We start from the raw sequence: 72,089 nt of genomic DNA on the forward strand, positions 1-72,089 counted from the left end.
CATTCTCATCTCTGCAACTCTTATCTTAGATGCATACGACTCTTTCAGTGCCCAACACTCACTACCATATAACATAGCCGGTCGTATGGTATGCGGTAAAATTTTCCTTTTAATTTATTGGGAATCTTACGATCACATAAAACTCCCGTGGCACGTCTCCACTTCAACCATCCGGCTTTAATCCTATGACTAACATCCTCCTCACATCCCCCATCTACTTGAAGGACTGAGCCTAGATATTTAAAGTGATTACTTTGGGACAGTACCACCCCATTCAAACTAACTCCTTCCCTATCACCAGTTTGGCCTTCACTGAACTTGCAATGCATGTATTCTGTCTTCGTTCTACTTAACTTAAAACCCTTTGACTCTAGAGCACTTCTCCAAAGTTCTAGCTTCCTATTGACTCCTTCTCGTGTCTCATCTATCAGAACAATATTATCCGCAAACATCATGCACCAAGGAATACTCTCTTGTATATGTTTCGTCAGTTCATCTAAAACTAATGTAAAAAGGTAAGGGCTTATGGCTGATCCTTGATGTAATCCAATTGAGATCGGAAAATCACTTGTGTCCCCTCCCACTGTGCGCACAATAGTAGTTGCTCCTTCGTACATATCTTTCAATACTTGTATGTACCTAATAGATACCCTCTTTTGTTCTAACACATTCCATAAGATCTCTCTTGGAACACTATCATAAGCCTTCTCCAAATCAATAAAAACCATGTGTAGTTTCTTCCCATCTCTATATTTCTCCATCAAGCTTCTAATGAGAAAGATCGCTTCCATAGTTGAACGACCGGGCATGAAACCAAATTGATTGAGAGAGATAGAAGTATCATGACGTAGTCGATGCTCCACAACTCTCTCCCACAACTTCATAGTATGGCTCATGAGTTTAATTCCCCTATAGTTTGAGCAACTCTGTATGTCTCCCTTATTTTTAAAAATAGGTACTAAAATACTATTCCTCCATTCATCAGGCATTTTCTTTGAGTTTAGAATCTTATTAAATAATTTAGTTAACCATGCCACTCCCATATCTCCCAAATACTTCCACACTTCAATTGGTATTTCATCGGGTCCACAGGCTTTACCCACTTTCATTCTCTTAAGTGCTTCCTTTACTTCTAAAGATCGAATCCTTCTAGTATAATTTACATTCTTTTCTATTGTTCTATAATTTATATTCACGTTATTACCATTTTGACTATTATTAAAGAGATCATCAAAATAATTTCTCCATCTTTCTTTAATGTCCTCATCTTTCACTAACACTTTTCCTTCTTTATCCTTAATGCACCTAACTTGATTGAGATCTTGACATTTCCTTTCTCTACTCCTTGCTAATCTATAAATATCTTTCTCCCCTTCTTTAGTTCCAAGTTTCTCATATAACTTTTCAAAGGCCTGTGCTCTTGCTTGACTAACTGCCTTTTTTGCCTCTTTCTTTACTATCTTGTACTGTTCATGTGCCTCATTATTATCACACTTAGGTAATTTCTTATATCATTCCCTCTTTCTCTTCACTGCCTTTTGTACTTCCTCATTCCACCATTATCTCTCTTTTAAGGGTGGTCCATGTCCTCTGGACTCTCTAAGTACTTTTCTAGCTACTTCTCTAATCTTTGATGCCATCTGTATCCACATACCATTGGCCTCCATATCTAGCTTCCATGCTTCGGACTCAATAAGTTCATTTTTGAACTTCACTTGCTTTACTCCTTTAAACTTCCACCACTTTGTTCGAGCTACACTATTTCTTGTAACGTTACTTGAATTGTTCCTAAACTTGATATCCAAGACCACCAACCGATGTTGACTTGTTAATGTCCCTTCCGGAATGACCTTGCAATTCTTGCATAGAGCTCTATTTATTTTCCTAGTTAAAAAAAAGTCAATTTGACTTTTATGTTGCCTACTTTTGAAAGTCACTAAATGTGACTCTCTTTTTATAAAATTAGTATTTGCTTGTATTAGGTCGTATACCATAGCAAAATCCACAATAGTTTTTCCCTCCTTATTTCGGCTACAACCAAAACCTCCATGAACATTCTCATAACCTTACCTATCACTTCCTACATGTCCATTCAAATCTCCACTGATGAAAATATTCTCTTCATTCGGTATGCTTTGTATTAGATCATCCATATCTTCCCAAAACCTTTGTTTACTCTCAATATCTAATCTTATTTGTGGGGCATAAGCACTAACTATATTTATTGTTTCTCCTTCTAGTACTAGCTTTACTAGTATAATACTATATCCTACTCTATTCACAGCTACTCTGCGTCTTTCAATGTTCTGTCTATGATTATACCCACTCAGTTCTTATTTCTCTCCTTTCCAGGTAAACCACAGTTTGTACCTGAATTACCCACTTCCTTACTTTTCTCTCCTACCCATTTAGTCTCCTGAATGCAAGCAATATTCACCCTTCTCCTTTCCAAGGTATCCACAAGCTCCATTAACTTTCCTGTAAGTGATCCAACATTCCAAGTACCAACCCTGATCCTCCTCCTATCCTGCTCCTTCCTAATTGGTCTCCTTCTATGATATCTTCTATTGTTTTCTATATCTATCTTGTGTTCTGTTCCACTATTTGTTCTACTATCTGTCCTATGGACTAACTTCTTTACCCACACCCGTCCATGATGTGGGAACCCTTGCTCACTTAACACCACACCCGGGCGCCGGCATGGCGCGTCGCTTTCGGTGAACGCCCTACACCCTTGCATATTTATCACTACACCAGGGCTCCGATGTAGCGCGTCGTTAGTAGAGGACGCCCCAACGTTTATATCATTTGAATCCATATCATAGGGTGTGACGAAATTTGAATCCATATTATTATTATTATTATTATTATTATTATTATTATTATTATTACACTGCCTCCTCTCTTTTCTTAACGCGTGTTTAGAAATGAGTTTCAGAATCTGAAATTATTTTTTTGAATAAAAATATAATTTTAGATGTTATTGAGAAAAGTAATTTAGAAAAACTGTTTTATTATTTTAGTGTTTTAATGGTTAAAATTAATTAAATTTAATTTTTAATTATTTTTTAACACTTTTTAACTAATATATTTAAAAAAATAATTTTTTCAACAACAGTTTCAACAGCAATGCCAAATAGGTTATTAGACTAACTAGAGTATTCTAGTCTTTCCGTCAAATTTCAACGCTTATTGTATTATAAATGTTATTATTCACGCTAATACAAGGGTGTGGGCGTTACAAAGTTGGTTTGATAATATGTGGTTTATAACAATATCCGATTTGACAAGATCTTGGTTACATACCTAATATTTCTTAAATTTACCGATATGTGTTGGTGGTTACAGATGGAACCTTAGTGTGCACCCCTTTTTGTTCTTAGCAGTTATAGAACAAAATTGCAATATGGTGGAAAACCAGCTAGTTTAATCATATTAGTCAATGTCTCTGGAATTTTGCTCATAAAAAGTTAATGTAAATTATAAACATGCATATGTATGAGCATGATTACTTACTTTTCTATGTTGATTTGAGTGTAATAAATGGTTACATACTGATTCCTCTGTTAATTTGTCCCCAAGATAATTATTGTCTTGTGGTTCAGCAGAAAGACAATTATTGCCCATTTGCTAATGTGCTAAAATTCTGCAGTAGAATTTCTGTTTTATATGAATATTGAATTAGAAGGAAATGAGGGAATCTATATGCATTTGTACAAATGCATGCCAAATCAATTAGTTGGGTGGTTATCTGGAGGATCCCACTTAATGGCATCGAATTTTCCTTTAAATTATGAAATGTAAATATTGACTGGCTAGATTGTGCATACATGTTTAAAAAGTGTGCTTGAGTTTTGAGGTTCAATCTCATTGATTGTACTCACCTTTTCTATAATAGAATTGGTTTGCGAGGTCAGCACATTAGTGGAGAAAGAAGAGGATAAGTCTCATCCCAATAACTGTTTCTGGGATTTTTGCCTTTGACCAAGAAGCAGCTGTCATGGGTTTCTTTGATTTTGTCTTGTAAATAATTTTCCAAACGTAATAAGGTTGGCACCACCTTGGTTCCCTTTGTAGTATTCTTCTCTTTGCTTATTTGTTACAAAAAGAATAATATTAAAATTTCATGTTGTGAAGTGAAAATAATAATAATAATAATAATACTTGTTTGTTCTCTCTCTCTCTCTCTCACACACACACTTTTGAAGGGATGTTCACTTATAGAAAGTCCAGGAGATGAAGATTCATCATCAAATATGAGCGAATCAATAGATCCAGATGCAGATGCTGAGGTGGAAGAAAAGGGACGGGTGAAAATAGGGGATAGTGAGCATCTGTAGAGCCCTGTTAAGGAGAAGCATGAGGAGGCAGAGGAAGACGGTGATGAAGAGAAAGAGGAGGAGAATGAGATAGAGATTCAAAAGAAAGGGAAGGTTGAAATGTCAGAGCAATCAGAGTTTGCTGATAGATCAGGAGAGAAGCCTAGTCAACAATCTCAGCCTGGACTAGCAGGGAATGCAGGTGCAGTGGAACAAATGCATATCGAGAAGGGACATGCAATAGGGCAACATGAGGAAGAAACTCAAAAAGTTCAGCAAAATAAGAATAAGGTAATTCCCTTAATAAATTTAATGTGATGTTTATGTGTGGGCTTGTAAACCAAGTTTGCTTAGCATATTGATGACATAGGAAGCCTAGCATGTGGATGGGTGGCTGGATTTTTTTCTCAATAAAATAATATTAATTCATCCATGTCTCCATGCCACATTGGAAGATGTACACACACCTTTGGAGACCTATTAACAAGATTGCTAAAATTGAAATCAATCCTAAATGTTAAGGGCAAAATTGATAAAATTAAAAATATTTAAAATTGATAATTTGATATTCTTTTTCCCCAATTTTACAGCAGGCATAACATTATTTCTCGTGCAAAAAATGCTCACAATACATTTCTATGATGTTAGGTTTTTTATCTGGTACACTGACTCCATTATTTTACACGGTTACAGGAATCACAAGAAGGAGAGCAGAAGGCTATAATGTTTGAGAAGTTCCATTCTGAAAATCCTTTGCTTCTAAATGTGTGCAGAACTCTCTTCCCTGACGACCATAAATATGTCTGGAGTGGACCTCGCGCACTGGTTCAGCGTGAAGGTTTCCGTCGTAGAAGTTGTATTGATGCTGCTATTGAAATTTTGATGAAGTAGGTACGTTTTGATTACTTCAGATTGCCCCTACAAAGGATCTGAATCAATCTTATGCTTCGCCTAGATCAAATATAATGTTATAGTGTGGCATGTTTGACATAAATGCTTGCATACAAATGGAATGTCTGGTAGTTGGTGGCTCTTCTCAGCTGAGAATGGTAATTTGCTTTGGTATGGTCTTGATTTACAATCCCTAGTCAGCATTTGTTGTGACCTTTTGGGTATGTGGGAAGATACACTGGTATTTCTTGTTGTGAATACACTTGGTAACTGTAATGATTTAATATTGAGCTAAGATTTTTTAGTGTGTTATTGCAGGAAACAATCACTTGTAAAACTGTAAATAGTTGATCCTTTTTATTTCCACACATCTATTTCTTTTCATTTCTAAATGAACAGCAGCATTTAAGGTGGAAGCCTAGGAAATTATGTTCAGGGACATTGGGTTTCTGAGGGTGTCAAGCACAAAATCCTAACAATCTCCCACAAGGATTAATTTAAAAATATGGTAGAAGCCTTCATGCGCTGAAACCAAAGTTACAATTGCGAACATTCCAAGCTTGGTTAGATTTTGTTTTTTTTTTTTCTAGAATAGACACTTGTCTATCGGCTTGCAGGCCCACATGGCGAAGTAAAAAAAAGGGGGTTAACTTGGGAAGCTGGAAGAAGGGATAAAAGGGCGTTTTGATCAAGTAATAGACGTAATTCAAGTCACCATCCATTAATATTAATCTTCTAGAGATAGCACAAGGGCCTCAAGACAATGAAATCAGATCTTTACTCGGTGATTAGCGGAAAGAGTTGATAAACAAAACTCAAATGGCAACTTTGCCTCGGGGGTTAGATCATCAGATCGAGTTGGCTATAGGACCCTTGACGTTCAGCAATAGAAGGCAGCCTCCCGTGGGGCTAATCGAAATACTAGACTAAGCCGATTGCGGGCTTAAGCCAATGGAAAACAGACCAACGCAGGTTTAGTGTAAAAAACCAATGACAAAACAACATGTAATCTACAACAAAACGAAAAGAGAAGATATTTGCAGCCCAATCCAGAAGTAGGGAGGGAGTGTCCCACACCCTGGGTCGGAGAAGAGCCTTCCCTTGCCTAGGAAGGGCACGGGAAAGCCTGGAACGACTGAGACAAGCAAGGACTTGGACTCGAGAAGGAGCAACACACGCAAAGAAATCCTCTCTCTGAAAAACTAGAGAAACAAATACCCTCCAGTCCCGCGATGGTATTGTCCTGAATCAAAATAACGTTAGCATTATTTTTATAAATTCTTCCACTTACTTGTTTGATACAACCAGGGTAAATAAGCACGTCGTTTGGTGTGCAATTTTCATCTCATTTTACGTAGTTCTTGCTTTTTTGCTATGCTTTTAGACATAAATTAAATCTCAAAAATTTTTAAAAAAATGTCAGACGTTCAAAATAGTTTTAAAATATATAAAAATAATTTAAATATGTTGAACGATATTAAAATAATTTTAAAGCAATTATTAAAATAAAATTTAAAATTTGAAATATAAATTTTGAACAAATTTCAATAAATTTTTATAATTTTAATGCATCTACATACATCATTGAAAAATGCTCACTAAAAAGAAAAAATGATTAGCAACCAACTGAATTGGTTGCAAATCCATTAAAAGTGATTGCTAATTACTTTACTAACCGACTTAGTCGATTATAATGAGACTGGTATTAATTAATTTATATAAACAATTGGCAAATGATTTTAGAATCGGTTGCTAATTTTTTAATAATTGGTGGTATCTCTCCCTCTGAATTTAGCAATTAATTCGTAAATCCATTGGGGAAAAAAATGGATTTTCGAAAAAATTGATGATATTTTTGCCTCTAAATTTAGCAATCGATTCACAATCGGTTGCAAAAATCAGTTACTAAATTGATTTTAGTTGGTTTCAAAAATCAGTTGTTAATAGCAACAGATTGCAAATCGGTTGCAAATTATAGAGCCAATTAAAAAAAGACTCTACAATTTAGCTATCGATTCAGACTCTACTGAATTGGTTGCAAATCCATTAAAAGTGATTGCTAATTACTTTAGCAACCAATTTAGTCGATTACAATGAGACTTGTATTAATTAATTTATATAAACAAATTGGCAAATGATTTTAGAATTGGTTACTAATTTTTTAAAAATTGGTGGTATCTCTCCCTCTGAATTTAACAATTGATTCGTAAATCCATTGTGAAAAAAAAAAAGGATTTTCGAAAAAATTGATTATATTTTTGCCTCTAAATTTAACAATCTATTAACAATCGGTTGTAAAAATTAGTTGCTAAATTGATTTTAGTTGATTTGAGAAATCAGTTGCTAACACCGTGGTTGTGTTCTGTGTTGTATTTAGCAGTGTTTGGATAGTAATTGTTTAGTACAGGTTGGGTGCAAATTATTATAACAATTGTGTCAATCCAACATTTAGAACAGAGTCTTCTAGGCAAAAATTTCTATTCTAGCAGCATATATCTTTTGCCAGATATATTGGATAAAAATATAAAATCTGAGTTGTATATTAAATAACAGAAAAATGGCAACATACTCCACTAATTATTTATTGCTAATTTTTTAAAATTTAATTAAGATTTAAAAAATAACTTTAAATTATTTTTAACTGTTAACTAAATTTATACTCTAAATTAAATAAACGGAAAATAAAAATCTAAATTTTCTTAAAAAAGAAAATAAAAAATAAAAAATAATTTTCTACAAGTAGACATGCACCTTCTTTAGACAAAAATAATTAGACTGCTAATTAATATAATTAATGTAATTAATATTATTCAATTTAAGTTAATATTTTATTAAATATGGTTTACAACTTTGCAGTCGCGGAGGATACATGTGACAAAGCAAGGATAGAACTTAAAAGAGAAAGAAAGAAAACTAATTAATTGATAAAAAAAAAAGTCCTTAAGAAATTTGCTAAAATTTATAAATCAGTCTATCTATTTTCAATTTAAAATAACTAAATTTTTAATATTTTATTTTATTAAGAAAATAATCCTTCTACTAAATTTTATTTTTAAATAGTTAATATATTTTATATTTAAATGATTATATAATAGGTATCACTATATATTTTCTTTGTAATGTGTGAAATCAAAATTAATTAATAGTCTTCATCATATTCTTTAGTGAAGGCATACGTAAGTATTTTTGTGTCAGAATTATAATTTTATTAAGGCTATATATGTCTTATGATATTTTGTCTGAAAATTTGAATTAAATTCTTTAATTATATTAAAATTAAGAAATTTAAAATTTTAATTTTTTTAAAAACCTAAAATTTGAATTTTAAAACCTAAAAGAAATGGCAGAAATTTAAAATAAAAAAAAATAATTGACCTTAATAAAATATGGAGTTGGTGAAGACTCCATATGGTGGGGGCTCACTCTACGCTATTGCTTTCCATTTACTTTGTGTTGACTAAATAGAGCAGTGCCAAAGCGATCCTTCCTGGAAGGCGAATAATCGACAATTGCACCTTTTTCCATGTAATTTTGTTAATATATAATTCCAATTCACATGAGTTTGTGGACTAAATGCTAATCGTTTCATGTTTGTCAATTAAAAATATGTTCCTTCCTAGAAGAATATTATGGTGTTTCTGGCCATCTTCATCCTCTTTCTTTTTTTCATTCTTCCTTTACTTCTTCATTTGTTTATAAATTTCTTGTATCAGACTATTTAGTTTACCCAAATATTCATCTCTAATATTATTTTGCTCTCTGTAGCTTGTTCAAAGTCACTTGCACAAGACTCTTCTTGGATAATTTTTGTAATTCATCTTGAATTTTGTTCTATCTCTCTTAATTTTAATTTATTAGTAAAAAAATCCTTAAAAGTTAATTTTGTTTCACTAAAATTCCTTTAACCTGCTATATAAACTAGGTTTTTAAAATGAAAAAAATGAAATTACCTTTTTACTCCTTATCCTTTCACATTCAACCAAAAAAAAAAAAAAAATCAGCCATTTCAAAAATTACTTGGACTTTATTATAAAAATATCAATACCATCATAATGATTTATTTTCTTTAAAATAAGAGGATTTATCCATCAATGAAAAGTAATGAAACTATATTTATAAACACCATACTATAGTTTAGAGTACATTTTTAATTTAAAAATTTACTATACTGAAACTATATTTATAAATATCATACTATAGTTTAGAGTAAAATTTTAATTTAAAAATTCACTATTACATATTAGAGGAATTTTCTTAAACAAAATTAAAATTTAAGAATTTTTTAATAAAAAATTTAAAATTAAAAAACAAAAATAAAATATGGGGCAAAATTCAAATACAACTATAAAAATTACCTCTTAAACGTTGCCTTCCACATTAAGTTTGGAATTCAAATTTATGAGGACTTTGTTTGCAGCTTTGTGGATTTACTTTGCTGACAAAATGTTAGCCGTTCCTTTAATTGTTCATTAGTAAATAATATGTTCCTTCATCAACCTTTCCCTGCAATTCGACCTGTAATGCTTTGTATTTTAAGCATTTATATGCATGGCATTCTAGGGAAAAAAAAATTTAATATTTTATATTCTAAAAGCTGTGCAATTTTACTATTGAAGTTTAATTCTTATAGAATACATTGATATTAAAAAAATATATTCAAATTAAAATTTTATTATTATTTTAATTCTAATTATAATTTTAAAATCAAATTTTTCATGAAGACCCGGGTAAAGTGTGAATTTATTATTATTATTATTATTATTATTATTATTATTATTGGGTAAGAAATTAAAATTTAATTTTTAACATCAAGATATAAAACTTTTTTTAGTATAAAATCAGAGTACAATTGGGGCGTAATATAAAACATGCGTATCTAAATAATTTGGACATTCATTTTTGTTTTTATTTTTATTATTTAATTATTTAATAAATTTATATATAAATAAAAAAAATTATTTCTTTATTTTCTTTTGGGTGGATTTTTTATTTCAGTATCTTAAAATAAAAGAAATGGATTGTTGAAACTTAGAAAAATCAGAAAAAGTAAATTTTGTCGCTTCATAAATTTCTTTTAAAATTACTATAAATTTTTTTCATAGGAAAATGAAATGAAAAAAAGTGGTTTGTTTATTTTCCTTATTTAAAAAATAAATAAAGAAAGAAAATTATTTTATTTTTATTATTATACTCATATTAAATAAATAAATAAATAAATTATAATAAAAATAATTATTAAAGGAAAAAAAATTTTAAAAAAAAAATTAATCTTATTTTCCTCTCTTTTCTACCTAATTTAAATGAAAACAAAATAACACAAAATACTCTTTAAGCATTTTCGTTCCAACAAAATAAGGTAATTGCCTTTTATCTTCCGCAACCATTTTCTTCTCCCTTTCCTTTCACTAACAACAAAACAGGCCCCAAATTTTTCTACAAGGAAGAAAAGAAAATAAAGGGCAAAGCTTTTGATAGTTTCTATGCAGAGGCCCGACGAGCTTTTTAGTTGCCTTCCACTTATAATTTTTAATGATATAATTAATCTTATGGTGAAGCTTGCGAGTAAGAAAACATGGAGGGGTGGGCAGGATTGGTACTATTTGCACGCGTAGCAAAGATGAAAGAAGCTGGAACGAGCACAGTGGAAGAAATTGCATTCAGTTTTACTAGAGGAAAGAGTAGAAAATAAAGGGAAAAGCTTTTGTTAATTAATTAATTCCCATGGTTAAACCCCACACAATAAGAGCCGCAGCAGCTGCCTTTGACATTAAGTATGAAATTGAAATTTCTGATTAATGCTGGCCATACAGAACAAAAGATTAGAGAGAAAACATTGCAAAAGGAAAGATAGTTTGGACAAAATGATTTCTTATTCTATTTTTTGCTTTATCGAGAGCACAGTGGATTGGAAGAGTGGAAAGCAAAGGGAAAAAGCTTTTGTTAAAGTTCCTATTACTAAACCCCACACGCTAAGAGTAAGTTTGGAATTCAATCCCAACGAATTATTAGACCCACTCTACTCTACTGTTTTGCATTTACTTTGTGTGGACTAAATAAAGCTATACGATCCTTCCTGGAAGGCGATTCTGATGTTGACGAAATGATTCTACATAATTATCACATACTTTGTTGACTAAATGCTAGTCATTCCTTTTTGTCCATTAGTAATATGTTCCTTCCTAGAAGAATATTATGGTGTTTTTGGTCATCTTCATCTTCTTTCTTTTTTAGTTCTTCCTTTACTTCTTCATTTGTTCACAAATTTCTTGTATCAGACTAGAATTACCCAAATATTCATCTCTAGTATTTTGCTTTCTCTACCTTCTTCAAACTCAGTTATCATGGCTTCTACATCTTCATCAGCCCCTCCCTGCAAGTACGATGTTTTTATTAGTTTTAGAGGCAAAGATACCCGTTATGGTATTCTCTCCCATCTCTTTGAAGCTTTGCAGCGAAAGCAAATCAATGCCTTCTTGGATGAAGAACTTCGTAAAGGAGAAGAGATCTCACCAGCTCTCTTGAAAATAATCCAAGAATCCAGTGTCTCAATAGTCATTTTCTCTGAAAATTATGCAGATTCTGCATGGTGCTTGGATGAGCTTGTTGAGATACTTAAATGCAGGGAAGAATCAGGACAAATAGTCCTACCAGTTTTTTACAAAGTAGATCCCACTGAGGTTCAAGACCTGACAGGGAATTTCGGGAAGGCACTTGCTATGCATGGAGAAAAAGGCAATTCACAGAAGGTGGACAGCTGGAAGCGTGCTTTGATGGAAGTAAGCAACTTTGCAGGATGGGATTTACAGGAAATCAAGTAAGTATATTACTTTTTAATTACTCTTTACTATAGTTTTTCTAGTTTTCAATTTAAGGGAAGGGAATCAAAATTTAGAAATTTCTAACTGAGTACATTAATCTTAACACAAAGCACCAATTCAAACATAGACAGCACTTATACGGAAAACATAGTAATTATATATTACTGTTTACTTAGAAGTGTAAGTCTACCATTACTTACTAGTGTTTGTTGTTCACATGTGACTAGATATGAGGCCAAATTAGTTGAGGGAATTGTCAATGATGTTCTGAAAAAATTTAGTGATATGTCTAAAGGTGATGATTCTTATGATCTCAACTTGATTGGAATTAAACTGCGTGTGGAAGAAGTGGAACGGTTGTTAAATGAGAAGCAGATTGTAGGAATTTGGGGGATGGGAGGCATTGGTAAAACAACTATTGCACAAGAAGTATTTCATCGAAACAAGAATAAATTTGATGGTCATTGTTTCGTTGAAAATGTTAGGAAAACAATGACAAAGCAATCATCAAATTCAGTGCGAGTCAAAATCATTCAACAATTATTAAGGGACAAACATGTAGACAGTTTGAATGATTCTACTAGGAGAAGGCTTAAGAGTAAGAAGGTATTGATTGTTTTTGATGATGTAGAAGACCGAAACCATTTAAAAGATTTAGCAGGAGAGTGTGATTTGTATGGTGAGGGAAGTAGAATCATCATAACTAGTAGAGATTCACGCGTACTTAATTCTGATTTTTCAGAGAAAGGAGTATATGAGGTTGAGAAGTTAATTGATTCTCAAAGTATGGAACTCTTTAGCTTGCATGCCTTCAACCAAAATCTTCCTAAGGAAAAATATTTGGAGCTATCAAAGAAGGTGACAATCTATGCTAGAGGCAATCCACTAGCTCTTAAAGTTTTGGGATCTCATTTATTTCGCAGGACGATAAAAGAATGGGAAAGTGAATTGGAAAAATTGGAAGGCAAATCTCTTAAGAAAATTCAAGATGTTTTGAAAACAAGTTATGATGGGCTAGAAAAGAGTGAACAGGAAATATTTCTTGATATTGCATGTTTCTTCAAAGGGGAAGATAAAGATGACGTTCAGAGAATATTAAAAGCATGTGGTTTCTATCCAGAAAGTGGAATACCTCGTCTAATTGAGAAATCTCTTATAACTATTTCAAACGGTGCGGTAGATATGCATGACTCGTTAGAGCAAATGGGCAAGGATATTGTTAATGAGGAATGCAAACAGCTTGGAAGGCACAGCAGGTTGTGGAATTATGAAGATATTAATCATGTATTGATAACAGAAACGGTGAGGACCAAATTAATCACTGAAGCTTTGATCATTATCATATTTGAATTTTGTAAGAATTGTAGATCTCGTGACGAATTAAGTATTAATCAATAATCCTTTTTGCTGTTATTTTACTAGGGAACCGAAAATGTTGAGGCCATATCGTTTCGCCCTTGTGGGAGAGGTATTTTGAAGCTAAGTGCCACGGCCTTTGCGAAGATGTGCAATCTTAGATTCATCGAAGTATATGCAATGTCGAACAGAGTGCTCCTTCCTAAGAACTTTGAATTTTGTGCACAAGCACTAAGATGTCTTTACTGGGATTATTATCCTCTGGAATCTTTGCCGTTAAATTTTTGGCCAAAGAATCTTGTAGAACTTCAAATGCGTTTTAACAATCTCATACAACTGTGGAATGGAGGAGATAAGGTACAATTTATATATTTTAGCTATATTTTATAAAGTTAATTTGTATCTTCTAATTTATTGATATTTTTCTATTTAATTACAGCTTCTTGAAAATTTGAAATTAATGGACCTCAGCCTCTCTTGTGGCCTGGAAGGGATTCCGAGCTTGTCTAGTATTGCCCCAAATGTCGAGTTTTTATATTTGGAAGAATGTTTGAGTTTAGTTGAAATTCCCTCTCTTCAAAATCTGAGCAAGCTTACTGAACTTTATTTAACTGGATCCAATAAAATCAAAGATTGTCCAGAGATTCCGTGTAATGTAAGAATTCTAAAATTAGACGGAACTGGAATAGAACAACTGCCCCCATCAATTAAGCATCTGTCTCAACTTGTCATATTGTCCTTGGATCAGTGTACAGCACTCGAGAGTCTTCCAAGCAGCATTGGCAATTTGAAACGTCTTGAAGAACTTCATCTAGCTGAATGTTCAAGACTCGTCACTATTCCAAGCAGCATCGGCGAGTTGAAATGTCTTGAAAAGTTATTTCTCCCGAATTGCTCAAATTTAGCAAGTCTTCCTGAAAGCATCAAACAACTTTCGAAGTTGAAACTGCTTAATTTAACAAGTTGCGAGAGACTTAAAAGTTTACCAGGGCTTCCATCATGCTTAGAATTATTAAAAGCAAGAGATTGCCACTCTCTGGAATCTGCATCAATTTCTTTCAATTTCTTAGAACATGATGTTGAAAATGAAGAAGCAGATAAAAGTGAACATGAAAATGAAGAAGCACATAAAAGTGAATCTGAAGATTGCAAATTTCTTGATTTTAGTAATTGCATCAAATTGAATAAGAAAGTAATGGAGGATGTTTTTGCAGCGCACCTGTTGGGTCAGAAAGTTACATTATTGATGGCAGGAGGTGAAGTGCCAGAAAGGATGAGGTATAAGAATAAAGGATCCTCGCTTTCCTTCAAACTTGACCTTCGTCACGTAATTGCCTTCTCTTTCTGCCTTGTTCTTAGTCCCTATGGTTTAATCGATTTTCATGGATTTGAAGTGGATTTCATATGTGAATCTGCAAATAGGCGGGAACGTAATGCGTTCAACTTATTTAGCTATAAGGACGTTGCGAATTGGAATGGTTATCCGTATCTTTCGGACTTATCACACGTGTTGCTTTCATTCAATGGATTGAGGACACGTTTTGATGAAGAGTGTTTCGTTAAGGCCTCATTTTGCTTCATCGCTGCTAACTGTTTCTTGGATCCGCCGGAAATTATGGAGTGTGGGGTCCATCCTATATATAGTAGAGATAAAAGGAGAAGCAGAAATGAAAAGCATCAAGATGACAAGGAATGCCAATCACTTCTTCAAATATTGGAAGACAAATCGAAGAGAAGAAGAATAAATAATGAGGAGGAAGCTTCTTCTTCTTCTTCACTCGATCTAAATCTCTCTCTATCTCTTCCTGCTTCCTCTTAACCAAACCCCACTCACTTTCACAACAGGTATAACTCATTTCTAGTTTGCCGTTACTTTTTAGCATTCTTAATTGCTTTACTCTTACAAATACCTGCAATCTTTTGCAGCTTATCATCTGCCGCTCTATTGTCATTTGAGAGAGGGAAGACTATACAGGAGAATAATTAAGCTCAAATCAGGGGAAAAACAACAGGTGAAATGATAAATAGTATCTTTGTTATATGTAATGTGAACAATATTACAATATAATATGTTGTTATGTGAACATATAATCTATTCTGTCATCCACATTACAACATTAGCTTCCAAATCTAACGATTGACTGAAACTGAACCCCACTTCACTTCCAAATCAACTAAGATACACATTGCAAATAAACTACAACTCTCTAACCTGAAGAACAAATAGCCTTTATAATTATAACAGGCTCATAATGGAAAGCTAAAGAAATGATAAAATAAGGACGAGGAACAACAACATCACGTTAACAATAAGATCATGATTTAAGGTTTAGTTGCAGTCATTCTATTTTAGTTAAAGTATCTAGGCAAGACTTAAGGTTTAGTTGTTGTTGTATCTAGGCAAGATCCCTAACATTGCACAGCAAAATTCATAGAATTCAGCTACTAGTCCAAAACTGATAACAATAAGATCATGATTTTAACAATAGCAAATTTTAGGGAATAAATGCATCTTCTCAGAAGATGCAATGGTCAAACCTGAATTGTTGACAAAACTATAAGGCTAGTTTTCGAGAGTGAACTTGCAGAAACTCACCATTTTCGTGTATCTCCATTTGCAAAGTTGCAGGCTTATTGTTCTTTTTAGTGTGTAGAGATTTCTCTCGATTTTCATAGAAATTGAAGTCATCTAACATTATGAGGTCTTAGCTGAATAACTCTTAAATATATTCAGCATTTCCAAACCTTGCTAAAGTCCAATCTGCAAATTATTATAACAAATCGTGTCAATCCAACCTTTAATATATTCAACAAGAACAGAGGCCACCATGCACAAGTTTCTATTCTAGCAGCATCTTTTGCCAGATATATTGAAATATCAAGCCTAAATTGTATAGTACAACCACTGAAAATAACAGAAAAATGGCAACATACTCTGCTAAGTTGAGTTTTTAATGCAGGGGAACCATATGCACAGCATATTGCAGAAGACTTCCACAAATAGAAGCTGTTGTGTAAGAGAACAGGTCTTTTCTCAAAACCACGAACTTCAAAAATAGAGAGTAGTTTTTTTTTTTTTTTTTTTTTTATTTGAGGTTAACATGAACTTAAAATTATTTCTGCTCCATTCCCAACATGACAAGGTCAGGTATAACAAATATTCATTGTAAAGCAGTACTACCATGAAGTAAACACAATTTTCGACAATCAATATGTATTTAGTTCTAGCCATATTTCTTAAAATATAATATAACAAATTAGAAGATGTAAATGTAGAGCAGACTGGCTTTCACAACAGAAACATCAGAAGACAATTGAGTTCTAAAGCAAAGGAGATACCTCTTGAGTGTCTCTGCTATAAGTTACAGGCCACCTACCATTATTTTCAAGATCTCTGTTCTGCTTCACCGAATGCTGCATCCAACTTCTTATTGCCATTTGGAGTGCTTGCCCATACATCATATTTAATGCTCTTATGAATGTCATCTTCATTGTAAGATTTGATAACATAGAACTTAGCATCTGCGTACTTAGTTTCAAAATCTGGTTTGTTATACTGATCTCTTTGTACAGTGATTCCCAAGTCTTCCTTGACAGCAGTCTCCAGAGAAGGAAATTTGTTAGAGCCCCTAGGACCAGAAGTTAGTTCATTTGAGGCTTCAAAATCACTGTTTTTATAGAATCTGTCTCCGGATTTATTTCTATCATTTCCATTCCATATCCTTCCGTTCTGTCTATAGTTCATAGGACAATTATGCGGGAATGGACCATGTTTTTGGATAGAAAAAGGAGGCAAATTTCCTACAGGATGGTATCCTTTCGAGAGACCTGCTGAGAAATCAGAACCCAATGCAGACACCTGTAACAAAAAAAGTTAAGTCAGCAAAAACACTCAAAACTGAAGACTAGTGATGACCAACAAGCACAACAAACTTCAAAATCAATTCTTTTTGGGAAAGTCTAAAGATATAGACATAAAAAGTAAGAATATTTCATACCTTGTTTAAAGGTCTGATTGCTTGTGTATTTGTAGACTTAGAGGATTTGCCAGCAGTATTGTCATTAGACTTCATAGAGTTAAAACCACTGGACTTGGCAAAAGTAGAAGCTGATCCATATTTTCCATTTTGAGAACCAGTATTGCCATTTGAGACATCACTAAAATATGCTGAATCCCATGAATAGCAAGGCATGGCTTCTGATCCATAGAAAACAGGATGTGGAAGGTATCCAGGTGAAGAAAAATATGCTTGTTGACCAACACTTTGCCCATCTACCCCAACCACTGCCCCAGAAGCATATGGATTATAGCAGGTAAATAATAGACTAGTGATCCATTGTCTGATTGCATCCCTGATGTGATCAACCGATACACTAGTATCAATTATCAACAAGACACAATTATACAAAACTACCCTTATCAGCCAAGCAGAACGAGACATAGTTTTGCCTAATTTTTGCAAATAGAAATGAAAGTATACGTCAGAAGAACATACCATATGAGATCCATCTACTTGAAAATAACCATGATCATCCAATTGTGTGAAGGATCCATTATACTCTGCAACAAAGAGTAAGTTTAAGAAATAATATACCATAAATTAATCTAATTCTCAAATTATAAACTTCAGAGCTGCAAATCAAACTGAAAAAAAAATCTTTAATTGAAGCAAAGTAAAGTAACTTAATATTTTCAAAATTATCATGCTTGAAGACGTGCTAAAGTATTATCTTTTCATTTTTCACATGATTGCACCATTAGCCTAAAAAATGATTCTGACTATATGGAAGTCAACTAAGAAATATGAGTACTTAATCACAAGGCCGATTAACATCATCCTATGCAATACATTGAGGAGTATATTACCAGACATCTCAAGTCTCAACTTTACTGAAAACCTATTATATGAGTACTTTTAACTAAGATTATGGCATTCCATTTAATTGACTTTATCACAACTCCAAAAGATTATATATAAGAAGAATATATAACCGTCTCAATATCCCACCTGGGTAGTAATAATTGTAACTACTGGTCGGTGGATTGTAAATACCGAGGTCTCCAACAGACTCTTGGTCAGTCTCCCCTTTGATACTAGAATTACCATCTACTTCACCTTTGGTATTAGAAGTAGCATCCCGTGAAAAGCAACTGAATGATGTTAAGCCTCATGGTAATCCATCTTTTCCATAAGCCTGAAAACAAAGACATACAAAGGAAAATAAGATAATAAAAAGATATTCTTGTTCTACTAAGCATTAAGTAAGTTTGTTGTTAAGATAACCATCTAATCTTGTTCTACTAGGCATTAAGTTTGTTGTTAAAATAATCATCTACCATGCATAGAATAAATTTGTGTAATGTGGATGCCTAGAGATACACATACAGAGCCACAAAAATCTAAGATCCAAAAAATTTAAATAAAACACTAGCAATCCTTTCAAACAAGAAGAATGGATCTCATGGTACTCACACAAATAAATCATATTCTTGAACTTATGTTATAATGACCAAAAACATATTTCCTTGACCTTTTAGTGTTTTATAATTCTCAGTAATCCAATGGATACCATACACCAAACCGCAAAGTGAAAGTTGGCACAACTACAAGAAAGATAGGAATCCACAATAAATTAAAACCAAGCCTTTTCACCTTCATAACGCCATTTTTCCAAGCAATTATCCACAAGGAAGAAAACAAAAGCAACATAGATTAATATGACATACCACATCACGCCCAGCCAATTTCCTAATGGACTCCGACTTCAATCCTGTAGGAACAGATTCAGCTGCATTATATAGTTAAGAATACAATACTTATTCAATTAGACAACAAATCATGGAGTTGCCAACAATATCTACACCATTAAACAGTCAATACAGAATTTTTCTTTTTTTTTTTTTCCACAGGACAAAGCCAATACGCAATTTTAGCAGCAAGAGGAAGGAATGAAAGGGGCGAAAGGGGCATAAATCAAACAAGCCAAACAATTTACTTTCCATAAAATCAAAATCTTGATCATCCACAATAATTATTACCCATCTTCAATATAAAATGAACAACCCAGATTTTTTTTTCCCATTTTCAGTTAAACAAAGGTTAACACAAATGAAATTAAAAAACAGAACCCATAATAGCTTTATATTTAAAAAGTTGGGGGGGGGGGGGGGGGGTGGCGGGGGGGGGGAAGGAGGGGGAAGAAGAGGAGGAGGGGGAAAGGGGAAAAGAAACCCAATAAGAGAGGATACGTTTCTCAAGTTCTGTTCCAGCGACAATCGTCGATCGATAAAAGCCCAAGTTAACCTGCAAACAGAGAGACAAAATAAATATCAAAAGTGTTAGTCAAAGTCAAAGCACCATTACTTTTATACCAAAAGTCTTACGATTTAGCATTGTATTTTGATGGGTGAAATTATTTTTTTTGAATAAAAATATTATTTTAAATATTATTAAAAAATAATTTAAAAAAATTATTTTATTATTTTTATATTTTTATAATTAAAATAAATTAAATTTAATTTTTAATTATTTTTTAATATTTTATAATTAATATATTTTAAAAATAACTTTTTTAATAATAATTTTAGTAGCAATATCAACCCAACCTAATTCAACCCTTATTGATAAAACAAAATATTTATTCTTACAAAAATTGAATTTTATTGTTTTCCTTTTAATAATAAAATTAAAAAAAAAATCTCATCTTCAAAAGCAAAAACGCTGGTTGCACGCTCGCCAGTGTCCACCGGCACACGTTGGCAACTGACACAAAACGGGAAAAAAAGAGATTCAGATTCCTCTTATTATTAATTAATTAATTAATTAATTAATTAATGGAAAGCATAAAATTCTATTTTATTATTATCTTTTGATAGTTTTTTTTTCTTTTGAGATAAAAATCAAACAGAAAATGGAATTTTGTATATAAATTATAAAAAAAAAAATCCCTGGAGAGAAAAATCAAATGCAAATTCTCAACTTTTTTAAAAAAAAAAAAAAAGGAGATCTTTTTGAGTAAAAGTGGAAAATTCAATATATATCTTACAGAAAACAAACAACTTTCAAAGAGCAAAAGCTCAACCTAGCAGCCACTTAGCCCCGAATTGCTAACTTAGAGTTTTTCATGCATAAATTAGGAATGGCTTTTGCCAATTTACATGATTATTAGTAATTTAAATTTATACATATTTTTTTATTTTAATAATTTTTTATTAATTATTTTATATTTTTTTATTATTTATATATAGATTAATTTTTTATTTTTTAAACTTTTTAATAAAATTTCAAATATTAATTAAAGATATGGAATCATTTGAAATTAGTTCAATCATATGGTTATTTTCATATTTTTAATATTATAATATATTTTTAATACATAAAAAGAATATATAGAATATAATACTATATTTTCATATTAAAAAATATAATATATTATAAATATTATTTTTAGGCCTATGCTTTTGCTTAACTAACTTTTTTTTTTATCTCTTTCTTTGCTATCTTGTATTGTTTATATGCCTCATTATTATCACACTTAGGTAATTTCTAATACAATTCCCTCTTTCTCTTCACTGCTTTTTGTACTTTTTAAATCTGATTTCAATAAGATTAAAATTATCTATTTGAACCATTAATTTCAATTTTATAATAGGAGAAAAAATTAAAATCCATCACTCTATAAATTATTATCAATTTGATTCCAATTCAAACCCTTAAATCATTAATTTGAGCCAATTTTGATATAATTCAAGACTTATCTAGGTAAGTTCTTTAATATTTAGTGTTATTTTGTTATTGATTTGAAAAAAAAAATTGCATATATCAATTTGATTGGTTAAAAATATAATTAAAAATGTACAAAATATGTAAATTATAATTTATATTAATTATATATCATGATGACTAACTCCACTCAAGTAGTTTGCGCTTAGCCGGTCTCAAACCTGGATAAAGGAGGAGGGTTACGGTAGGTGACAACCAGCGTAAAAATTGAAGGAACGGAAGTGTAAAAAACACAAGTTTATACCATTGAATTCAAAAATTTTCAACTAGGGTCACATGCATCATGCAAGATTTATTTTTATCTATATGATTTCAATGATAAACAACATATTAAAACTCTTTTAATATATTTTTGGATCTGTATTTGCCATTTAAGATTTTAAAATTAATCAGATTAATTTTAGAACCCTAGATTAAATCAAGAACGATTACACTAACCTCTTGATGCACTGCAGCGTGTCTGCGCCTTTGAGATTCGTCTTCAGGACACGGATGTGGTCCCTCTAGCTTGTCCACACCAAGAACACCTATGGCAGCCCTTGAACAGCTTCTAAAGCTTTTTCTATTAATTAGAAATTCAAGTTCTGCCTTTTAAGAGATTAGAGATATAAACAGGACACTAGAAACAATTTCTAGTGTTCTTAATTCAAGAGATTGATGGCTAATCTATTTGAATTGATGAGAGATGAAGAAGAATAGATGAAAAGCCTCAAAATGGCGTGACAAAGAAGAGGAGTGGCTGCTGGTTGTTTTTCTTTCATAACAACACTTAAATAGCTAGGTTAACACATTAAACCCTTGCCACATGTCACCCTTTGATTAGCTCTAGGTTTAAGTGACCCAATCACATTGTGCCAAGTGTCAAACCTATATTTAATCTTGATTTTAATCATCTTACATGATTAAAAAACATTTGGCAAGCTTATGTGTAATCCCATGTGTCACCATCTCATGGTGCCACGTGTCACACTGTGAAATGACCAAAATGCCCCTGTGTCTTAATTTTGAGTTCTCAACCCAAAATAATTATTTCTCTTCTTCTAATTAATTTATATCAAATATAAATTAATTAATTAATCTCTATTAATTAATCTCTCATTAATTAAATTCATATTTAAACACTTTAAATTATAAATTTAACTTATATTAAACATCCAATAATCTAGATTTGGTTTCAAGTCATGCTAGGAACTTTGCAATTTAATTGCAAACCAAACCTATTAAATTAATCAATTAAACTCTTTAATTAATTAATTAAATCATATTTAAATAGGTGATAACTTGTGTATGTGTGTGACTTACTAGGCTCATCACTAATTGGCAATGAGACATGATATCAACTCTTAATATCATCAGAACTCTTTCTTACCATAAATGATTTCTCTAAATCATTTTATGCACCTCATAGACCATGGTTAACACCTAGCATAGCATGCCATGGCCACCCAATTACTAATAAGATTTACCTTAAATGAACCTATAATCATATGTTACCATGTACTAGAATCTCTCTGTTACAAAATCCCAACTCAAGCTGGAGTCATGGTTTATGTCAAACTCCATTTGCTATGAATATTATGTTCTCTTTTCATTCCAGTTCTTGATTAAAAAGATTTTCTCATCAGAAACTCTTTTCTGAATAAATCTATCTGTCCTGGCCAGGAACTTGAAACATCAAGAACAATTAAATGAACATAGGATTTTATCTCTATTTACTTAGAGGAACAGATTCCATCTTGATCAACACCTACCTCCATATATAACTAGTAGGAGCCAACAGATGCCCATATACCCATACACAGTACAAGTATGAAAGCAGTATCAAACTCAAACCACCTATATACAAGATAACTGTGCTATCTCAGGTCTAAAGATTATATGCACTGATATGATTTATGATAATACATTGACAAGAGTAAACTCCATGTGCTTGTCATAAGTGTCACTGGTTCGGCCTACTTATCATTTATAAGTGCCTATCATATTTGTTATATGGCATGAGACTCACCATTCCATCTTATTTATATCTCATATAAATAACTTGGGAACAAACATGAATACAATCTTTCTAGATAAGTCATGTCCTTATTATGAAGTATCCTCGATTGTGAACCTTTTTATGATACTTTGTGCTAGAAATATTGTCATTCATATTCTTAACAACTTAAGAATAATATTTCTAACAAAATATCAATGGACCTTTTCTATTACACATAAATATATTATGTAAACGGAAAAGTAGAAATGCCTTTTTATTAATAAAAATATGTATAAGATACATACTAAATGATATGCTCTATGACATACTACTAACAATCTCCCACTAGCACTAGAGCCATTCATTACAATATCTTAGACCTATCTTCTCAAAATGTCGGTCTAACTGAGTCTGTGACATAGGATTAGTGAATGGATCAGCTGGATTTTCAGCTGATGCTATTTTCTGCATGGCTACATCGCCTCGCCCAACTATTTCTTTGATAATGTGGTAGCGCCTTTCTATGTGTTTGGATTTCTGGTGAGACCTTGGTTCCTTAGCCTGTATGACTGCTCCATTGTTGTCACAGTGTAGTGGAACTGCTGACTCAATGGAAGGAACTACTGTAAGTTCTGTCACGAACTTCTTTATCCAAACAGCTTCCTTTGCAGCATCTGATGCAGCAATATACTCAGCCTCTGTAGTGGAATCTGCAGTCGTGCTTTGTTTGGAACTCTTCCAACTGACTGCACCTCCATTACAAATGAACACATATCCAGAGGTAGACTTTCTATCATCAATATCTGATTGGAAATCAGAATCAGTATAAACATCCAATTGCAAGTCTCCACCTCCATAAATCAAGAATAAATTCTTAGTTCTTCTCAAGTACTTAAGGATATTCTTGACAGCTATCCAGTGTTCCAAACCTAGATTGGATTGATACCTGCTAGTCAAACTAATAGCATATGCGATATCCGGCCTAGTACACAACATTGTATACATTAAACTTCCAATAGCCGAAGCATATGGAATCCTGGCCATTTTATCTCTTTCTTCAGGTGTCTTTGGAGACATCTCTTTAGAAAGGTGGATACCATGTCTCACTGGTAACAATCCTCTCTTGGAATCAAGCATGTTAAACCTCTTTAACACCTTTTCCAAGTATAGACTTTGAGATAAACCAATTATTCTTTTCGCTCTATCTCTATAGATGTGAATCCCAAGAATATAGGTTGCCTCCCCTAAGTCTTTCATGGAGAATGTATTTGACAACCATAACTTTATAGTCGTCAACATACCTGTGTCATTACCCATCAACAATATGTCATCCACATATAAGACAAGGAAAGTGATAGCACTGTCACTAACCTTCTTATATACACATGGCTCATCCTCATTTTTGATAAAACCAAAGGATTTAATGGCTTCATCAAAACGGATGTTCCAACTCCTCGAAGCATGTTTCAACCCATAAATGGATCGCTTTAGCTTGCATACCTTGGAACCATCTTGGGATTCAAAACCCCTAGGTTGTTCCATGAAAATGTTTTCTTCAATGTATCCATTGAGAAAAGGCTTTGACATCCATCCGCCAAATCTCATAATCATAGTATGCATTATTGCTAATAAAATCCTAATTGATTTAAGCATGGCACAAAGTAGAAAGTCTCCTCATAGTCGATTCCTTGCCTTTAGCGAAACCCTTTCGCTACTAGCCTTGCCTTATAGGTCTCTACTTTTCCATCAGAATCAATTTTCTTCTTGAAAACTCATTTGTTCCCTATAGGTACAATACCTTTAGGTGGGTCAATAAGATCCCAAACTTGATTCTTATACATGGAATCAATCTCGGATTTCATAGCATCAATCCATTTTGAAGAGTCTATATCTGATATAGCTTCTTCATAGGTTAGTGGATCATCTCCATGATCTACTTCTTCATGAGTAGACAACTCTTGTTCTTCTTCATGAAGGAAACCATATCTCACTGGTGGGTGAGATACCCTGGTTGTTCTATGAGGAACAGCTGTAGATGTTTCATCAACGGGTATAGGTTGACTAGATGGATCTATATCCATCTGATCTATTGGTTGGTCAGAATTCTCCAATTCTAACTCTATTTGCCTTTCTTTGCCTCCTTCTTGAACAAACTGTTGTTCAAGAAATGTGACATCTCTACTTATCACAACCTTTTGTGAAGTAGGCAAATAAAAATAATATCCAAAACTATCTTTTGGATATCCAACAAATTGACCTTTTTCTGATCTGGTCTCCAATTTATCAGTGTTCAGCCTTTTGATATAAGCTGGACAACCCCAAATCTTAACATGCTTAAGACTTGGTTTTCTTCCATGCCATATCTCATAAGTGTGGAAGAAACTGATTTTGATGGAATCCTTTTCAGAATATACAAAGCTGATTCTAATGCAAATCCCTAAAAGAAGATTGGCATATCAGTATAGCTCATCATACTACGTACCATATCCAATAGGGTACGATTTCTCCTTTCAGATACACCATTCAGTTGTGGCGTTCCTGGAGGAGTCAGCTCAGAAACAATGCCATGCTCTCTCAAGTATTCATCAAATTCAGTACTCAAATATTCACCTCCACGATCTGATAGAAGAGCTTTAATACTCTTTCCTATTTGATTTTCTACTTCAGATTTAAATTCTTTGAACTTTTCAAAAGATTCATGTTTGTATTTCATCAAATATAAATATCAAAACCTTGATTTATCATCAGTAAAGGTAATAAAATAATGAAAGCCCCCTCTAGCCATTTCTTTAAATGGACCACATACATCACTATGTATTAGCTCCAAAATATTTTCAGCTCTTTGCCCTTGTCCAACAAAGGGTGACCTAGTCATTTTGCCCTGAAGGCAAGATTCACAAGTTGGAGTAGGCTTAGAGCCCAATGAGGATAGAATCCCCATTTTCTCCAGTTTTGCAATCCTATCTTCTGCAACATGAAATAACCTTAAGTGCCAAATATATTTTGAACTTGAGTTGGTTTTCACCATGGCATTGCATTCATTTAGATTGCTATACTCTGGCCAGTGAAAACACTTTCTTACTGGCAATGGAAACACTTTCCTGTTGGCAATGGAAACACTTTCCTGTTGGCAGTGGAAACACTTTCCTTTGCCTTTGTCAGCTTTGGTTTTCCTTTTCTGTTTAGCTATTTTCTTGGAAGGACCAGGAATCTGAGGTTTCTTTTTCTTATTGCCCTTCTTCTTGTTGGACTTTCCAGCAGAAGAAGAAGCAATCAAAGCTACATCTTTTTTTTCTTTTATTGCTCGGCATATTCTTTTGGGCAATAACCAGCATGTTGAGTAAACCAGCTAAGGTGCATTCCTGTTTAGTCATATGAAAATTTGTCACAAAATTCTCAAAAGACTCAGGAAGGGACTGAAGGATCAAATCCGTCTGTAGTTGGAAATGTATGTTGAAGTCGAGATGTTCCAACTGCTCAATCAGCCAAATCATCTTGTGGACATGATCCCCAACATTCTGTCCCTCGGACATCCTCATGTGGAACAGCTGCCTAGATATCTCATACCTAGCATTCCTGCTGTGCTCACCATACAACTCTTGTAGGTGAAGGAGGATCTCACTCACACTCATCATGTTCTCATGCTGCTTTTGTAACTTATTACTCATGGAAGCAAGCATGTAACACTTAGCTCTCATATCATGCTCCTTCCACTTGTCCAAAGTTTCATGTTCCTCTTGAGTGGCCTCTAGAGGTAAGGGACCAGGAACATTTGAATCTAGAACATATCCTATATGTTCAAGGTTCAGGACAAGTTTCAAATTTCTTAGCCAATCAAAGATATTAGGTCCTGTCAACCTATTGCGATCAAGTATGCTTGCAAGGATATTGGATGGTGGTGGTTGTTCTGTGCTCATTATTATCGGAAAATTAATTGCAGAAAATAACCAGATTAATTAGTAAATGTATCAGGTAATTAACCAAAATGATTATGGTCTTTTAATCAAATTGGTCCTCCCACTAACTTAGCGAATCCTACACTTCCAAAGTAGAAAACGGAAATCCTAGTTGGATGGATTTCTAGTGGGTGATTGAATTCTTATAATTCTATTGATCATCCTCAGGTACATCCATTATTGGAATTACAATAAACTATAAGTGAGCAACTCCTTGCCCATCACATCTTATGTGAGGTTCAATCCTTTACCTAGCCCCTAATGCTCAAAATCTCAGGTACATCCATTATTGACTTATCTTGCATTAGTTAAGTTGATCCCATTGAGCCAGTAATTATGTAAATAATTTTAATGTCCTCAGGTACATCCAATATTGGCCACAAAACCATTTATATATTTACAACATCTCATGCTTAACAATTATTCTTAAGAAAATCTCTTAAATTAATTGCATCTTATGCAACTATTTAAAATTTCTTAAAATAATTGCCCCAATGGAGGCCCATGTTATAATTACTTTAATTATAGCATTTCCAACTTAATCATTTGTTTGGAAGATTTTATGGTCATTCTAATTACTATTAAGGTTTCACTTTGCACATTATCCATTTAGCATGCATATATAATATAATTGCATACAGTCCCATACATCTCATGCATTCATGGATAAGCAGTAAATATGGTATGATCATGGACTTTCTAAGGGATTCAATTCTGAGCCACCAAGAATTGAATCAGGACTTTCCTAGGTGCATTTCATTCATTCATTTTACAAGAGTTGCTGAAGGAGTACATAATCAACACTTGATCTTGAATTCCTCCCACTGGTCCCACCAATGCTCTTGACCTCCTTGAACTTCTTGCAATCCAATATTATATAGTAATCCTTGGCATACCAAGGCGAATTTACAAGAACTTAAATAAATGAAATTACAACCCAAAAATTATTACAAACTTAATAATACATGCCCAAAATAAATTAGAATAAATCAATTAATTTACAATCCCAAAGAAACATAAAAGAAATAAATCCAATCACATTGGTCTTTTATAGTCCATGATCATCCATCATGCATATCACTATTTAACAATTAAATAAAACATACATACTTAAATTAAATTGAATATCTCATATTCAACTTAAAAATCCAGATTTGAATATGATTCAAATAAATTTAAAAATTCAGATTTGAATCTCATTCAAACAAATTTAAAAATTTAGATTTGAATCACATTCAAACAACTTTAAAAATTCAGATTTGAATCACATTTAAACATTTTTAAAAAATCAGATTTGAATCACATTCAAACATTTTTTAAAAAATCAGATCTGAATTTTATTCAATCAATTTTAAAAAATCAGATCTAAATATGATTCAAACAACTTTAAAAATTCAGATTTGAATCACATTCAAACAACTTTTAAAATTCAGATTTGAATCACATTCAAACAATTTTTAAAATTCTGATTTGAATCATAATTTAATTGTGTGATAAAAATTCTAATCAAACAATTTAATTAGACATAAAATGGATCTTAGATCATGCAACAATTGCACATTCACCATCCATTTACCTTTGCACACCATTGTGGTGCATCAACCATGCGCACCATGGTGTTCATCATTTGTGCCGCCACCTTGGCTTTGCAACCAGTAATGAACTTTTGATCTCATGATCAAACACACAATTAAATCATATAAACATCAATCTAAACGGCAAATATAGTGGCTCTGATACCAATTGAAGGAACGGAAGCGTGAAAAATACAAGTTTATACCATTGAATTCAAAAATTTTCAACTAGGGTCACATGCATCATGCAAGATTTATTTTTATCTATATGATTTCAATGATAAACAACATATTAAAACTCTTTTAATATGTTTTTGGATCTGTATTTGCCATTTAAGATTTTAAAATTAATCAGATTAATTTTAGAACCCTAGATTAAATCAAGAACGATTACACTAACCTCTTGATGCACTGCAGCGTGTCTGCGCCTTTGAGATTCGTCTTCAGGATACCAGATGTTGTCCCTCTAGCTTGTCCACACCAAGAACACCTATGGCAGCCCTTGAACAGCTTCTAAAGATTTTTCTATTAATTAGAAATTCAAGTTCTGCCTTTTAAGAGATTAGAGATGTAAACAGGACACTAGAAACAATTTCTAGTGTTCTTAATTCAAGAGATTGATGGCTAATCTCTTTGAATTGATGAGAGATGAAGAAGAATAGATGAAAAGCCTCAAAATGGCGTGACAAAGGAGAGGAGTGGCTGCTGGTTTTTTTTTTTTTTTCATAACAACACTTAAATAGCTAGGTTAACACATTAAACCCTTGCCACATGTCACCCTTTGATTAGCTCTAGGTTTAAGTGACCCAATCACATTGTGCCAAGTGTCAAACCTATATTTAATCTTAATTTTAATCATCTTACATGATTAAAAAATATTTGGCAAGCTTATGTGTAATCCCATGTGTCACCATCTCATGGTGCCACGTGTCACACTGTGAAATGACCAAAATGCCCCTGTGTCTTAATTTTGAGTTCTCAACCCAAAATAATTATTTCTCTTCTTCTAATTAATTTATATCAAATATAAATTAATTAATTAATCTATATTAATTAATCTCTCATTAATTAAATTCATATTTAAACACTTTAAATATAAATTTAACTTATATTATACATCCAATAATCTAGATTTGGTTTCAAGTCATGCTAGGGACTTTGCAATTTAATTGCAAACCAAACCTATTTAATTAATCAATTAAACTCTTTAATTAATTAATTAAATCAAGAACGATTACACTAACCTCTTGATGCACTGCAGCGTGTCTGCGCCTTTGAGATTCGTCTTCAGGACACCAGATGTTGTCCCTCTAGCTTGTCCGCACCAAGAACACCTATGGCAGCCCTTGAACAGCTTCTAAAGCTTTTTCTATTAATTAGAAATTCAAGTTCTGCCTTTTAAGATATTAGAGATGTAAATAGGACACTAGAAACAATTTCTAGTGTTCTTAATTTAAGAGATTGATGGCTAATCTCTTTGAATTGATGAGAGATGAAGAAGAATAGATGAAAAGCCTCAAAATGGCGTGACAAAGGAGAGGAGTGGCTGCTGGTTTTTTTTTTTCTTTTATAACAACACTTAAATAGCTAGGTTAACACATTAAACCCTTGCCACATGTCACCCTTTGATTAGCTCTAGGTTTAAGTGACCCAATCACATTGTGCCAAGTGTCAAACATATATTTAATCTTGATATTAATCATCTTACATGATTAAAAAATATTTGGCAAGCTTATGTGTAATCCCATGTGTCACCATCTCATGGTGCCACGTGTCACACTATGAAATGACCAAAATGCCCCTGTGTCTTAATTTTGAGTTCTCAACCCAAAATAATTATTTCTCTTCTTCTAATTAATTTATATCAAATATAAATTAATTAATTAATCTCTATTAATTAATCTCTCATTAATTAAATTCATATTTAAACACTTTAAATATAAATTTAACTTATATTAAACATCCAATAATCTAGATTTGGTTTCAAGTCATGCTAGGGACTTTGCAATTTAATTGCAAACCAAACCTATTTAATTAATCAATTAAACTCTTTAATTAATTAATTAAATCATATTTAAATAGGTGATAACTTGTGTATGTGTGTGACTTACTAGGCTCATCACTAATTGGCAATGAGACATGATATCAACTCTTAATATCATCAGAACTCTTTCTTACCATAAATGATTTCTCTAAATCATTTTATGCACCTCAGAGACCATGGTTAACACCTAGCATAGCATGCCATGGCCACCCAATTACTAATAAGATTTACCTTAAATGAACCTATAATCATATGTTACCATGCACTAGAATCTCTCTGTTACAAAATCCCAACTCAAAATTTGAGTCATGGTTTATGTCAAACTCCATTTGCTATGAATATTATGTTCTCTTTTCATTCCAGTTCTTGATTAAAAAGATTTTCTCATCAGAAACTCTTTTCTGAATAAATCTATCTGTCTTGGCCAGGAACTTGAAACATCAAGAACAATTAAATGAACATAGGATTTTATCTCTATTTACTTAGAGGAACAGATTCCATCTTGATCAACACCTACCTCCATATATAACTAGTAGGAGCCAACAGATGCCCATATACCCATACACAGTACAAGTATGAAAGCAGTATCAAACTCAAACCACCTATATACAAGATAACTGTGCTATCTCAGGTCTAAAGATTATATGCACTGATATGATTTATGATAATACATTGACAAGAGTAAACTCCATGTGCTTGTCATAAGTGTCACTGGTTCGGCCTACTTATCATTTATAAGTGCCTATCATATTTGTTATATGGCATGAGACTCACCATTCCATCTTATTTATATCTCATATAAATAACTTGGGAACAAACATGAATACAATCTTTCTGGATAAGTCATGTCCTTATTATGAAGTATCCTCGATTGTGAACCTATTTATGATACTTTGTGCTAGAAATATTGTCACTCATATTCTTAACAATTTAAGAATAATATTTCTAACAAAATATCAATGGACCTTTTCTATTACACATAAATATATTATGTAAACGGAAAAGTAAAAATGCCTTTTTATTAATAAAAATATGTACAAGATACATACTAAATGACATGCTCTAGGGCATACTACTAACAAAAATTTCGTCACACCTTATGATATGGATTCAAATGATATAAACGTTGGGGCGTCCTCTACTAATAACACACTACATTGGAGTCCGAGTGTAGTGAGAAATATGCAAGGGTGTAGAGCGTTCACCAAAAGCGATACGCCATGCTGGCGCCCGGGTGTGGTGTTAAATGAGCAAGGGTTCCCACATCATGGACGGGTGTGGGTAAAGAAGTTAGTCCATAGAACAGATAGTAGAACAAATAGTAGAACAGAACACAAGATAAACATAGAAAATAATAGAAGATATCATAGAAGGAGACCAATTAGGAAGCAGCAGGATAAGAGGAGGATCAGGGTTGGTACTTGGAATGTTGCATCACTTACAGGAAAATTAATGGAGCTTGTGGATACCTTGGAAAGGAGAAGGGTGAATATTACTTGCATTCAGGAGACTAAATGGGTAGGAGAGAAAAGTAAGAAAGTGGGTAATTCAGGGTACAAACTGTGGTTTACCGGAAAGGAGAGAAATAAGAACGGAGTGGGCATAATCATAGACAGGACATTGAAAGACGCTGTAATAGCTGTGAAAAGAGTAGGAGATAAAATTATACTAGTAAATCTAGTACTAGAAGGAAAAACAATAATGTAGTTAGTACTTATGCCCCACAAATAGGACTAGATAGTGAGAGTAAACAAAGGTTTTGGGAAGATATGGATGATTTAATGCAAAGCATACCAAATGAAGAGAATATTTTCATTGGTGGAGATTTGAATGGACATGTAGGAAGTAATAGGCAAGGCTATGAGAATGTTCATGGAGGTTTTGGTTTTGGCAGTCGAAATAAGGAAGGAAAAAACATCCTGGATTTTGCTATGGCATACGACCTAATACTAACAAATACCTACTTTATAAAAAGATAGTCACATTTAATGACTTTCAAAAGTGGACAACATAGAAGCCAAATCGACTTTCTCTTAACCAGGAAGACAAATAGAGCTCTATGCAAGGATTGCAAGGTCATTCTAGGAGAGGCTTTAACAAGTCAACATCGGTTAGTAGTCTTGGATGTTAAGTTTAGGAACAATTCAAGTAAGGTCAGAAGAAATAATGTAGCTCGAACAAAGTGGTGGGAGTTCAAAGGAGTAAAGCAAGTGAAGTTCAAAAATGAGCTTCTCGAGTCCGAAGCATGGAAGCTGAATATGGAGGCCAATGATATGTGGATACAGATGGCATCAAAAATTAGAGAAGTAGCTAAAAAAGTACTTGGAGAGTTTAAAGGACATGGACCACCCTCAAAAGAGAGATGGTGGTGGAATGAGGAAGTACAAAAGGCAGTGAAGAGAAAAAGAGAATGGTATAAGAAATTACCTAAATGCGATAATAATGAGGCATATGAACAGTACAATATAGCAAAGAAAGAGGCAAAAAAGGCAGTTAGTCAAGCAAGAGCACAGGCCTTTGAAAAGTTATATAAGAAACTTGGAACTAAAGAAGGGGAGAAAGATATTTATAGATTAGCAAGGAGGAGAAAAAGGAAATGTTAAGATCTCAATCAAGTCAAGTGCATTAAGGATAAAGAAGGAAAAGTGTTAGTGAAAGATGAGGACATTAAAGAAAGATGAAGAAATTAGTTTAATGATCTCTTTAATAATAGTCAAAATGGTAATAGCGTGAATATAGACTATAGAACGATAGAAAAAAAATGTGAATTATACTAGAAGGATTAGATCTTTAGAAGTAAAGGAAGCACTTAAGAGAATGAAAGTGGGTAAAACCTATGGACTCGATGGAATATCAATTGAAGTGTGGAAGTGTTTGGGAGATATGGGAGTGGCATGGTTAACTAAATTATTTAATAAGATTCTAAACTCAAAGAAAATGCTTGATGAATGGAGGACGAGTATTTTAGTACCTATTTTTAAAAATAAGGGAGACATATAGAGTTGCTCGAACTATAGGGGAATTAAACTCATGAGCCATACTATGAAGTTGTGGGAGAGAGTTGTGGAGCATTGACTACGTCGTGATACTTCTCTCTCTCTCAATCAATTTGGCTTCATGCTCGGTCGTTCAACTATGAAAGCGATCTTTCTTATTAGAAGCTTGTTGAAGAAATATAGAGATGTGAAGAAAGATCTATACATGGTTTTTATTGATTTTGAGAAGGCTTATGATAGTGTTCCAAGAGATGTCCTATGGAGTGTGTTAGAACAAAAAAGGGTATCTATTAGGTACATACAAGTATTGAAAGATATGTATGAAGAAGCAACTACTATTGTGCGCATAGTGGGTGGGGACACAAGAGTGTAACACCCTAGGCAAATCCCACATCGACAAAACACGGGAGAGATGCTGGGTTTATAAGTTGGTGGTTTGTAACCCATAGTGACGCGTTTTAAAGCCGTGAGGGCTTCAGCCCAGAGCGGACAATATCACTAGTGGGCCGGGCCATCACATTTAGTGGTATCAGAGCAGAGGTTTAGGCGGTCCTAGACCTAGATAGATAGAAAGAAATAGTTGCATCACATGCATGGGCCTTTAGATAGAGTCGAGGTGACACTAATGCAGATCTATTCTTTGTCTGTTTTATAGGATCGATGACATCTGATCCTTCAGAGCACGGACCTCCAAGACCGATATAGGAGGAAGTATAGAGTCACGCACCTGCACCTGCATTAATCAGGGGCGCAGTAGCAGTAGAGCAGAACCATCATTGGGTACTTTAGTAAGGACACAACAGGCCTTCCTAGAGCAAATGACTCAATTGCTCCGTCAGGTCACTGGAGCTATGCCACCACCCTCCCAGCTAGTATATAGGACCCCAGTAGAGAGAGTTAGAAATGATGAGCAGTTTAGGAGAGACAGGCAGTGCAAGAGAGGGTCTGGACCTGGCCAGTCCAGCGCAGCTGCTACAGAGAGCAAGAGACCCAGGGGGTCTCAGGGTTAGATTCAGAGCAGAGAACAGAGGCAGAGGTTCCTATTTGCCCCGAGGAGAGGAGGTCAGATGAGTGTATCAATTGACAATTTTGCGGGTCCTATAGCGCGGAGATCAATCCCGATGCCAGTTTGTACACATTATAGGAAGAACCACAGAGGAAAGTGTAGATTACTAACGGGTGGATATTTTAGATGTGGGTCCATAGAGCATTTTTTTTTAGATATTGCCCATGGAGGAGTGCTCCCATAGCTCCACCACAGACTCAGAAGTCTACCCCGACAGTACAGAGGGGTAGAAGACCGATGAGACCAGAGGTAGCTGGTACATCACAAAGAGCTTCTAAGATTATAGAACACCCCGAGGCTGAAGTAGCATCCCACGTGTACGCTATGGCTCGAGAGGAGCCAAATCCGGTAGATGTTATCAGAGGTACATTTCCTAATTATAATACCTTTAAGTATGTATTGATAGACCCTAACTATGTTCACCCCTATATATGCATTGTACCTCCTGTTAAAAGATGATACCGATAGATGGGTCAGAAGATGACATACTTGTCACCAACCCTTTAGGTCACCAGGTGATTGTAGATTATCAACCGAAAAGGATCGTGTTAAAGATAATAGATGGAAATGAGAAGGAGGCTGTATATGAGATGAAAGAAGATGAGTACAGAACTGGTTGAAAAAAAAAAAAAAGAGTTAGTTTATTGGGATATACCGTAGTAACTATGCAATGCTCTTGATGTTTGTGCTATAAGCTGCATATTACAGTACCGACTTGGGACTATTGTGTAGAGCTACGTATTTTCAATAGTAAATCGAGATAAGGATAAGATTATAGAACAAGGATTAATAAGATAGACTAAAAAAAAAAAAAAAAGGTAAAGTATTATAACACAAAAAGGTGAAAAGACAAGGAGATAGCGGTCCCTCGATTAATTACACTGTGTAAATTTTGAGGACGAAATTTTATTTAGAGGGGAAGAATTGTAACGCCCTCACCGTAGGTAGTCCGTACATTTTACTGTCCCAACGACTAATGTCTATTTGGACAGTCAGGATGTCTGGAACTACACTTAAACTATAGTGAGGAGACATAAATTAATGAAATAAATATTAAAAAAATATAGGAAAAATTTTGAGAAAAATAAATTAAAGTTTAGAGAATTTATAAATTGGTATAAAATAATAAAAATAACCCGATGAGCACCATGAAAGGCATTTTGGTCATTTTACCCCTAGAGGTGAATTTTGACTTAAATGTCAAATTAAAATTAGGAAATAAAATAATTAACATAAATTAAATTTATGAATTTGAATTTGGAAAATGAGAAGAGAAAGAAGAAGAAAAGAAAAGAAAAGAAAATAAAAGAAAAGGAAAGAAAAGAAAGGAAATAGACTTATGGCATTTAAAAAAAAAATAAAGTACAATAATTATAGAATATATATATATATAAGACACAAGAGACAAAAATTCACCAACCACAAGTCTTCTTCATTTCCTCTTCTCTCTCTCCTTGCCGTCTCCATGTTCTCTCCCCTCCACCATTTTTGCTCAAGCTTTGAGCTTGAGTTTCTCTTCATTTATCCACCAAAACCCATGGTCCCCTTCATTAAAAATTTAGCCCACATCATAAGGAAGCTCTAGGTACCCATAGGGAGAAGGAAAGTTGAAGTTTTGGGAAAATTTCCAAGTTGGGTCACAAGAGGTTAGTGCTTTTCTCCCTTCCTTCTTCTTTAATACTTGAAAGTGACTTAAGATAAGTGGAAATTTCAAGAAATTAACAAGAAATTCATGAACCAATGATGTCCCCAAAATTTGGCAGCCATGAAATGTGTTGGGCTTTATTATGTTCAAATAATGTAAATGAGTTTAGAGATGATGATTGATATGATTATATATATGAGAAGTGAAAAGGGATTGAATTGATTGAGTTTGAAACTTAGAAATTAGGGTTTGTGTACATGACTTGGAGATTTTGTGTAAATGCTTGAAATTTGACCTAATTGGGATAAGATTGTTGCTTATAGAAGTGTATTGCATACAAATTGAAGTAAGGAAGTTGGAGGAGATTGAGTTTTGGAAGTGTTAATTTTCTGCAGGTTGTGTTTGTTGAGGGCAGTGTACATTTTAGGCCATAAATAAAATTGTGTGACCCCAATTGGTATGAGGCCAATTGGAGGTGAAACTAGACCCAAAATAGCCCATTTTCCATGAAGAAACCATGCCCAAATTCTGTCCAAAACTTGACCTAAATACTGCCCAAATTCGGATTTCCCTGCACCCAACCTAGAAAATGACCAAATGAACAATACGTGTTCATTTGGTCATAACTCTCTCTATACTGGTCCAAATGACCTAAAATTTTACCCATGGAAATTTTAGACATAGGGCTACACTTTTCATGAAGACCACTTAACCCAGTTTTGCCTTTAACCAATTCAAATGGTTAGCACAAGTTGGGTCACTGAAACTGCCAACCCAGAAAATGTCCCAAAATACTATTCCTTTGGTATTTTGTCCATAACTTGAGTTCTATAACCCCAAACTCAGTGATTCAAAAACTGAAATTCAAGTTTAAACATAGAGGAGCAATTGTTATGAAGGAATTGTGACTAAATAGACATTCCAACCTAGTCAAATTCCTAGATAAAGATAACACATCAACATGAACCTAATGAAAGGTTCATGGGAAAAATGCTATATAGGATAATTAAAATACTCATAAGGAAAATTTAATATTAAAAATGATATGAACATGTAAATTAGGACTAATGTCCTATTAATATGAAATTTATGGTACCAATGAACAGTACTAGAAAATAGTAATAGTGAATAGTGCTAAATTAATTAAAAATATTTAATAGCCCATAGTATACCTAGACTTATTTATTTAGTTGGATAAATTGGTATACCAATTAGGGACTACGATAGCGATCGCCTCTTGAGAAAATCATGAACTGACAATATATGTCTGGTATGATTGTTCTACAGGCTATATGCCTACTTTATTTCTGGCTTTACAAGCCTGACAGCGAGTCTCGTGCCCGACAGCTGGCCTCATGTCTGACAGATGTATACAAGGTAGACATATGGCTGTCTAACCCATATACTCCCGTGTATCCAGCTTTTATAATTTGTTATAGGTTTCTTGGGCATTGATAATAATTAATTAATAATGAATATACAATAAGTAAACAGGAAAGATCCCAATAATTTTAATTGTTTCCAAAGTGTAATAAAAAAAATGTAAAAGACCCAGAATTTATGATTTGTAAATATTAATTCAATTGTTTAATTATTGTTATTATAAATTATGCACCACTAAGCGTTATGCTTAGCGCGTTGGTTTTCCATCGCGTAGGTACTGAAGATCAGCAGTCGCCACAGTAGTATTTGGACAGAGTTCCGACCACATCTGCCACCGATCAGAGTCATCTCACCAGTCTTTTGTATTTTAGTAGGGCCCATGTGTAGACTAGTATTTTGGTTCATTATGTCTAGTCATGATGTAATTACTAGTTTATGATGTATTTTATTTTGGACTTGAAATGAAAACTTATAATTTATTATCTATGAATTTTAATATGAATGCAATAGATGACACTTCATTTTGAGATCTCATAAATAGTTGGGAATGATATGATAAAAGAGAATATGATATGAAAATATGTGAGATGACTATGAATTTGTTAACAGGTGATAGTGGAACCCGCCAGATGCTAATAAAACAGAGCAGGATTTGTTCGGGTCTCCACAAAAATAAGATATAAAAAAAAAAAAAAAATCTACACGTAAATTACCTGATTTAAAGGACATTAAAATTTACAATAGACATGAAAAGACAAGATAGGGTGCTCCGGCACCGAATGTGGCACTTCTTGCTCAGCTATACAATAGACGGGTAAGGGGCGTCACATTTAGTGGTATCAGAGCCGCTCCGCGTGCAACCTTGAGCGATGGTGGGGCAAACCTCAGCGAGGACGCTGAGTCCCATAAGGGGGGTGGATTGTAACACCCTAGGCAAATCCCACATCGACAAAACACGGGAGAGATGCTTGGTTTATAAGTTGATAGTTCGTAACTCCTAGTGATGCGTTTTAAAACCGTGAGGGCTTCGGCCCAGAGCGGACAATATCACTAGTGGGCCGGGCCATTACATTTGTGGTATCAGAGCCGCTCCGCTTGCAACCTTGAGCGATGGTGGGGCAAACCTCAGCGAGGACGCTGAGTCCCATAAGGGGGGTGGATTGTAACACCCTAGGCAAATCCCACATCGACAAAACACGGGAGAGATACTGGGTTTATAAGTTGGTGGTTCGTAACCCATAGTGACGCGTTTTAAAGCCATGAGGGCTTCGGCCCAGAGCGGACAATATCACTAGTGGGTCGACATTTGGGATGTGGGATTTGCCTATGGTGTTACAATCCACCCCCCTTATGGGACTCAGGGCCCTTGCTGAGATTTGCCCTACCATCACTCAAGGTTGCACGCGGAGGGGCTCTGATACCACAAATTTAATGGCCTGGCCCACTAGTGATATTGTCCGCTCTGGGCTGAAGCCCTCACGGCTTTAAAACGCGTCACTATGGGTTACGAACCACCAACTTATAAACCCAGCATCTCTCCCATGTTTTGTCGATGTGGGATTTGCCTAGGGTGTTACAATCCACCCCCCTTATGGGACTCAGCGTCCTCGCTGAGGTTTGCCCCACCATCGCTCAAGGTTGCACGCGGAGCCGCTCTGATACCACAAATGTAATGGCCCGGCCCACTAGTGATATTGTCCGCTCTGGGCTGAAGCCCTCACGGTTTTAAAACGCGTCACTAGGGGTTACGAACCGCCAACTTATAAACCCAGCATCTCTCCCATGTTTTGTCGATATGGGATTTGCCTAGGGTGTTACAAAGAGATTTTCCGATCTCAATTGGATTACACCAAGGATCAGCTATAAGCCCTTACCTTTTTACATTAGTTTTAGATGAATTGACGAAACATATACAAGAGAGTATTCCTTGGTGCATGATGTTTACGGATGATATTGTTCTGATAGATGAGACGCGAGAAGGAGTCAATAGAAAGCTAGAGCTTTGGAGAACTACTCTTGAATCAAAGGGCTTTAAGTTAAGTAGAATGAAGATAGAATACATGCATTGCAAGTTCAGTGAAGGCCAAACTGGTGATAGGAAAGGAGTTAGTTTGAATGGAGTGGTACTATCCCAAAGTAATCACTTTAAATATCTCGACTCAGTCCTTCAAGTAGATGGGGGATGTGAGGAGGATGTTAGTCATAGTATTAAAGCCGAATGGTTAAAGTAGAGATGTGCCACAGGAGTTTTATGTGATTGCAAGATTACCAATAAGTTGAAAGGAAAATTTTACCGCACAGCCACACGACCGACTATGTTATATGGTAGTGAGTGTTGGGCATTGAAGGAGTCATATGCGTCTAAAATAAGAGTTGCAGAGATGAGAATGTTAAGGTGGATGAGTGGCCATACTAGAGTAGATAAAATCCGTAATGAGAGTATTAGAGAAAAGGTAGGAGTGGTACCAATTGAGGATAAGTTGAGAGAAGGGAGATTGTGGTGGTTTGGTCATGTGAAGCGTAGACAAACGGATGCTCTAGTTAGACAAGTAGAGCATATTAGGTTACAGGATAGAAAGAAAAAAAGGGATAGACCTAAATTGACTTGGAGGAGAGTAGTACAACATGACCAAGAAGCATTACAAATTTCTGAGGATTTAACCCAAAATTGTTTAGAGTGGAGAAAGCGAATCCATATAGCCGACCCCAAATTTTTGGAATAAAGGCTTAGTTGAGTTGAGTTATATATCATGATGACTATATTTATATATTTTATGATATATTAAAAGTTTTTTTTAATATAATTCCTTAATTAAAATGTTTGTGGCTTAAAAAGATAATGTAGATATAATCACTAATATTTTTATATAAATAAGAAACTATTTACATGGAATGAATTTCTAGTATGAAATATTAATTAATTGTTGAGAAAATAGTTCATGCCTACATAGGGGATGCTCCATGTGAATTCTACCATACAACTACTTCATATTATTCATTTTAATTTTTAGTTTATAATTTATTTTTTTAATTATTATAAATTGATATATATAAAATAAAAAAATAATTAACATTATTGTTATAAGAATCGGATCGGTTTAATTAGGAAAAGAACTAATAATCAATTTGATTTAGATAATAAATATGAAATGTTAGAAAATTAGGGTTCATTGGTTACTCACTCGTGTTTTAAATGATTTAATTAACTCATTTAAAATAAAATAAAAAATTGAAAATAGTGTGCTAGGAGATTTGAACATAGGACCATATAATGCATAAATGGTTTGTAAACAACTTTAGTGTATGTATATATATTTTGATGATTGTAACAATATATTATTATTATTTTTAAGAGATTATTAATTATACAGGATATAATTAATATTTATTTAATTATGGGAATAGATTCATACTTTAATCTACGTAAGATCTTAATTGCCTTTTTTATTGATTTTATACAGATTATAATTAAAAGTTTATTTAAAAAAAATTCAAGTTATTTTTATAAACAAAACAAATTAAGCATCTATAGATTTAATGTGATAATAAATTTTTCAAATTTATATAAAATTTTAAATGTCTTTTATATAAATAAATGAAAAAAATTATAAAATTCAACGGTGACCCCTTCTCTCTTTTACCTTATTGACCCTTTTCTCCTTCACCATTTCAACGAGTCTCTCTTTAGCTGCATTCCCTTTTTTGGTACAATTTCAGATCTTTCTTTAAGGCAGAAGATTGAGAAGCATAACTAGCCAATGATATGTATATTTTTTCTCTGCCTCTTCTGTAAAGAACTATTATATTTTTTTTCTCTTTTCTTTTAAATTATATGTATATTATATGACTAATAATATGTTTATTGGTGTATTTTGATTGTTCTATGAACGACCTGACTTGTTAGTTATTGGAAAGGCAGTTGTTAGCTGCCACTTATTTTGCATTTATTTAGGGCATTTTTGATATTCAATGCCATAATTAATTATAAATAAATATTAAAATTTTTGAATTAAAAAATATATACTAATTGGTCCAATCAAAATATAGAAAAATAAAAAAACTCAAAATTTCTAAAAAATAGAAAAAAAATTACAATTCATAAAAATTACCATGTAGAAGTAGGAAATTCAGATTTTCGTTGGCTATTATATATTTATATAAATATAGATAAAAATATATAGATATAGATGTTAAAGAGTCATTCACAATAGCTAGTAAGACTATGTTGCTTCGTGATCAAGGATAAGTCTTTGGCTGCTCTTTGCCTGAGTTTAGCGCGCTCTCTCTCTCAAACAGGCATGCCTTCAATACGCTAATGTTTATGTTGATACTCGCGGATGGATATGATGCCATGTTTGTAATATTTGTTTTGCCACTCCATAAAAGGAGATATTATGATTGTTGTATTACTTTTCATATATATATATATATATATATATATATATATATATATATATATTTTGGTTAACTCTTTCTAAGTCCTCTCTACGTTTTTCTAATATGATTGTTGTATTATTTATTTATTTTTTTATATGTTTTGTCGCTGCTTCTTTAGAGCATAACTAAAGTTAGTAGATCAAACATGGAATATGGCTGCTCTGTCAAGGAAGAATTGGGAATTACTATGCAAAGGGATCAGTATAACCTACCAGATTTTGAAAATGAGTTCGCAAACGCAAAGTTCTGTGTTATCAAATCTTACAATTGAAGATGACAATCATAAGAGCATTAAATATGATGTATGGGCAAGCACTCCAAATGGCAATAATAAGCTAGGTGCAGCATTCCGTGATGCTGAACGAAGATCAGGTAGAACTAGCACAAAAATGTCCAATTTTCCTCTTTTTTTTTTTTTTTTTTTTTTTTCTGTTGAAAAAGCATGTCTTCTATCTTCTGTTGAAAGTGCCTTAATCTTCGTTTCTTAACATCTCTAACATTAAATGCTTTGTGGAAGTCATCGTTTTCTCTTAATCATAACTTCAGGTTAATGGAAGTGGACAATTTGTTGAGATGGTTGGGCAGAGACACTCAAGAGGTATCTCCTTTTCTTTCAAACTCAATTGTATTCTGATGTTTCTGTTGCGAAAGCCAGTCTGATCTGCGTATACATAATCTCATTTATATTTTAAGAAATATGGTCAGAACTAGATACCTATTGATTGTCTAGTTCACTTCTCTTGAAAGATTGGACCAATTTGAGGAGGATGAGGACCAAAATGCCTTATTTCACTTCTCTACTGACCATGACAAGGAGGGGAAAATTAAGCGTGCGTTCCATCCAATATAACAACTTGAGATTAATGAGGAAGGCGTTCAAAGATTGGAACAAAATGATGTGGATGAAGACCAAAATGACTTTTTGAATCATAAGGGAGAGGAACCACACCTCCTCTATCAAATTCAAAATCTCTATCTCTTCCTTGTTGCCTATGCTAACCAAACTCAAAATGACAACAGGTAAATCTATTTCTTATATGCTATTTTAGCATTCTTAATTTCTATATTCTCTGTTAGCACACTTGTTTCTTAACTGCTCCAAGGTTAGACATTACACAATATGCTGCCCCCATATCAATATATATGTATATATATTAAAGCTAAAAGCACAAAAATGGCCTTATAAAATTAAGTCATTTGGCTTATTAATGTACTTAAAAACTATTCATTTGAAAACTTACCTTGTATCATATTTTGTAATTCACATGGCTTAATGATTTATCATAATATTTATCTGGTATAAATATTGATTATTTTAAAATTTAATTTATCCTATTTAATTTTAAAATTTAAATCCTCATTTTCCTTTTTATTTTTATATATTTTACTTCCTTTAAAGTTGTAACATTTTTATTTTTGCTTTTTTCCTTATTTTGTTTTTATCTTTTGATTGGTATACATAAATTAATTTAAAATATAATACAAATCATTTATCAAAATTTAAAATTTAAAATTAAATAGCATTTATATCGATTACAATTAAATAATTAATTTATTAATACTGGAAAATAAATTCATTCCTCATTCCTTTTTCTTTTGAATATTGAGTATCTATCTTATTAAAATCTCTCACCTTTTTACTTGTTTCTATCGATACTTTAATTGTTTTATTTTTTTTTAAATATGTGTAATTATTTTAAAATTATTTATTATGTTTTATTTTTCAAATCAAATCTTTTTCGTTGCATGCATAATTATAGAATATATTTAAAAATATATATATATATTTTTATAAAATTTATAGAATTTAAAATCAGATGATTAGAATAAAGAGATATACAATTAATTGTATAACTTTCCAATGATTTATATAAAAAGCAATTGCTGTTTTTAAAAAAAAAAAATACAAAATATTATATAGGAAAAATTAAGCAATGAACATTTGCAATGTTGGTAAGTGTAAAAAATTCAATTTTAAAAGGACAAACTTAAGACCTCAAAAAAAAAAAATACAAATCATAAATTAAAAAATTATTTGGCATATTATTATTATTTCTTGGATATTACTATAATATTTAAAAAGTTTTTGAGCATATTTATTATTATAGTTATTATGGACAAATTATTTTTAATAATATATGGTTTTTTTTTAAAATGCAATTATACTCTAAAAATATTGTATTGTTACATTTTTATGAAAGAATATTTAAAAAAAATTGATAATTATTTTAAAAATAAAAATTTTATTTTATTTTAATAGGATATAATTATTTAATATTTTAATAAAAATTTTAGTTGTATTTAATAATTAATTAAAAATGTTATCATTAACAAAAATTTATAGCATGGTTGTAAAATATAAATTTTATAAAAATAAATATTAAATTATATATTAAAATAAAAAATAAATAAGTTGCGTAATGCACGGTAAAATGACTAGTTGTATTTATAAAGCCTAAATTTTATCAAATTGGACCTCAATTTCCTCTAATTAATCTGTTCATATTGATGGATATTTGTTGCTTGACCAACTTATTTGATGTATAATATATATATATATATATATATATATATATATATATATATATATATATATATATATATATATTTAGTGGATATTCTCCTTTCATTTATTGATTTTCACTCGCATTTTTGTGACATAATATTTCTGCTGCATTTAGATCTATTCCTTAAATAAGAAAAAAAAGAAAAACACAGTTAGATTCCCTCAAGTGTCTTAAGTATGTAATGGCGGTCAATTGGCATTAGATGCCTGGTGCCCTGACAAGTCCTGCTTTAATTTTCATAGAAGCAGTACGTGCATTTTGGTCTCCCTGCAAAATTAGGCTTAGGCTGTGTGAAATTCCCAAATCAGTAATTCGCCATTCTCTCATTTTTATCTTTTCCAAGCTTGCAGTTAATTTACATTTTATTTTAAAGATGAGTTTCCTACAGTTGGATTCAATTTCCTATTACAGAGGGATGCAAATTCAAGCATGAATAATTGCAAATATGGACATCAAATTTCAATGATAAGCATTGAAAATTTTGGTGCAATCATTCTGGGGAAAGAACTCAAACTTACACTTGGATCTAGTGCAAAGATTGGCTACACTTGATAAGGTCTGTTTTGTTGGGACTGTTTAGGTTGACACAATGGCTGCATTTTATGTTGTAATTGTAGGGGTTTTTTCACCAGCGGTGTTGGTATAGAAATTGTTTACTATAGGTTGGGCGTATGAGGCATGTGTAAAATTGATAAAATTAAAAGTATTAGCTAAATTTGATAATTTGATATTCTTTTTCCCCCAATTTTACAGCAGGCATAGCATAACTTCTCGTTTGGTATACTGAATCCATAATTTTACATGGTTACAGGAATCACAAGAAAGACGCAGAAGGCTATAATGTTTGAGAAGTTTCATTCTGAAAATCCATTGCTTCTCAGTCTGTGCAGAACTCTCTTCCCTAACAACCATAAGTCTGTCTGGTGTGGACCTCACTCACTGGTTCAGCGTGAAGTTTATGCTCGTACAAGTTCTATTCTTGCTGCTATTGAAACTTTGATGACGTAGGTACTTTTTGATTACTTCACATTGTCACTACAAAGGATCTGAAGCAATCTTATGCTTTGCCTAGATCAAATATAGTGTTACAATGTGGAATGTTTGACATAAATTCCTACATACAAATGGAATGTCCGGTAGTTAGTGGTTCTTCTCAGCTGAGGATGATAATTTGCTCTGGTATAGCTAGGGTGGGAATGACATACCTCAAGATCGATAACATGATCTTGATTTACAATCCTGTGTCAGCATTTGTAGTGATCTATTGGGGATGAGGGAAAATAGATACATTGGTATTTCTTATTGCGAAAATGATTTAATATTGAGCAAAGATTCTTGCAGAGTGCTATTGCTGGAAACAATAACTTGTGCAACTGTAAATAATTGATCCTTCTTATTTTCACACCTCTATTTAAGGTGGAAGCCTAAGAAATTCTGTTCAGGGAAGTATTCCCCACAAGGATTAAAAATATGGCAAGAGCCTCTTCGTGAACTGAAACCAAAGCTACCATTGCGAATATGTCCAAGCTTAATTAAGGCTTTTTTTTTTTTTTAAGAATAGACATTTGTCAATTTCCTCAATCAAAATTGCATTATCATTATTGTTTCCAAATTCTTCAACCTGCCTGTTTGATCCATGATTTTTCAAATCACTGTCCACGCTCTTGTTTTTCAATTATTTTTAGACCTTTTTTTTTAACTTTCTCACTCTATCTCAGGACGTAAACTGAATCTCAAAAATGCTCAAAGAATTTTCAAAGATCTGAAATAATTTTAAAGCATAAAATTATTTAAAATTTGCCACATATTAAAATAATTTAAAATAAATTATCGAAATAAAATTCCATAAAAATGCAAACTCAAAATTTAAATTTCTGAAAAATTGTAATAAATTAACTCTTTTATTAAGTGTATGAGCTCATTTTATATTTAAGTCATTTAATGATACGCTTAATGAATTATAATAACTGAAAGAGGAATTCCACTTCTTCTCTTGAGGTACCGTCTTCTAGTGACCCTTCACTTTTCTTTACTGGTTTTTCACAGCTCTCCTTCATTTCTCTCTCTTTTCGAGCAGGGAAGGAATTTTCCCCCTGCCCGGAGAGTGGATTATCCCTTCCCGCCTTCGAGCAAGATTACAAATAGGCTTTTATGGGTGTATTTCGGATGTAGATCCAATGGCACCGAGGAGAGGGTTACTTTGGATCTACTCAGCTTTGGTTCCCTCCACAGAATAGCCATCGAATTTAGGAAATTGAAAATAAATTATTAAAGAGATTTCAAATATGAGCCTTTTACATACTAAACATGTCCATTAAATTTAAAAAATAAATAAATAAAGGACCTAAAATCTTAGATGAGTCTATCACATAATTAATAAGACCATAGTCTAAATTAAAAGTTATGTACTACTTATTTACTATTAATTATTTATTGCTAATTTTTAAAATAAAGAAATAAAGTTAGTTATCTCATTTTTTAAAATTTATTTAAGATTTAAAAAATAATTTTAAATTGTTTTTCAACTGTTAGCTAAAATTATATTATAGCTTTTTTATAATTAATATTAAATAATTATTTAAAATATTTATTTATAATGATAAAAAATTAATTATTATAATAAAATAAATGAATCAAACAAATTAAAAAAATTAAAAATAAAATAAGATTTAAATATATTTAACTAATAATCTCTTTTCTAATTATGAAAGATATTAATAAATTTTAATTTTTGAATTAAAAAATTATTTTCTATTAGTTCCAGGTAAACATGTTTTTCCTTATCTTTAATGAAAAATAAAAAAACAAAAATTTATTTTCAATAGTAAACGAGCCTTTATTTACTTTCTTCCTCTTTTGAAAAAGGCAACTAGAAACGAGCCCTTATTTACTTTCTTCCTCTTTTGAAAAAGGTAACTAGATTTATATTTAATAAATTTAATATAATTTATATTAATCAATTTAAATTAATATTTTACTAGAAAACATTTTCTTTGAATTATGACTCAAAATCCTAATGGGATTTGGAGAGAAATCTTTTCCTAATTTGAGTGGGAGAAATATTTTTCAATAGGATGGAGGAATATTTTCTATAATGAGTAGAACTCTTATTTTAGAGTTATTCCTAAATTGAGTAAGACTCATAATCAGATAAGAATTGAGAGAATTAACACTATAAATAGGAGAATGATGCAAAAGGTTATTTTGCTTTTGCCCATTGAAGAGAGTGGCTTTCAGCCCATGAAGTGAGGCTGTCACACATTATAGAGAAGGGCTTTGCCAATTGCTGAGGATTTGGCTCTGCCCATTAATGAGGGGCATTTGCTTTTTGCAGTGGATAGAGGCTTTGGCCTAAGGTGGAGTAAGAACATAGAATTCAAGAGGAAGGAATTCTTATCTATTGGTGAGAGGGCTCTTGCAAATATAGTTGAAGGCACTCTTTGTGTTGTAATAGTAAATATATTGGGTTATATCTAGAGGAGACTGAGAGGGACTAACTAATATATTTATTATGAGCAGTTTGATGTACTGTTGGATCTCTTGGGTGTAATTGGGTTGATGGGTAATATAGCTATGAGCTTGTAATGATGATTTATTTAGTAATGATAGTGTAATATGGCATGCCCATGGATGTAGCCCTACGTTGAGAGGGTGAACCACATAAATATTGGTATTTTCTGTGTAGTTTGCATGCAGAAAGGAATTGTTGTCTATTGATGAGAGGGCTCTTGCCCATATAGTTGAAGGCACCCTTTGTGGTATAGCATTGTAATAGTAAATATATTGGGTTATGTATAGAGAAGACTGAGAGGGACTAAATAATATATTTACTATGAGCAGTTTGATGTATTGTGGGATCTCCTAGGTGTAATTGGATTGATGGGTAGTATAGCTATGAGTTTTTAATGATGATTTATTTATTGATGATAGTGAAAGATGGCATGCCCATGAATGTAGTGCCATGTTGAGAGGGTGAATCACGTAAATATTGGTGTTTTGTGTGTTTACTTTATTTCTTTGCAGTTTACACGCTTCCGCGGTACACAACAAGTTGGTATCAGAGCACGAGATGATCTTGATGAGTTTGGTTGAAGGTGGAGCTGGTGCAACATGTGGAAATTTGCACATGCAATAATGGTGGTGGTGGAGAGTTGAAATTGAGGTGTAAGCTGAAATTTATTAATCGAATCTATCACTCAAGTTGAAGCTGGACTAATAAAATAAATAAGCGGAGGTGGGAGCAGCTCTGTACAAGCAAAGAAGAAGCAATTGGAACGAGCATAGTGGAAGAAGTTGCATTGAGTTTTTCTACAAGGAAGAGTGGAAAATAAAGGGCAAAGCTTTAGCTAATTTCCATGCTCAGACCCCACAAGCTCTTCCATTTATAATTTTTAAAGATATAATTAATCATATGGTCAATACTGAAAGTAAGAAAACATGGAGGGGTGGGTATGATTGCCACAATTTGCACATGTAGCAAGATGAAGGAAGAAATTGCCTTCTTTTTTGCTGGGAGGAAGAGTAGAAAATAAAGGGAAAGCTTTTGTTAATTACACTGGAAAATATTTTTTATATTCTTTAGTGTTGGTATAATTAAAAAAATATCAACGAAAAATATTTTTAAGCTTTAAAGAAAAATTAAGTTATTTTTAAGAAAAATGACTTTTTTTAAAAGAACGTTATTTTTAAAATTTTGATAATCTTATTATCGTGGAAACACTTATATATATATATATATATATATATATATATATATATATATATATAGGCATATATTATAAGTTTAATATTACAACTAATAAATATATTTATTGTTAACTTAGTTGTTGTTATTATTATTGTTATTATTATTATGCTAAGGGGTAATTTATTTATAAGATATAATTAATTTAATTATATTAAATTTTCTCTATTTTTTGTTAATTAGTTATTCAATTGCTTTAAATTACTATTATTTATTAAGTTTATAATTCTATAATTATGTATATATAAGTTATAAATTGTTAGATAATTACCTTTTTAATGATATAATAAGTAACCATTATTGTTAGGTAAGTTATAATATATGAAAATATATTTATTCTATTTACTTATAATTTTGTATAGTGCATACATATAATTTTGTTTTCATTTTTTTCCTTTTGCACTACTTTTATGATTTTCAGATTACTAATATTACTTTTAGAATAATATTAATATTACTAAATAAAAATAATATTTCAATATATTATATTTTTTATTATTTTTAGAGGATATAAAATTTTTTGATATTTTAAAGTGATGAAAATAATTATATAATTTAATTAATTTTATATTTTAATCGATATTTCTATTATATTATTGTATTTTTTATTTTAATTATAAAATTTTTATTAAAAAAATTTGAGAGATAAAAAGCTTAATCGACATAAAAAGTAATAAAAAAATAAAATATGATGCAATTAACAATAAATTTAAAATATTATTTTATTTTTATATATTAAAATTATAATTAGTAATGTGTAAAATCGCGGCATTTTGCTAGTTAATTATATTAGGGAGATAATATTTTATATTTTCTATTTATTGTTACTATTATTTTAGGAAATTATATACATTTATATTTTATTAAAAATTTTAACGCTCTGCAAGTGCACTTAAAAAATGCTATATATATATTATTGCGGTTAATTTATAATCTATAAATTTTTATTTCCTTAGGATTTACTACGTTGTAAAATAGAACTTGAGAGCGCTGCGGTCTGCCAAATGCAAACAATGAAAAAAAAAAAAAGTAAATAAATAAAAAACCAACTTGGTATCATATATATATATATATAGAAAAGAACATTGATATAATAGAGAATTGCAGGCAATTTAATTAAAAGCTTGGCTTATGTGAGCATAGATGGTGGAAAAGCTTTCGATAGTTTTTACGATTGAATGTTGCCTTCCACATTGAGTTTGAAATTGAAATTTCAGATGACTTTGTTTGTAGCTTAATTTTTGCTTTTACTTTGCTGACAAAGTGCTAGCCGTTCCTTTAATTGTTTATTGGTAATTAATATGTTCCTTCCAAGAAGAAGGATACGGTAGCTTTATATATATATATATATATATATATATATATATAACATGGCTGGCTTCGTCAACCCTTTTCCTGCAATTTGACATGTAATGCTCTATATTTTAAGTATTTATTATATGCATGGCATTCTAGAAAAGAAAAAAAAAATGAATTAGACAATAAAAATAAATTTTAGGTCTTTCATATTTTAAATTTTCTCGTTTCTTAAATTTCTTTTAAAATTAGACAATAAAAATAATAAAAAAAGGAATTATTCTTAGGAGTTCCTAAATTTTGCTTGAAAACATTTGTCCAAGTCAAGTCATCAATTGTCTTTAATACGCAATTTTTTTTAATAGTTATATATGTACCAATTTAATTAAATCAATAACTTGATAAAATGCAATAGATTAATGCCGGCCATAAAGACCAAAAAATAAGACAGTGACCATTGAAAACGTACTTTGGACGAAATGATTTCTTATTGTTTTGCTTAACCTCTTCATAATTTCTTTCACGCTAAATGATTTCTTCGTAGAAGGCCAATGTGGTGTTTCCACTCGCCTTCCTTTTTTTATTCCCCTTAATTTCTATATCTGTTGTTTATAAATTTCATGTCTCAGAATAGTTTACCACACACCCACAATATATTCATCTCTAATACTATTTTGCTCTCTATACCTTGTTCAAACTCAGTTGCACAAGACCCTTCTTTCATCCCTTCTAATGGCTTCTACTTCTTCCACTCCTCCCAATCAGTGGAAGCCATGGGATGTTTTTATTAGTTTTAGAGGCGACGATACGCGTTATGGTATTCTCTCCCATCTCTCTAAAGCCTTGAAGGACAAACAAATCAAGACTTTTATGGACGAAGAGCTTCATAAAGGGGAAATGATATCACCAGAGCTCTTGAAAATAATTCTAGAATAAAGATTATCAATAGTCATTTTTTCTGAAAATTATTCAGATTCTAAATGTTTTTTATATGAGATTGTTGAAATACTTAAATGCAAGGAAGAATCAGGACAAATAGTTCTACCAGTTTTTTACAAGGTAGATCCAACTGACGTTCAAAAGCTTACGGGGAATTTTGGGAAGGCATTTGCTATTGCTACGCATGGAGAAAAAGGCAGTCCACAAAAGGTCAACGACTGGAAGCGTGCTATGATGGAAGTAAGCAACTTATCAGGATGGGATTCACAGAATATCAAGTAAGTTAATTACTCTTTACTGCAGTTTTTTTTTTAGTTTTTCATTTTAAGGAAAGAGAATCAAAATATAGAAACTTTTAATAGATTACATTAATCTTAATACCTAATTCGAATATAGGCAGCACTAATATGAAAATCGATATTTGTTAACTTATTCTAAAATCAAAACATATTAATTATATACTAATCGTTTTGCCTTATGTTGAGCATATTGTTTATTTTTTTATTTAATAACATAATTTAATATATTTTTTTATATTTTTATATTTTCATAATTATATTATAAAATGTTAATAATAAAATTTTTAATTAATTATAATTTTATCTCAAGTGTTAATAAGTAAATAAATTGATTAATATATTAATTTTTGTTATTTTTAAGTTATCTGACATATATAAGTAAAATAATAAATAAAATAAGAAAAATTGGATGACAGGTGATAATTTTTAAAACACCATTATTAAATTTTTTAAATTTTAAATATAATAAAAAATATTTTTAAAATAAATGCCTGAATTTTATAAATAATTTTTAGTGAACAAATTGTTTTTAATTTCATTTTTATTAACTTAGAAAAACAATGACTTATTTAAAAAAAAAGATTATATCAATAATATATATTTAATAAAATAATTTAATGTGTATTTTTCTATATTTTTTATTTTTATAATCATATTATAAAATGTTAATAATACAATTTTTAATTAATTATAATTTTATTTCAAGTGCTAACGTATAAATAAATTGATTAATATATTAGTTTTTCTTATTTTTAAACGTAGCAATATTTTAAATATTATTTTTAAATTTTTTCAATTTTAAATATAATAAGAAATGTCTTTAAAAATAGTTACTTAAATTTTATAAATAATTTTTTAGCGAATAATTATTTAGATATAAATATGTATATATTAATATAATTTTAAATGAATTTAAAATTGGTTAATTTTTAAAAATATTATGATCAGTAGAAGTTCAAAAATTTTAATTTTTTTAAAAAAAAAAATAGGAAAATGAATTTTAAATAGTTATTAATATTTTTGTATTTTAATGGTCGAAATTCTAAAATTTTTGGATAAAAAGTTAATTTTTCATGTGATACAACTAGTTATGATATAACAAAATATAAAAACAAAAATAAAAAGGTTGTGCCTCATGTGCCCTTTTCTAGGCAGCACACACATGTAAAGTCATTTTAAGGCTTAGCGTGTGTATATATATATATATATATATATATATATATATATATATATATATATTAGTATTTACTTACAAGTGTGAGTCTATCTTACTTATCAGTGTTTGTTGTTTATATGTGACTAGGGATGAGGCTGAATTAGTAGAGAAAATCGTCAATGATGTGTTGAAAAAATTTAGTGATATGTCTAAAAGTGATGATTCTTATGATCCCAAATTGATTGGAATTAAATCGCGTGTGGAAAAAGTGGAATGCTTGTTAAAAGATAAGCAAGTTGTAGGAATTTTGGGGTTTGGAGGCGTTGGTAAAACAACTATTGCACTAGAAGTATTTCGTCGAAACAAAAATCAATTTAATGGTCATTACTTTGTTGAAAATGTCAGGGAAACAATGATAAAGAAATCATCAAAATCAGCACGAAAAAAAATAATTTGTGAATTATTAAGGGACAAACATATAGATGATTTGAATGATCATGTTTGCAAAAGGCTCAAGAGTATGAAGGTATTGATTGTTTTTGATGATATAGACGATCGAAACCATTTAAAAGATTTAGCAGGAGAGTGTCATTTGTATGGTGAGGGAAGTAGAATCATCATAACTAGTAGAAATTCACTTGGTTTATCAAAAGAAGGCATATATGAGGTTGAGGAGTTAATTGATTCTCAAGGTCTGGAACTCTTTAGCTTACATGCCTTCGAGCAAAATCGTCCCAAGGAAGAATATAAGGAGCTATCAAAGAAGGCGACAATCTATGTTGGAGGCCATCCACTAGCTCTTAAAGTTTTGGGATCTCATTTATTTCGTAGGACGATAGAAGAATGGGAAAGCGAATTGGAAAAATTGAAAGGCAAACCTCTTAAAAAAATTGAAGATGTTTTGAAAAGAAGTTATGATGGGCTAGAAAAGAATGAACAGGAAATATTTCTTGATATTGCATGTTTCTTCAAAGGGGAAGATAAAGATAAGGTTGAGAGAAAATTAAAAGCATTTGGTTTCTATCCAGAAAGTGGAATACCTCGTCTAATTGAGAAGTATCTGATAACTATTTCAAGCAATAGGGTAGATATGCATGACTTGCTAGAGCAAATGGGCAAGGATATTGTTAATGAGGAATGCAAACAGCCTGGTGGACGCAGCAGGTTGTGGAATTATGAAGATATCGATCATGTATTGACAACAGAGACGGTAAGGACCAAATTAATCAATGAAGCTTTGATCATTATCATATTTGAATTTTGTAAGAATTGTAGATCTCATGACGAATTAAGTATTAATCAATAATCCTTTTTGTTGTTATTTTACTAGGGAACCGAAAATGTTGAGGCCATATGGTTTCATCACGAGAGGTATTTTGAAGATGGGAGAGGTATTTTGAAGCCAAGTGCCACGGCCTTTAAGAAGATGTGCAATCTTAGATTCATCGAAGTATGTGTAGTGCGGTGCGAAGTGCTCCTTCCTAAGAACTTTGAATTTTGTGCACAAACACTAAGATATCTTTACTGGTATTCTTATCCTCTGGAATCTTTGCCGTTAAATTTTTGGCCAAAGAATCTTGTAGAACTTCACATGCTTGAAAGCAATCTCATACAACTGTGGAATGGAGGAGATAAGGTACAATTTATATATTTTAGCTATATTTTATAAAGTTAATTTGTATCTTCTAATTTATTGATATTTTTCTATTTAATTACAGCCTCTTGAAAATTTGAAATTAATGGACCTCAGCCTCTGTTGTCGCCTGGAAAGGATTCCGAACTTGTCTAGTATTGCCCCAAATGTCGAGTTTTTATATTTGGGACAATGTTTTAGTTTGGTTGAAATTCCCTCTCTTCAAAATCTGAGCAAGCTTACTGAACTTTATTTAACTGGACCCAATAAAATCAAAGATTGTCCGGAGATTCCGTGTAATATAAGGATTTTAAATTTAGATTACACTGGAATAGAACAACTGCCCTCATCAATTAAGCATCTGTCTCAACTTGTCATATTGTCCTTGGATGAGTGTACAGCACTCGAGAGTCTTCCAAGCAGCATTGGCAATTTGAAACGTCTTGAAGAACTTAATCTAGCTAAATGTTCAAGACTCGTGACTATTCCAAGCAGCATAGGCGAGTTGAAATGTCTTGAAAAGTTATTTCTCCGGAATTGCTCAAATTTAGCAAGTCTTCCTGAAAGCATCAAACAATTTTCGAAGTTGAAACTGCTTGATTTAAGAGATTGCGAGAGTCTTAAGAGTTTACCAGAGCCTCCATCATGCTTAGAATTATTAAATGCAATTGGTTGCCGCTCTCTGGAATCTGCATCAATTTCTTTCAATTTCTTAGAACATGAAGATGAAAATGAAGAAGCAGATAAAAGTGAACATGAAAATGAAGAAGCACATAAAAGTGAGTCTGAAGATTGCAAAATTCTTGATTTTACTAATTGCGTCAAATTGAATAAGAAAGTGATGGAGGATGTTTTTGAAGCGCACCTGTTGGGTCAGAAAGTTACATTATTGATGGCAGGAGGTGAAGTGCCAGAATGGATGAGGTATAAGAATAAAGGATCCTCGCTTTCCTTCAAACTTGACCTTCGTCACGTAATTGCCTTCTCTTTCTGCGTTGTTCTTCGTCCCGATAAAATTATTTATTCTCCTGGACTTGAAGTGGATTTCATATGTAAATCTGGAAATAGGCGGGAACGTAATGCGTTCAACTTATTTAGCGATAAGGACGTTGCGAATTGGAATGGTTGTCCGTATCTTTCGGACTCATCACACGTGTTGCTTTCATTCAATGGATTGAGGACACGTTTTGATGAAGAGTGTTTCGTTAAGGCCTCATTTTGCTGCAAACCTCATTTTGCTTCAACACTGACTATTACATGGATCGGCCGGAAATTATGGAGTGTGGGGTCCATCCTATATAGAGTTGAGATAAAAGGAGAAGCAGAAATGAAAAGCATCAAGATGACAAATCGAAGAGAAGAAGAATAAATAATGAGGAGGAAGCTTCTTCTTCTTCTTCTTCTTCACTCAATCTAAATCTCTCTCTATCTCTTCCTGCTTCCTCTTAACCAAACCCCACTCACTTTCACAACAGGTATAACTCATTTCTAGTTTGCCGTTACTTTTTAGCATTCTTAATTGCTTTACTCTTACAAATAACTGCAATCTTTTGCAGCTCTAATCATCTGCCGCTCTATTGTCATTTGAGAGAGGGAAGACTATACAGGAGAATAATTAAGCTCAAATCAGGGGAAAAACAACAGGTGAAATGATAAATAGTATCTTCGTTATATGTAATGTGAACAATATTACAATATAATATGTTGTTATGTGAACATATAATCTATTCTGTCATCCACATTACAACATTAGCTTCCAAATCTAACGATTGACTGAAACTGAACCCCACTTCACTTCCAAATCAACTAAGATACACATTGCAAATAAATTAGATTTTATGATTCCTCAAGTTATGAAATTTCAAAGAAGAAATTCTTTTTAGGGGAAAAGAATTATAATACCCTATGTCCTAATAATAATAATAATAATAATAATAATAATAATATGTTTTTAGAGATATTTTAATAGATGTTTCCAGAGAAAAAAAAAAAGGGGGGACAGAAAACAGAAAACCCAACGGAAAGAGAGGAAGAGCCATGGCTATCCCTCACCAAATTAGTTTAATTTTTTTGGAACTACAGAAATCTGACCCTCCTCCACCTCTTTGGAATGCCAAATGACCCCTGCAACTCCTAGTTTTAGTGAGAAATCGACAAAGAGAAAGGGATTTGTTTCCCGGAGCTTCTTGTGAATGATTTAGTAAATCAGCATCTACATTTAGATGTGCAAAGGCTGCAATAAAGGTCACCAGGACCTTAAACTTCTTTTTCCATCTCTAAATGGTTGATTTTAATATTGATGAGTGGAGGACACGCACAGCAGTGCCGGGTAACTGCTCACAAGCCATTGATGAAATTCTGATTTATTTGATTTCATTTGTTTTAATCATCTTAGATTCCAAATTGATGTTGGCTATGCTAGTTATTTCTTATTCCTCGGATGACACTGTATTGGGTTTGGTTAATTACGGTTAATATATCCTAATATGTTATTGCCAATTGACTATTATACTCTTAACAACAAAATATGTAATCTTGCTTTAGGAAAAGAAAAAAAAAATATATATATATATTATCATCAAGATGATAAATTTTAAGACTTGCATGGGACCTTGAATTGTAAAAGCAAATGCCATTAAAGTGAGCACTTCTTTGTTTAACCTTGGGTAAACGACCACAGAGTATATTCTTATACTAGACTGAATTCTATCTGTTGCAAAGTTTTTTTTTCATTATCTTTTGAAAGGGCTTTATTTCAAACCAATGCTATATTGTCTTGTGGAAAAATTACTGATGTTTATATTGAAGTAGCAAGAAACAAATTGAATGAATAATAAGTGTAGAGAGCCACTATTTCATCAGTTATTTTCTTGTTGTTTGTGCTATATTGTTAAGTAATATTGTAAAAGGATCCTAATAAGTGTCACATAAATTGAAATTTTAAGAATGGTCTGTTTTTTATTGACAGAAACAAAATGAATGAGAATAAAACACATCATAATTGTCATTCTATAAATCATGACTACAGGGTATTTTTCATTATGTATTGAGAGGTCTATAGTTCCATTACATTGGGCTGTATAAATTATGTTCACAGCAGAGATTATTATCATGACAGGTTTCTTTCAATGATATTCTATTAGTATTCAGTTTCTGCTCCTGCCAAAGTAGCTCTTTATGCTTGATTGGGAGTTTTGGAGCACATCCACTCTTTATAATTGTTTTTTTTTTTTTTTTAGTGTGCGGGTTAAGTATAAATACATTTTTATAAACTTGCTGGTGCTGCCATTTATTGATTAAAGTTATTGGTTTATTATAATGTTACAAGTGGAATTGAAATTATAAATGATTGTGATATAGTTATATTTGATTATGTGGATGATTTAGTTTGGACTCCAAATAATTGTTGAATGGAAATGGAAATGGTTTAATGAAGTTTTTAACTTTATTTCTATTCATATCCACATTTATGAAATTTGAAATTATGATTTGAAAGGAGAGGAAATATAATAGTGGAAGTTTGAATCGGATATTACCAAAATTTGTATTTGTTGATATTTATGATATCTAGAGAGTCATGTTTTCTTAAATTATTTTGAAGGAAAGATAGGTTTGAATTGATATTGAAATGCTATCATTTTTTTTTATTATTATTATTAGTTATGGTTCTATTTTAATCATGTAAGAGCTACGTGAACCTGATCTTTCATAGAATACAATATGTGACTAACAACATGTTTGAAGGTGAATTTTGATCTTTTACTAGTTAATACCAAAATAAAAATTGTTAGCGTCCCTAATAGAAGTTGATTTATTCTAGTTCAATTGATTGTTTGATGAATGTATATCCTATTGAAGGCCTTTATGTTTACTTTGAGAATTTTTTAAAGGAAACTATTAGCTGTGTTTAATTTTATTTCGTCTCCTAGTTAGAGGAGATGGTGTGACATGGTTGTTGTTGTTGTGTCTTGTCAGGATCTCTAACATGGCACAGCAAAATCCGTAGAATTCAGCGACTAGTCCAAAACCGATTGGAGAAAGTGAATACAACAATAAGATCATGAGTTTAACAATAGCAAATTTTAGGGGGAAAAAAATGCATCTCCTGAGAAGATGCAACGGCGAAACCTGAATTTGTCGCAAAACTATATTGCTAGTTTTTGAGGGTGAACTTACCAGAAAATCACCATTTTCGTATATTCTTTGTTCTCAGAGTTGCAGGCTTATTGCTCTTTTTAGGTGTAGAGATTTCTTTCGATTTTCATAGAAATTGAAGTCATCTAACGATGAGGTCTTAGCTGAATAACTCTTAAATATATTCAGCATTTCCAAACCTTGCTCCACTCCAAGCTGCGAATTATCATAACAAATCGTGTCAATCCAACCTTTAATATAACAGAGGCTATTAGGCACAAAAGTCTATTCCAGCAGAATCTTTTTTCAGATATGTTGGATCAAATATAACTTGCATATAGTAAATAACAGAAAAATGGCAACATACTTCACTAAATATTAACAGCTAATTTTTTAAATAAAGAATTAAAAAAAAATTAGATTTCTAATTTTTAAAAATTTAATGAAAATTTAAAAAATAACTTTAAATTATTTTTAACTGTTAACTAAATTCATACTATAACATTTTCATAACTACAATTAAATATTTATTTAAAAAAAAATAATTTGTGAATTTTAAAAATTGTCATTATGAAATAAATGAATAATGCGTATTAAAAAATTAAAAGTAAAATAAATTTTTAAATATATTTTATAATATTTTTTATTATAAAAAACATATTTTTCCTTGTTTTTTATGAAAATAAAAATTAAAATTTTCTTAAAAAAAATAAAAAAAAAAATAATTTTTACAAATAAACAAGCCCTTGTTTACTCTGTTCTCTTTAGACAAAAGTAACTAGATTGCTAATTAATAAATTTAATATAATTTAATATTTTACTGAAAATCCTTTAATAATTATTATTTTTAATAAGATATTTCTTATATTTATTATTGTATAATATAGAAATATTTATTTTCATTCTCATTAAATTTTTATTTTTAAATTAATTATATAACTTTTAAAGATAAATTTACAAAAAAGTTGATTAAAATTTGATCGATAACCATGACTAACATAGTTCCACGACCACAATTAGTAAAATGAACTTATCTCGGTTAAGTGTAGTAGCCTTTTACAAAATACTAACAGAAAAGGAATGCAACTCCAAGATGGCGGGTAATGGTTTATAATCGTGTAGTCATGAAGTAACAGTCATTTGTTTCTGTGTGAAATATAAGGATTAGAAATAGGAGAGCCATCATCACTATCAGTCTGTTTGATAATTAGAAATTTGTAAAAATTTAATTCAATTGATTTGATAAAATAAATTTAATTTAATTTTTATAGTCACCTTTTTCAATTTTAATTCAAGTCAGTTGAATTTTCAAATTTAGTTTGAAAAAATCAAAATTCATAGATAGTCAGCATTGCTAAAACCTGTGTTTACTAAATATCTAAATTCAACAGTCGGAAGCTTAAAAATTAAAAGGTGTTTCGATCCACTCAATAACATTTTCGCTTTGCTATAGACCTTTTCAAAATAGATTTTTCTTTTTTTTTTTTAATTTTTATTGGAAATTTTGAATTTTAAATTAAGTCTATTTTTGCGTGAGTACATTATGGTAAATGATAATATATTTATCAATAAATTATAACTTAATAATATTATAATTATTTTTAGTAATATTATAATTATTTTTAATAACATAAAATTATAAATATAAGTATCAGTATGTATTTTCTTTATGATGTGTCAAGTCAAAATTAATAGTCTCAATCGCATGTAAGTGTTGTTCAGTCATAATTATAATTTTGTGAAGCCTATAAATATCTTATGATATTTGATAATTACATTCCTTAATTATATTAAAATTAAAAAAAAATTTAAAATTTAATTTTCTAACCCTAAAATTTGAATTTTAAAGCTTTAAAGAAATCTATATATCCATTTATCTATATGTATATAAAGCAAACATGCTAAATTCTTTCAATAATTTGCTATATGGCATTTTTTTTTTCTAAGAGTTTACCGCGTGGTTTAACCCTCTCTCTCCCTTTTATGTCTTTAATAAATTTTAATTTACTTATTTTATTAATTTAATTAATTAAACTAGAAATTAATCTAAAAAAATTACCATTAAAATAGAAGAAAAATCATTTAAATTAAATGAATGGAAGAGAAAATTCTAAATAAAAAGTTATTCATATATAGAGAGAGACTGAGCATAGCACATGCATTTTGCCAGTTGCTAATATTTGGGATGACTTTGTTTGCAGTGGACAAGCTTTGTTAGTTTCAATGCTTAAACATGGATAATTTTTATAATTCATTCCTAAATTTTACCTTATATTTCACTTCCATTCTTTAATTTTAATTTATTAATAAAAAAATCTTCCATTCCTGAATTTTATTCTATATTTTACTTTTATCCTTTAATTTTAATTTATTAACAAAAAAATCCTTAAACTTTGATTTTATTTGTCAAAAATACTTCTAACCTGCTACAAACTTGTCATAGTAGGTTTTTCATGTTAAAAAAAAATGAAATTGAATTTTTTTTCTATTTCCTCTCACAGTAAAAAAGCACCGATCATTTCAATAATTATCTGAATTTATTACAAAAATATCAATACCATCATAGCGATCTATTTTCTTTAAAGAATGAGGATTTATTCATCAATGAAAAGTGATGAAACTACATTTATAAATATCATATTGTAGTTTAGGGAGACTTTTTTAATTTGAAAATCTACTACTACATATTAGAGGGATTTTAAAAAAAAAAATTATAATTTATAAATTTGTTGATAACAATTGGAAGTTAAAGAATAGAAATAAACTACAGAGCAAAATTCAACTACGACTTATAAAAATTTACCCTTAAACTGTGACGCCCCTTACCCGTCTACAGTATAGCCGAGCAAGAAGTGCCACATTCGGTGCCGGAACACCCTATCTTGTTTTATCATATCTATTGTAAACTTGTGATGTCATTTAAAACATGTATTCTATGTATAGAAATTTTTTTTTTTTTTTTTATATCTTATTTCTGTGGAGACCCGGACAGAGCCTCCCTTATTTTATTAGCATCTGGCGGGTTCCACTAATCACCTGTTAACATGTCCATATTCATTTCACACATTTCCATATCATATTCTCATGTATCATATCATTTACAATTATTTATGAGATCTCAAAATGAAGTATTATCTATTGCATTCATATAGAAATTCATAGATAATAAATTACAAGTTTTCATTTCAATCTCAAAGTTTAATTACAAGTCCAAAATGAAATACATCATAAACTAGTAATTACATCATGACTAAACATAATGAACCAAAATACTAGTCTATACATGGGCCCTACCAAAATACAACAGACCGGTGAGGTGACTCTGAACAATGGCAGATCTGATCAAAGCTCTGTCAGTGCACTACTGGTGCGGCTGCTCTCCAGTACCTACGCGATGGAAAACCAACGCGCTAAGCATAACGCTTAGTGGTGCATAATTTATAATAACAATAATTTAATAATTTGAAACAATATATGCAAATCATAAATTCTGGGTCTTTTACATTTTTTTATTACACTTTGGAAACAATTAAAATTATTGGGATCTTTCCTGTTTACTCATTGTATATTCAGTATTAATTAATTATTATCAATGCCCAAGAAAACCTATAACAAATTATAAAAGCTGGATGTACGGGTGTATACTGGTTAGACAGCCATGTGTCTATCCGATATCGTCACATCGAGCACGAGGCGGTATCGCACGAGACCATTGTCGAGCTTGTAAAGCCAGAAATAAAGTAGGCATATAGCCTGTAGAACAATCATACCAGACATATATTGTCAGTTCATGATTTTCTCGGTAGGCAGTACTGCTATCTGTAGTCCCTAATTGGTATACTAATTTATCCAACTAAATAAATAAGTTTAGGTATACTATGGGCAATTAAATATTTTTAATTAATTTAGCACTATTCACTATTACTATTTTCTAGTACTATTCATTGGTACCATAAATTTCATATTAATAGGACATTAGTCCTAATTTACATATTCATATCATTTTTAATATTAAATTTTCCTTATGAGTATTTTAATTATCCTATATAGCATTTTTCCCATGAACCTTTCTTTAGGTTCATGTTGATGTGTTATATTTATCTAGGAATTTGACTAGGTTGTGATGTTTATTTAGTCACAATTCCTTCATAACAATTGCTCCTCTATGTTTAAACTTGAATTTCAGTTTTTGAATCACTGAGTTTGGGGTTATAGAACTCAAGTTATGGTCAAAATACCAAAGGAATAGTATTTTGGGACATTTTCTGGGTTGGCAGTTTCAATGACCCAACTTGTGCTAACAATTTGAATTGGTTAAAAGCAAAACTGGGTTAAGTGGTCTTCATGAAAAGTGTAGCCCTATGTCTAAACTTTCCATGGGTAAAATTTTAGGTCATTTGGACCAGTATAGAGAGAGTTATGACCAAATGAACACGTACCATTCATTTGGTCATTTTCTGGGTTGGCAGTTTCAGTGACCCAATTTATGCTAACAATTTGAATTTGTTAAAGGCAAAACTGGGTTAAGTGGTCTTCATGAAAAGTGTAGCCCTATGTCTAAACTTTCCATGGGTAAAAGTTTAGGTCATTTGGACCAGTATAGAGAGAGTTATGACCAAATGAACACGTACTGTTCATTTGGTCATTTTCTGGGTTGGCAGTTTCAGTGACCCAACTTGTGCTAACAATTTGAATTTGTTAAAGGCAAAACTGGGTTAAGTGGTCTTCATGAAAAGTGTAGCCCTATGTCTAAACTTTCCATGGGTAAAATTTTAGGTCATTTGGACCAGTATAGAGAGAGTTATGACCAAATGAATACGTACTGTTCATTTGGTCATTTTCTGGGTTGGGTTGCTGGGAAATCCGAATTTGGGCAGTATTTAGGTCAAGTTTTGGACAGAATTTGGGCATGGTTTCTTCATGGAAAATGGGCTATTTTGGGTCTAGTTTCACCTCCAATTGGCCTCATACCAATTGGGGTCACACAATTTTATTTATGTCCTAAAATGTACACTGCCCTCAACAAATACAACCTGCAGAAAATTGACACTTCCAAAACTCAATCTCCTCTAACTTCCTTACTTCAATTTGCATGCAATACACTTCTATAAGCAACAATCTCATCCCAATAGATCAATTTCAACATTTTACACAAAGTCCTCAACATTTACACAAACCCTAGTTTTCAAAGTTTTAAATTTACACAAACACTACACAATCAAACACCCAAACATTTCAACTAATTACACATTCTCATGGAACCATTTTTCATCACTTAAAAGCAATAAATTTCAAGTTCCACGGCTGCCAAAAATTCAAGGGTTCTTTCCTCTAGATTTTCTTTTTGTTTTAATGGTATTTATGCTTAGCTAAACATGCTTTTCATGTTTAATAAAGAGAAGAAGAGGGATTAGTGCACTAACCTCTTGTGACCCACTTCAAACTTTAATCTTTCTTCTTCTTATGGGTATCTAAAGCTTCCTTATGGTGTAGGCTAAATTTTTTGTGAAGGGGTCTATGGGTTTTGGTGAGTGAAAGCTTGGGAAATTAAGCTTTAAGCTTGATAATAATGGTGGGGAGGGAGAGACCAAGGGAGACGGCAAGGAGAGAGAGAGAAGAGGAAGAAGAAGATGGTTGGTGGGGGGTTTTGTCTCTTGTGGTTATTTATATATATATATATATATATATATATTTATGTGTACTTTATTGTTTTTAAATTTCATAAATCTATTTCCTTTCTTTTCTTTTCTTTCCTTTTCTTTTCTTTTCTTTTCTTCTTCTTTCTCTTCTCATTTTTCAACTTTAAATTCATAAAATTAATTTATGTTAATTATTCTATTTCCAAATTTTAATTTGACATTTAAGTCAAAATTCACCTCTAGGGGTGAAATGACCAAAATGCTTTTCATGGTGCTCATCGGATTATTTTTATTTTTTTATACCAATTAATAAATTCTCTAAATTTTATTTTATTTCTCAAAATTTTTCCTATATATTTTTTTAATATTTATTTCATTAATTTATGCCTCCTCACTATAGTTTAGGTGTAGTTCCAGACATTTTGACTGTCTGAACAGATATGAGTCGTCGGAACAGTAAATTGTACGGACTACCTATGGTGAGGGCGTTACAATTCTTCCCCTCTAATAGAAATTTCGTCCTCAAAATTTACCTAATGTGAAGAGCTGAGGGAACTGCTACCTCATCGTCTCCTCGCTCTTCCATGTCGCTTCTTCCGTGTTGTGGTGTCTCCACAAGACTTTCACTAGTGGGATCCTCTTGTTTCTGAGTTCTTTCACTTCCCATGCCAAGATTCTGACTAGTTCTTCTTCATATGTCAAATCAGGTTGCACAATTATCTCCTCTGCTGAAATGACATGTGAAGGATCTGATCTGTATCTCCTGAGCATCGATACATGGAATACACTGTGGATCTTGTCCAGCTCAGGTGGTAAAGCTAGCTCAGAGGCTCTTTGGACCCACACGCTCAATGACATCGTATGGACCAATAAATCTAGGGCTCAACTTACCCTTTTTACCAAATCTTAGCACTTTCTTCCAAGGTGGTACCTTTAGAAACACCTTCTCGCCAACCTTATACTCTATATCCTTTCTCCTCAGGTCGGCATATGACTTCTGTCTGTCCGAGGCGACTTTCAAATTGTCTCTGATGAGTTTCACTTTTTCCTCTGTCTGTCTCACTAAATCTGGGCCCACTATTTTCTCCTCACCCATTTCTGTCCAGCATAAGGGAGTTCTACATCTCCTCCCATACAACGCTTCATATGGAGCCATTTTTATCGGCTTGGTAGTTGTTGTAAGCAAACTCTACCAAAGGAAGATACTTCTCCCAACTTCCTTCAAAATCAATGATGCAGCTTCTCAACATATCCTCCAATACCAATTATGTGATTCATGTCATTTTTAGTAGTCTTTTAACATTTATAATAATTTACTAGGTTCTAAGGGTTACTGAATCACCCGCTCGACCGGCCCATCCGTCTGTGGATGAAAAGCCGCATCAAGTGTAGTCGAGTGCCTAAAGACTCCTGTAGCCTCTTCCAAAACCTCAAGTAAATCTCGGGTCTCGATCGGATATGATCGATGTTGGCACTCCATGTAGCCGAACTATCTCATCTATGTAAATTTCTGCAAATCTCTCTAATGATTAGCTGGTTCTAACTGGTAGGAAATGAGCTGACTTGGTCAATCTATCCACAATCACCCATATAGTATCATGCTTCCTCTGTGTCAATGGTAGCGATCCACAAAATCCATGGTAATGCGGTCCCATTTCCATTCTCGTATGGATATAGGTTGCAACAACCACGATGGAACTCGATGCTCACTTTAACTCTTGGCATGTCAAACATCTAGTCACAAAATCACCAATCTCTTTCTTCATTCCAGCCACCAATAATGTGTTTTCGTGTCTTGGTACATCTTGGTACTTCACAGGTGCATAGCATGGAAGCTACTGTGCGCCTCTTTCAAGATATTCTTCTTCAGTTCCTCATCTCTTGGTACACATATTCTGCCTTTATAGTACAGGCACCCATCTCCTTTCAACTCATAATCAGTCTCCTTCCCCTCTTGAGTTCTGCCCATAACAGTTAGCAACTTTTCATCCCTTAACTATACCTCTTGTATTTGCTGTAACTGGTGTACAAAAATCTGCAAGTATACGGGTTGGAAGGGAGTCGGCGAGGTTTATCGAGAGTGAGGGCGAGGCTTTTATAAAATGGCGGAAGTTTTGGGCTTTTTAAAATGTGGGGCAGACATGTGGTATTATGGGCCATGCTTGGGGTTAAGCATAAGGTTCAGCAGAATTTGCTTAAGACTCTGCTTGACAAGCAACGTCATCAGCAAGTTTCGGCAGGTTTTGGGAAAAATTGTGGTTTTGCTTACCAAAAACAGTCCAAAAGCTATGGAATGCTATTATGACCCTCAGCAGTTACCAAATACAAACAAACACCATAAAATTGAGGGATTTAAGTTCATCATCTCTTAGAACTCATCAAACACAATATATTTTCATTTAGCTCATGCAAGCAGTTTTCAATTAAGGCACTAATTGTGACTACCTTTTGCACACTTAATGAAATGATCTCCTTTCTGATCTTATACCAAAAGTACATTTCAGCAGCATTTGAGACAAGTTCCAATCAATCAAGAATTGCAGAAAAGACATAGAAATTGACCTTTTAAGCAGCATGAACAGTAACCAAAATCTGCAGATTACAAAAACTAGCAGCAATTCAAACAAAAACATGTAAATTCCTATCAGACTATAAAATTATATATACACTAAAAGGTGAAACTCAACAAACACTATTTTTGCACTTCAATAAAGCTCACATCAGTCCTAAATATCAAAATTAATCCTCATTCAAGTTACATTTCACAGAATTTACACAAAACACAAAATCAAACATGTGCTATCAAGTAGATTGCAATATCAGCAATTTAGCACAAGTTTAAAGGTGTTACTGTTCACAGGCACTGGATAAATTGCAGAATTTTGCTTATACTTGCCCCCTTTCAATTCTTTCTTTTTGCTACAAGTGTTAATTTGCCCCATCTTCATGAATGACCTACAAAAGATAAACAAATGTCACTTTTGAGTTTAATGAGGGTGAAAACTGAAAATGAAATGAAATGGAAAATTAATAAACTATAAAAGGATACGCTTGGGTTGCCTCCCAAGAAGCGCTTGTTTAAGGTCTTAAGCTTGACCTTCCACTCCAAATCACCTAAGTATCCCTGATTGGAGAACTAAGCCATGAAACCTCTACAACCTTTTGTGTGGGTTCTCCAACAATATAATGCTTTAATCTCTGCCCATTAACTTTAAAAGTCCCTGAGGTTTCATTGCCTATCTCAACAGCTCCATAGGGGTATACTTTTATAACAGTGTAGGGCCCTGACCATCTTGACTTTAATTTTCCTGGAAATAACCTTAACCTAGAGTTATATAGGAGAACAACATCACCTTCCTGAAATTCTTTCCTCCTAATATGCTTATCATGCCATCTCTTAGTTCTTTCCTTGTAAAGCTTGGCATTTTCATAAGCATCCAATCTAAGTTCCTCAAGTTCATTTAATTGCAGCATTCTTTTTTCTCCTGCAGTTTTTAAGTCAAAATTCAGTGTCCTTATGGCCCAATATGCTCTATGCTCCAACTCCAAAGGTAAATGACAAGCTTTCCCATAAACCAATCTAAATGGGGTAGTTCCAATAGGAGTTTTAAAAGCTGTTCTATAGGCCCAAAGAGCATCATCTAACTTTAGTGACCAATCTTTCCTTGAACTATTCACTGTTTTCTCAAGAATTCTTTTCAGCTTTCTATTTGAGATCTCCACTTGACCTCTAGTTTGTGGATGGTAGGGTGTTGCAATCTTATGCTTCACTCCATATTTTTGTAATAATCTTTCAAATTGATGGTTGCAAAAATGAGAACCTCCATCACTTATAATGGCACGTGGAGTTCCAAATCTTGTAAAAATGAACTTTTTAAGGAATTTAATCACAACTCTAACATCATTAGTTGGAGATGGTATAGCTTCAACCCATTTGCTCACATAATCTACTCCAGCTAAAATGTATTTATGTCCCAAAGACGATGGAAAAGGTCCCATGAAATCAATGCCCCACACATCAAATAGTTCCACTTCCAATATATTTTGGAGGGGCATTTCATCTCTCTTTGAGATATTACCCATCCTTTGACACCTATCACATGCATTTACAAACTTCCTCACATCCTTAAACATGTGTGGCCAAAAGAACTCTACTTGAAGAACTTTTTCTGCAGTCTTTGTCACACTCATATGACCCCCATAAAGTGAAGAATGGCAATCTTTAATAACATTCCCTATCTCCTCATCAGCTAAACATCTTCTAATCAGCCCATCTCCACATCTCTTGAACAAAAATGGCTCCTCCCAATCATAATCCTTTACATCAAAAAGAAATTTCTTCTTTTGCTGCCATGTTAGATCAGGTGGAAGGATTCCACACACTAGATAGTTCACAAAATTTGCATACCAAGGGACTTGTGCATTCATGATTACTAACAGTTGCTCGTCAGGAAAATAATAATCTATTGGGGGCTCTTTTCCCAAATTTTCTCCTTGTTCTTGCCTCAATCTAGATAGATGATCTGCTACCACATTCTCTACTCCTTTCTTATCTTTAATTTCCAAGTCAAACTCTTGAAGGAGTAGCACCCACCTTATCAATCTAGGTTTAGCCTCTTTTTTTTGAAGGAGATACTTGATAGCTGCATGATCCGTGTACACTATTACCTTTGACCCCACAAGATAGGACCTGAATTTGTCTACTGCAAATACCACTGCCAAAAACTCTTTCTCTGTAGTAGAGTAATTTATTTGAGCATCATCTAAGGTCCTACTTGCATAGTATATTGCATACACCTTCTTATCTCTCCTTTGTCCCAAAACGGCCCCAATAGCATAATCACTAGCATCGCACATTAACTCAAAAGGTAATGACCAATCGGGTGGCTGCATAATAGGAGCAGATATCAAAGCTTCCTTTATCCTGCAAAAAGCATTCATACAATTAGTATCAAAATTAAATTCCACATCTTTACTCAATAAATTGGTAAGAGGCTTAGAAATTTTAGAGAAATCCTTGATGAATCTCCTGTAAAATCCAGCATGCCCCAAGAAACTCCTCACTCCCTTCACAGATGTTGGGGGTGGCATTTTCTCAATAATTTCTACCTTTGATTTATCCACCTCAATACCCCTGTTTGACACAGGATGCCCCAAAACAATTCCTTCTTGTACCATAAAATGGCACTTTTCCCAATTCAAAACTAAATTGAACTCTTCACATCTCTGCAAAACCTTAGACAAGTTAGATAAGCATTCATCAAAAGATTTACCATACACAGAAAAATCATCCATGAACACTTCCATAATACCCTCAATCATGTCAGAAAATATGGACATCATACATCTTTGAAATGTAGCAGGGGCATTACATAGTCCAAATGGCATCCTTCGATATGCAAAGGTACCATAAGGACATGTGAAGGTAGTTTTATCCTGATCATCTGGGTGAATAGGGATCTGAAAGAACCCTGAATAGCCATCCAAATAGCAAAAATAAGAATGATGAGCTAGTCTCTCAAGCATTTGATCTATAAATGGTAATGGAAAATGGTCCTTTCTGGTTGCATTATTCAATTTCCTATAGTCTATACACATTCTCCATCCAGTTACAGTCCTTGTAGGTATTAGTTCATCATTTTCATTTTTCACTACTGTGATGCCCCCTTTCTTGGGTATAACATGAACTGGACTTACCCAATTCTTTGTCGAAGCAGGTAAATAATACCTGCATCAAGCAATTTCAAGATCTCCTTTTTCACAACCTCTTTCATATTTGGATTCAATCTCCTTTGTGACTCTCGAGAGGCTTTATGATTATTTTCCAACAAAATTCTATGCATGCACACAGAAGGATGTATTCCTTTAATATCATCAATGGTATAACCAATTATCCTTCTATGCTTCCTAAGAACTCTCAATAATTTTTCAACTTCACAATCGGTCAATTTAGCACTAACAATCACAGGATATGTAGAATCTTGGCCTAGAAAAGCATACCTGAGATTTGTTGGAAGAGGTTTCAACTCTACCTTCGGTGCTTCACCTTTTTCAAGCTTTGATGATGAAGTTGTTTCTTGCTTCAAGTTCCCAATCTTTTCAATATCAGCCATAGGCAAAGGTGGATTTCCTTCCAAAATTGTAGCATATTCTGCAGCTTCTTCAATCTCATCCCCTTTTCTGATGTTATGAACCAAACAAGCTTCTAAGGGATCTTTAGGATGTTGCTTTTTAAGCACTTCTCTAACCTCTTCATCTATCACATCAACTCTCAAGCATGAGTTTGAATCATCTTTCTTTTTCATTGCTTGAAACAAATTAAATTCAACTTTCTCTTCCCCAACTTCTAATGTAAGCCTCCCATTTTTTACATTAATCACAGCTCCAGCAGTAGCAAGGAAAGGTCTGCCAAGAATAATAGGTATGTGTACATCCTCCTCCATCTCCAATACCACAAAATCCACTGGTATGAAAAATTTCCCAACTTTCAGAGGAATATTCTCAATCATCCCAATTGGAAATTTAATAGACCTATCTGCTAACTGTAGTGAGATGGTAGTAGGCTTCATTTCTCCAATCTTCACTTTCTCATAGATAGACAATGGCATCAGACTAACACTGGCTCCAAGATCACATAAAGCCTTATCTATACTGATATCCCCAATGTGACACGGTATGGAGAAACTTCCAGGATCCTTCAGTTTGGGTGGAAGCTTATTTTGCAAGATAGCACTGCTTTCTTCCGTGAGAGCTACAGTCTCAAATTCCTCCAATTTCTTCTTGTTAGATAAAATTTCCTTCAAAAATTCAGCATATGAAGGCATTTGTGCTAAGGCATCAGTGAAAGGAATAGTCACATGCAAAGACTTCAATACCTCCAAGAACTTCCCAAATTGTTTATCCAATTTTGCTTTCTGAAATCTTTGTGGGAATGGTAAAGGTGGCATGTAGGCTTTAGGTGCAACATATTTTAGGCTCTTCTTCTTTGCTCTCCCTCTCCTTACTTCCTTTTTCTTCCACTGAATTTTCTTTCTCAGCTTCAATTCTAACTTCAGCTTCAGTTTGTTCATCTCCTTCTCTGCTTTTCTTTTCTTCAATTTTCTCTTCAATCTTTTTATCTCCATTTTCCAATATTTTTCTACTTCTCAATGTAATAGCCTTGCAATGCTCCCTTGAATTTTCTGGCTGGCTAGGGAGCTTCCCAAATGCATTGTTACTTGAAGAGCTAGCTTGTTGAGCTATTTGATTCTCTAACATCTTATTGTGTGTTGCCATTTGATCTACTTTAGATGCTAATTGAGAAATCATTTCTTGTTGACTTTGATGGCTCACAAGTAGAGTTTCAATCATAGATTCCAATCTAGTTGTCTTGTCTAGTTGTGCTTATTGTGGTAGAGGTGGAGCAGGTGCATTTTGAGGTTTAGAAATTCCAGGA

The 72,089-nt window shown here is 32.4% G+C and overlaps 1 protein-coding gene and 1 long non-coding RNA gene across 3 annotated transcripts; both read left to right on the top strand.

Annotated features, from left to right (window-relative positions):
• Positions 1-11,137: 11,137 nt before the first annotated feature.
• On the top strand, positions 11,138-56,250 carry LOC131172731 (disease resistance protein RPV1-like). Its single transcript, XM_058134250.1, has 4 exons — positions 11,138-12,024; positions 12,256-13,330; positions 13,451-13,741; positions 54,967-56,250. Exons 1-4 carry the CDS (start codon positions 11,348-11,350, stop codon positions 56,248-56,250), a joined length of 3,327 nt encoding a protein of 1,108 aa, XP_057990233.1. The 5' UTR covers positions 11,138-11,347.
• LOC110644453 (uncharacterized) lies at positions 42,349-46,154 on the top strand. 2 transcript variants are annotated; one of them, XR_009143719.1, is made up of 5 exons: positions 42,349-42,619; positions 42,794-42,845; positions 42,995-43,267; positions 45,226-45,370; positions 45,626-46,154. It is a non-coding gene; the product is annotated as an uncharacterized LOC110644453 (long non-coding RNA). The 2 variants fall into 2 exon arrangements; XR_009143720.1 differs by lacking the exon at positions 45,226-45,370.
• Positions 56,251-72,089: the final 15,839 nt, after the last annotated feature.

Source organism: Hevea brasiliensis, chromosome 14, assembly GCF_030052815.1.
Source record: "Hevea brasiliensis isolate MT/VB/25A 57/8 chromosome 14, ASM3005281v1, whole genome shotgun sequence".
NCBI lineage: Eukaryota > Viridiplantae > Streptophyta > Magnoliopsida > Malpighiales > Euphorbiaceae > Hevea > Hevea brasiliensis.

Excerpts from the sequence above, each read along its gene's own strand:
- LOC131172731 (XM_058134250.1), top strand. The coding sequence starts at position 11,348 with ATGCTAGTCATTCCTTTTTGTCCATTAGTAATATGTTCCTTCCTAGAA. Across the intron at positions 12,025-12,255 it reads TGGGATTTACAGGAAATCAA|ATATGAGGCCAAATTAGTTG; the intron begins GTAAGTATATTA and ends ACATGTGACTAG. Across the intron at positions 13,331-13,450 it reads ATGTATTGATAACAGAAACG|GGAACCGAAAATGTTGAGGC; the intron begins GTGAGGACCAAA and ends TTATTTTACTAG.